Source organism: Pinus tabuliformis, chromosome X (genome assembly GCF_031772625.1).
Source record: "Pinus tabuliformis cultivar Carrire ecotype Pingquan chromosome X, CPIR1, whole genome shotgun sequence".
Taxonomy (NCBI): domain Eukaryota; kingdom Viridiplantae; phylum Streptophyta; class Pinopsida; order Pinales; family Pinaceae; genus Pinus; species Pinus tabuliformis.
In genome coordinates this window covers 274,986,663-275,058,751 of record NC_142308.1, presented here as the reverse complement: position 1 = coordinate 275,058,751, position 72,089 = coordinate 274,986,663, and the positions used below count along the sequence as shown (strand labels likewise).

The 72,089-nt window shown below is 38.3% G+C and overlaps 1 pseudogene; it reads left to right on the top strand.

Annotated features, from left to right (window-relative positions):
- Positions 1–39,714: 39,714 nt before the first annotated feature.
- Positions 39,715–55,103, top strand: LOC149139459 (FACT complex subunit SPT16-like; annotated as a pseudogene).
- Positions 55,104–72,089: the final 16,986 nt, after the last annotated feature.

Sequence of the window (72,089 nt, the reverse complement as noted above, 5' to 3'; positions counted from 1 at the left end):
ATTCTGAGCCAATGCATTATGCAGATGCTGTGCAGAAGAAGTATGAGTAGAAGATAGAACAATGGAAGAGGGGAGAGGAGTACCCGATGATCGAGCCGCTTCAGCTACTGCCCTGGCTCGAGTCAGAGGTGGAGATGGGGGTCCCGAAGAGTTGCCTGTGGGGTGCTGGACTGGATGGGATGGAGTCGCCTTCCGAGATGTTGCAGGTACTGAAGATGGAGCCTTCCTGGGTGTGTCAAGGGTGTCCTTACCACTGCCTGCCTCCTTTTCCAATGCTGCTTCCTGGGGTTTCGAAACCAGAGCACATTCCTTATACAGATGCTCGACCTTGTGGCAGCATCAGCATCTAAATGGAACCCCCTCGTAATCCAGAATTTGAACCTTAGTAAAATTTCGCCATTGCAAATTTATTTTTTCTTCCAGGTCCTCTCGGGTGTCCAGATGTACCAGAATGCGGGCTAGGGTTCGATTTTTGGATTGTACTATGGATTTGTCGTAATCCAGAAAGGTGCCAAGCGTGTTCCTTATTCGCACGAACACTTCTTCAGACCAGTACTGAAGAGATAACCTTGTTAACCATACCCATAGAGGTTCAGCTCCTATCTGCTCTCTTTCTGGATCGAAGAGAGGGCTCCATCTTTTGAGCAGCACTGGCGCCATTTCAATATGCCAATATCGTGCAAGTGTCAAGTTCATGTATTCCTCCATAGCAAAATGAAGCGCAAACGATCCTCGAGGCAATATCTGGACTTCCAAGAGCTAAATGAAAATCTGTCCCCAGATCTCTTTAACCCACAGCCCCAATCGCTCCGCCGTGTAGGTTCTTCCACGAACCTTGCCCACCAGAACTTTCCCTGCTTTGTCGGCAACTTCCCCCATGGTGAGTCCTTCGCCAAACTTTATGGTGTAATCCTTGCCTGATGCCTTGACGCACTTTGTTTTCCTCTTCCCTGTACGTGGAGCAGTAGGGTGGTCCTGTAACGGATCCGAGTGGCTATTAGCTTCTGGGTGTGTCTCCACCGACCTAGCTCAGATGACAGGGGTATCAAAATAGTCGGAAGGAAGAGTTGTATCTTGAGTCATCTCGTAGCCTCCAAGGTGGACGGACGTCTTCCGTGTTTCTACGGCCGCATCAGGGATGGATCTTGGGTGAGATGAAGGGTTCTTGGAAAAACAGAGGTCTGCATCAGGCGCAGGGTCAAATAGAGGGGACGAACAGGTAGCTAAGAGGTTGAGGGTACCAGGAGACAACGACAGACAGTCTAGAGCAGGTGAGTCTATGGAGAGGGTCCCAATGTGTAGAGTGGAGGCCGTAAGCCCGGGGAGGGAGACAACCAGCGCCGGATGCGAGCTGGACGGTGCTAAGGAGGCGAGAACCGGTCTAGGGTTAGGGTTACAGAATATGGCTTGCTCCGGGTAGGGATTTGGCGAGTAGTCTACGATGTCTAGCTCCATACCCTCCATGCTATGCCTTGGAACAGTAGACCGACTGTTAACTGTCGACAGTTGGTCGCAGAAGCAGGTGTGAAACGGTGAGGTGCGGGTGCTATTCGGAGGTTACGGTGACTGCGGTTAACTGTGGTGTGAAATTCTTCTAGGGTTTGTGCTGGTGGAGTTGCAACGTGCCATCCTCTCCTCCTACAAAGGTCATATTTTGTGCAATTAATTATACCTTGGTCAACTAATAATGGACACCATCCATTCATAATATTATGAAATGATGGGTTTTCTCTTAATATATTCATGTTGAAACTTTTCAAAGTTATGTGTAAGAGATTTATGTGTAAGAGGTTGTATAGAAATTTTCTTAATTCTTCCTTGACTAGTTTCTAATAGGCTTCAAAAACACTTAGTTCCCCTCCTCCTTGTCATCATTTTTAACGTTCAAGCTCAAACAACTGTAATTTATTTTTTACATATAGTATTTTTGCACATTATCACTAACCATAAATTTGTGTTTTTGAACTATGTACCATGTGGTGGATGGGTTGTATTGATATGTTTGCAGACATCTTATTTTGTCATGTTCACCTATGTAATGCATTGCTTACATTGTTCTACTCTTCTACCAATTATTGCAGACATTGTGATTAATAAATTATAATACATTTTTTGTTTCTTTTATCAAATTTAAAAAAAAATACAAATTATGATTTGAAGGCATGGACTACCTAGTTTGTAGCTATTTCCCCTTTTTATATTATGACATTTTCTTAAATGCACGACATACTTAAAATTAATTTATATCAAATTTTGTCTTTATCCAATTACACCAATGATGCAAGAGCATCTTACCTCCAAGTCAAAACACATTTTTATTAGGCCTAAGGGGTCTTTCATTTACCAATGGAGGTGGTTCCTTAATTTAGTTTAATTGTTTAGTTGAATGTATTTTCCTGTGTTTCTTCTATGAGTGAATTAAGATGTAATCAGATATGCTCTTTGAGTAGATTTCAAGAATGTTTGAATGAGGTTAAAGAGATTTTGGGATCAGTTAGATCGCTTGATAAATATGTGTACTTATATGATCCTAGAGATATGGGTTTGTTGAGAATCTTGTGGATCTAAACTAATTATGGTTTAGAACCCTATTTGTATAATAATGTAGGCCAAGAGGCATCAAGAGGATATTAGATAGGTGTAAAAGAGAGGCAAAGTAAAGAGTAAGTGAATATTTGGTAGAATGAGGTCAAGTATGGCCAAAGCTAAGTCGGAGGTTGACTAATGTAAATTAGGTCGAGAAAAGATTTATAAATTATTTGTATATATATTTACTAATATAGAAGCACTCTATTTCGAGTGTTCTAAACTCAAACTGTACAAAATAAATCTCAGTTATAGTGTGAATTGAATTCTTTCAATCATATAGAATTAAGTGTGATGAGATTGGACATGAGTAAATCTCAGAAGGGAGAGTGATTAGAGGAGGTGAAAACCCTTTGAAACAGGGTAGAAACCCTTTTCTTTACAATTGGTGAAGAGAAATTATTGATTGTTGATCAATGTGTTGGATCAACAATCCAATGTAGTCAACAAAAGGGTGTAGTGGGAGTATGGAGATCCAAGAGACCGCGAAGGATCGTGATAAAGTGGAGCTTGAATATAATTAGAAGAGGTGTTACCAGGATATGCATTGAACTCATAATATTAGTTTAAATCTTGCAAGTGGTGACCTTTTCACTTTGAATTAAAATAGAGCAGAGGTCAAGATTAAGTTTGTGGGAAGCCTATTATTTGATGGAGAATGAGAAGACATAAGTGATTCACATCATGAGATTCCAAACCCAGAAAAAATTCCCCTGAGGTTTTCAAGTGAGACTGGATTATAAATAGTCGGGATCGATATTTTGGTGACAATGGACAGAATAAAGATCTGGCAGTTGACAACAAGATTTCCATCTTGGAGGTCAAAGTAGTGAATAAATCCAAATCGTTGGGCATAAATAAAGTGTCGAGATAGACTTTTAATGTGTGGCATTTGATGGAAATATTCCCATCCCAAAGGAAACCACTAAAAAAATAAAAAAAGAATACTCAATATAAAATTGCTAAGGTTCGTTATCTAAAAGCGTTAGGATCATTAGTTGATGTGACAGAAAAAGGTTCAACAATTAACACAAAAGAATCTACATCCCAAAGGGTTTTCCCCCCAAAAATAAAATGAGGTGCTCGATATATAATTGCTATGGTGAATCGATACATAATAATCGGGGGTTGAAGTTATGGTCATGGGGTATGGTCATGTGAGCCTCCTCGTAAGCACTGGTGCTAGAAAGAAAATGTTAGGATCTAAGAACGAGGTTATGTGCCAAGGTCACAAGTGATACCCCACTAATGTAAATGAGCTTCACTAATAAGGAAGAACAATGTAAACTTTGAAACGAGAACTATAAACTCAAAACGGGAACTCTGGCCAAAAACCCTGAAAAAACATCAAAAACAGTGCTAAAAACGAAAAGTGTTGATGTTGGAATAACACCTTTTTTTTTTTTTGGTAAATTTTCAACATGTTTTAAAAATGGCGGTGAAAACCAATTTTTTGCGCAAAAATTATCCAAAAAACACCCTCAAAACGAAAAGTGTTAACGCCGGGAGAACACTTTTTTTTTTTTTTTTTCGAAGGTAAAATCTGAACATTTCGAAATAATGGCGTAAAATATTTCATCATGACCCCGAAAAACATTAAAAAAAAAAAGGAAGAAGAAGAAGAAGAAAAGAAAAAAGAAAAAAGAAAGAAGAAAAAGAAAAAAAAAAAAAAAAGAAGAAGAAGAAGAAAGAAAGAAAGAAGGAGGAAGAAGAAGAAGAAGTTAAAAAAAATAACAAAATATAAATTAAAATATATATTAAAAACAAAACATAAAATAAAAATAAAAAACGAAAAAAACATCAATTATAAAAATGTAAAAAAAAACAAAATTAATGATAAGAATTAAAAAACTAAAATAAAAATAAAAATTATAAACAAATAAATAGTAAAAAAAAATGGAAAAAGAAAAAGAAAATTTATCTTGTAAACCATAAAAAAATTGGCAAAAGAAAAAAAAGAAAAAAAAAAAACAAACAAATATGCGGAAAAGAAAAAAAACATTTAAAAAAAACTAAAAATTAAGTAGGTAAAAATAGAAAAATTAAAAAAAACAACAAAAAACAAAAAAATAAAAAATAAGAATTAAAAACAAACTAGATTTAAAAAAAAATAGAAAATTAACAAAAAAAAATTAAAACTACTAAAATTAAGATTAAAATGTTTTTTTTTTTACAGAAATGGTTATGGAGTGTTTATATTAATCTTGGGCTGAATGCCGAAAATCTGATTACATTATGAGTTTCTTTGCCCTGATGTATCTCACTGCTAAGGATGAGAATGCAGCTGAAGCTTGCAGATTTCTTCCTTGGAAAGGCACCCAAAGAGTTGATTTCAGAGATTTTCCCCCACTTGAAGATACAAACAAATTTGTTTAATAGCAGACAGTAGAACATGGCAGCAATCAATTTATGGAATGGGTTCCCATGATTCTTCTTCCTCTTTCAACTTGACCCCAGCAGAGAGTAGGGCAGCTTTATTGGCTTCGATGTCCGCCTTTTTATTATGGGTTCTCAACACATGGTAGTACTTCAAGTTCTGAAAATTGTTTTCCAAACCTTTGATCCTAGTAATTAGCCTTGCTAGGTTGAGGTCCAAAACTGGAGTATTGGAAACCATTGCATTTATAATGACCTGGGAATCGCCTATAACAATTGCTTCATTTACGTCCAAATCTTTAAGGATCTTGAATCCTTGGAAGAGGGCCAAGGCCTCAGCTTGAATGCTGGTAGAATATCCAAGTCCCCAAGCATAGGAGAAATTTTTTTCCCCAATTTGATTTAGAACAACACCTCCTGCACCAGCTTTGCCCGGATTTCCCTTTGCTGCTCCATCAAAAAAGAGGAAGTGCCTTGCTTGCGATTTAAGCCAATCTTTAAAGTCATTCTCAGGTTTCCTCATCTGCCATTCTTTGATAGTGGGGGCTTTTCTGACTGCTAGATGAAATTGAAGTTCTAGAGTTGATCCCCATGCAATGTCCTGTTGACTGAGATTGGAGTCATCTTTTATATCAGTCAAGCACTCCTTTATGTGGCATTTAATCTTGGCTTCTAAGACTTTGTGGCTCTGCTTTGTATTTCTAAAAATTCTTCTGTTACGTTCTAGCCATATCTGCCAACAGATAATCTTTGGGAGGACAGCCCATGCTGATTTAATAATCAGGTTTTTAGGGGGTGAACCTGGATATCTGTTTGTCCATTTAGAGAAAAGTTCAGAAGTGGAGCAAGGAAGAGTGAAGTTAGGATCCAAATCTTGGATAAAGAAGGACCAGATCTGCCTGGAGAAGCTGCATTCTAGAATTAGATGAACTGTTGTCTCAGCGTTTTCATTGCACAGTGAGCAGATGGATGGGCCGTGGAATCCTTTCTTCTGCAAGTTGTCATAAGTTAAGATTTTTCCATGACAGTAAACCCAGGCAAAGAAATCCACCTTGGGCCATGAAGACAGTCGCCAGACACCTTGCCAAGGAGCTGGATCAGGGGGAACGTATGGTCTCTCATTCAGTTTAGCGTACCCCAAGGAGACTGCGTATCCTCTGGCTTTCGGCCCCCAGCCTTTCGCATCTCTTTTCCTCGAGTGCGTGGGCGCCAATCCGTGCAGGGAGTCGAGCAGCGTGGTCCATTCGGAGTTCAGGTTATCCGACACCTTTATACGTTTCCAGCTTGCCCATACCAAGTCGTTCCAGCATGAGATATCCCACAGCGTTCGCAGTCCCTCTCTGTCCATCCAGCAGCGCAGCGAGTTAATGGAGACTCTGTCTTCTATTGGTTCCTTATTCATGATTCTGTCCGTCCAGATGTTGATTTTTTTCCCGTTGCCTGGGATCCAGTAAGAGTGGGCGGTGATGAGAGGTGCAGCTCTGGCATATATTTTGAGGAATGATGAGTTTGGCAGATGGATCACATTTTCTAAACATCTGGATCTTGGTCCTCTGAAATATTTTTTCCAGAGCGCCTTTTGGGCCCAGCCAGGATTGGGCGCAATGATCCTCCAAATGATTTTTGCAGCCATTGCCACATTCTGTTGACAAAGATTTTTGAAATTTAGACCACCTTCCCACAGTGGCTTGGAGATGGTTTCCCAGCTGATAAGGGGGATCTTTTTTTCATTCTGTTTTCCTCCCTTCCAGAAGAACCTCCTTATGTACTCCTCCATTTTTTTTAGAATGGATGCCGGAGCGAGAAGCCAAGCGAATTGAAATAGAGGCAAACTGGTAAGTACTGATTTAATTAAGACTATTTTGCCAGCAGTATTCAGCCAGGAATATCCCCAGGCTTGAATCTTTGCCTTCAATTTTTCCAGCTGTGGGAGCCATCCTTTGCTTGCAGGTCTCTTGTGAGATACTGGGAGGCCCAGGTATTTAAAAGAAGACCAAGAGGTGGAAGCTGTAAAGCCCAAACATCTGGAGATGGCAGATAGCATTCTGGGCATAGTATTCCAGCTGAAAATATGGCATTTTCTCTTGTTAACAATGCTGCCTGAGGCTTCACTGAAATCATCCAGAACTGCTTTGAATTTTGTGGCAAAGGAAATAGAGGCAGGACCCAAAAGCAAAGTGTCATCCGCAAACAAGGCATGATTAATATTTTTGATCCCTCTTGCAATACACAGACCATTAATTTCTTGGTATTGCATCTTTTTGTCTAGCGGGAAGCTAAGAACTGAGGCTTGGATGACAAAGAGTAGAGGGGATAGAGGACATCCCTGCCTAAGTCCTCTCGAAGCTTTAAAAAAGTCTGTGGCTCTTCCATTAACAAGAGGAGCAATCCATGGCTCCGAGATGCATGCCCAGATCCATTTAATGAAATTTGCTCCAAAACCAAACTTGCTCATAACATTTAAAAGAAAGCTATGATTTACTCGATCAAAAGCATTTGCTAAATCAAGTTTAATCACCATACCTTGCTCTTTTAGAAGGAGACTTGAATGAATTGCCTCTTGTACCAGGAAGAAGTTGTCCACGATCTGCCTTCCTTGGATGAAGCCTCCTTGATTCTCTGGAATTATTTTGGGAAGAATGAACTTCAGTCTATTTGCAATTACTTTGGTGATTAATTTGTACCCTGTGTTGCATAGGGAAATCGACTAGAATCTGCTGAAGTTATTGGCACCTTTTTCCTTGGGTATGAGGGCTAAAAATGCAGAATTAGTACTGCCTCCTATTTTCTGTGTATTTTGAGATTTTTGAACCATTTTGAGGAGGTCCTTTTCAACAATCGGCCAGCAAGCTTGAAGGAATCTAGCAGAGAAACCGTCCGGCCCAGGGGCCTTATCCGGGTCCATATCGAAAAGAGCCTTTTTCACTTCATCTTTAGTGACTTTGGCCTCAAGAGATTCATTAATTCGCTGAGTAATTACAGAGGGTATATTATCTAACAGATCTGGATAATGGCTTGGATCCTTGTCTTCACTATATAAGTTTTGGAAATGAGCAAAAGCTGCTTTCTTTATGTGATCAAAATCCTTATGGATATCGCCCTCTTCTTTAATCTCTGAGATGGTGTTGAAACATTTCCTTGCCTGGGCTTGTTTGTGAAAATAAGCAGTGTTCCTATCCCCTGCTTTAAGCCAGAGGTTCCGGGATTTTAATCTCCAATACTCTTCTTCAGCTAAGCAGGCTTTGTGGTAGCGTTGTTGCAACTGGGTTTCTTGATCTAATAAATCCTTTGTGAGCATAGCGTTCTCCATACCATTTTGATGGGAAACAAGAGCAGCTTTAATGGTTTTCCTTTCTGTGGCCGGATTGGACAACGTTTTGGCCCATCTTTTTAGAGCTCCTTTCACCCTTCTGAGCTTTTCCTCCCAAATATAGAATGGTGATCCTTTAACTGGCTGGTTCCAACATTCCTTGACAGTTTGCATGAAATCTGGCTCCTTTACCCAAAGAGGGCTGAATCTAAATGGAATAGGGCCCAGATCAAGGTGAGCTAGGAGTTCTAGCTTTATGGGCTTATGATCAGAGATGCTGCTAGCAAGAATATGCATTCTGGGCTCTAAACCTAGCAACAAATAGGAACTTTGAATAATAAATCTATCTAGCCTGGCAGCAATGTGTCCAGGTCCCACTCTTTTATTAGACCAAGAGTACTTACCGGAAGAAGGTTTGATGTCCAGCAAATCCCAGTCTTGCACTATGTCCTCCACCCATTCCCTAGCCGGGTCTCTAACTACGCTGCCTCCCCTTTTTTTTGATGGATGCAGAGTGAGGTTGAGGTCGCCAGCAATTATTATATTTTCCAGATTTGTCAAATCTACTTGATGTCTTATAGAGTCCCAACAATCTTTTTTCCCCAATGTTGACTGGAGAGTAAACATTGAATAGGCAAAACGTTTCCTTAGTGTCCAAGTTTTGCATTTTCAGCAACAACCAATGGGTATTCCTAGCCTCAAATAGGACTGTAAATTTATTGGCGTTCCAAAGAGTGCCTATCCCTCCTGAGGCACCCCGGGCAGAGATTGCTCTTGCTTCGCTTTTATTCCAAAGTTTCTTGCTTGCTTGAAGGAAGACTATGTCTTCCAGCTTTGTCTCCTGGACGAGAAGTAAGTCTGGGGTTTCTGTCCTGATTAGACTTCTGATGGCTTCTTCTTTAGCTTTGCTCCCCATACCTCTGCAATTCCAGGAGATGACCTTCATTATTTATGCTTCTGGTGGGCTCCCTTGGAGCCTTGGGGCAGATTTTTCAGTATCTTAGGCTTTGAGGCTAGCATTTTTTCCAAAGTTGGTTGACTGCCCTGAAGTTTCTCTTTGTAGGTCTCCTGCTCCCTTTTTTCCCTGTCGGTTTTCCGGCCTCTTGTTGATCTTCTTACCGAGGTATGGGACTCTCCTATTTCTCCTTCCTCTTCTGATTCTTCCGTTTCCTGCTCTTCTTCCTCATCTTCTATGATCATACCTTTTGGGTCTTCAGCACTTGTTCCTTTGTGGGAGGCTGAGGGAGTACCTTTGCTTGTGGGAGCTGTTTTTTGAGCCTCGGTCTCCTGAGTAGCTTCTGCCTCCTTTTGAACCTCGCCCTCTTGTGTGCTCTCTGGTTGCGAACTCAGGGGATCGTACTTATTTTCAGGAATGGATTTGATGGGGATCTGCTGAACAGTGGCCTGCTGGGTTCCTTTGCCATTAGGGCCTCCCTGCTTCTGATTCTTGGGATAGGGTTTGGATCGCTTGACTTGATTCCATCCATCCTCTTTCCCCTGCACAGCCTCATTGTTGGTCGGGAAACCTCTGGCGAAATGACCATAAACATGGCATTTCCGGCATTTGAAGGGCAGCTGCTCATAGTCCAGTTTCTGCATATGCGTCCAGCTTCCGACCTTTATTGTGATGGCCTCTGGTAGTCCCACCTCCAGATCTACTTCTACACAGATCCTGGCACAGTCATACTGGTCCTTGTTGTTCGCACGATCTATGAATTTTCCTAGGGCGTTTCCAATGTGCCTCAGAGAATCCGAGTTCCAGCAGTGCACTGGGAGATTTGGGAGCTTGACCCACACCAGGACTGCTTTGGGCACATCTTCTGCCGGATCGAAGTCTGGGGTCCATTTGTTCAAATACAGACCCTGAGGGCCCATGAAGTAGGGGCCATTTTGGAAGATCAGGTCTTTATCTTCTTTTGATGTGAATTCGAAGAGGAAGTATCCTCTCCCCAGAAAGTAAGAGGTGACGCTTTCTTTGATCAGAGGTGCCCAGTTTCTGTTAACCCAACTTTCAGTGGTTTTTGGGGACGGCCATAGCCCAGTGAACTGACCGATGAGAGCCCGTTCAGCCAATGACAGGGCAACTTGGATCGGGGTTTCTGGAGGGAGGGAGATCACCGGAATATCGTCCAATCTTTTGACAAATTTTGCAGCTTCAGTATTTTTCTTCTTTGGCAGTCCTGCCAAGAGCCTGTTGAAAGCCTCAGAAGGCGAGGTCGGCGGAGGAGGCGGAAGAGACGCTTGGGGAGTGCTTAGCCTCTCCATGGTCGTGGTCCCTGGGATCGGATCTATCAGTCAACAGCGCGATCCATGAAAGGCAGACCACAACAAATAGTGAGACCTCAGGCGGACAGGTTCGCAGGAGCCAGGCCAGCAAAGGGCGGGGGCTCGCTGTCTGCAACTCGCGAAAGGTGCGGATCTCGGTTTTTGCAGGGCCGAGGGTTGCAGAGCTCGCCAGCGATCACAATCCCTAAACAAAAAAAACCTTCAAAATTAATATTAAAATGTTGATTACTTAAAAAAATATATATAAAAGAGAAAAATAAAAAATAAAAAATGTTAAATTTTTTTTATCTCATAAACCATAAAAGAATTTGGAAAGAAAAAAACAAAAAATATAGATATATATAGATATATATATATATATATATATATATATATCTATCTATATATATCTATATTTTTTGTTTTTTTCTTTCCAAATTCTTTTATGGTTTATGAGATAAATTTTTTTTAACATTTTTTATTTTTTATTTTTCTCTTTTATATATATATATATATAAAATTAAACCTTCAAAATTAAGATTAAAATGTTGATTACTTAAATATATATATATATATATATATATATATATATAAGTAAGTAAAAATAGAGAAATTAAAAAAAAAACATTAGTAAAAACTGGGACAAAAAAAAATTAAAAACAAACTAATTTAAAAAAAAAATTAGAAAATTAACGAAAAAAATTAAAAAACTAGTAAAATTAATATTAAAAAATCACAAAAAAAATTAAAAAAAAAAAAACCAAAAAAATGCGTATTTTTTATTTAAAAAAAAAATAGTAATTATTTTTTATTAAACCTACATTTATATATATATATATATTTTAAACAATATATATTTATTTATTTTTAATACAAATCATTAATTTTTTTTTTCCACAACCGCGCCACCACGGGCGGCCGGGGAGCGGAGGGCCACGAGAATTTATTTTATTTTATTTAAAAAAAATAAAAGAAAAAAAGAAAAAGAAAGAAAGAATATATATTTTTAATTTTTTTTTAAATAATTTTTTAAATTTTAAATTAAAAAAATTAAATTGTTTTAGAAAAAAATTATTATTTTTTAAATGATTTGTATTAAAAAAGAAACCGTTATAAAACCAATATAGATTAATTTTTTTTTTAGTAATTTTTAAAATTTAAAATTAGAAAATTAAATTTGTTTAAAAAAAATTAAAATATTTTTAATGATTTGTATTTTTAAATTAAAAAAAAAAACCGTTATAAAACCAATATAAATTTTTAATTTTTAATTTTTTAAATTTTAAATTAAAAAATTAAAGTTGTTTAAAAAAAAATAAAATATTTTTAACGATTTATATTTTTAAATTGAAAAAAAAAAAGAAAAAGAAAAAGAAAAAAAAGAAAAAAAGAGAAGAAGAAGAAGAAAAGGAGGTTAAAAATAATAATAATAATAATAATAATTTTTATTAAAAAAATTGTTTAAAAAAATATTTAATTTTTTCGTTTTTAAATAAAAATTGTATGTTTAATAAAAAATTATTATTATTTTTTTTAAATAAAAAATACGCTCTTTTTTTTGAATTTATTTATTTTTTTTAAAATAAAAAATAGGCATTTCTTGATAAATTATAAATGTTTTTTATTTTTATTTTTTTTTTCATTTGAAAAGACATATATTTTACACCATTTTCATATATATATATATATATATATTGAGTTTATTTTGTTTTTTTTTAATACTAATTTTACTAGTTTTTTTAATTTTTTTTGTTTTAATCACTTACTTAATTATATATATATATTTTCCAAATTCTTTTGTGGTTTATGAGATAATTTTTTTTAACATTTTTTTATTTTTTATTTTTGTCTTTTTTATATATATATTTTATATTTGTTTTTTAGAGACAATTATTTCATGTGGATTGAAAATTTAATTAACGATGTATAAATATGTAAAATATCGAAAATGCAAAATAATGATCTTCTTCTTTAAATATGCAAAACAAAAAAAAACTTCACTAAAAAAAGATAAAAATAAAAATAAAAACAAGAAAATATGAAGAAGAAGACCACTTCCAAAATTATTAAATTTACAAAATAATTATTTACATTTCATACATTAGAAAATTTAAAGTAAAAAATAGGTCTTTTAAAAAAAGGGCTTGATGCAGAATTACCACTTTATTAAATCAGCGTGAAAATCAATACCATTCTAAAATGCAATGTACATAAAAAAAATTAAGTGCCAAAAACTATGCTCTAAAAAAAACATGTGTGTTCTGCATCACCCCTTTTCAAAGTCAGGTCACTTTTTTGCTATCTCTACAAAACGGGTAACGGTATCAGTTCCTGTTTCAAAGTTTACGTAGATGAAGGGGGATATGAATAAATACTATGGATTGCATTAGTTGAAATATAAGGTTCCTTGCACGTTAATTACATACAATGGTTAGATGGGTCCACGATGGGGCTAAGGTTTGACTGACACCCTTTCCGGCCCCCCCACACACATAAAGCTTGAACTTGGTGGTTTTAAAAGGGACTTGTACCTTTCCCTTATATCTTTATATTATTAGAGGGGAGCTATTCCACAATCATGATTGGGGTGTCCATATATATATGTCTATATATGGATTTCTAAAGAGGTTGGATTGAGGGAAGAACTTATCCAATTTAGGAATTGGGGTCTGTTATAAAAAGGGAGATATTGTTGGTCAAACTTGCTACCCTACCTCAACCAATATATTTGAAATTAAAATACCCTAACACAAATCTCCTATACCAACTTAGGTACCATGACAAGGTATTATGACATGCTAGTAGAGAACCAAAAGCCTCAATTAAAGTACATACAACAAGAAGAAAATTGCATGTTTGAAAATACAAATTTATCTTCAACATCTTAAAGTTTCAATATGATCATGTTAATATGGTACATTTTCCCATGTCATATCATATGATTAAGGGAAATGCAATGAATGTTTCAAAATGATTATGTTAGGATGATGCCTTTTTCTATATCATATCATTTGATTAGGGAAATGCAATGAACATATACTAAACATTGAAGGAAAATATAGAAGACAAATGGTAACAACGTCATGTATTTCTTTCGATGAAAATATTTAAGCACTGTAACGCTATACAACAATCTATTCCTCTCAACAATTACTAACACAACCACAATAGCAAATGTGCTTGATATCCATCAATCAACCTCATTTGTTATTTGATAATTTACATAATCTAATTCACACCATTTGTTATTTGATAATTTTCGTAATCTAATTCACATAATTTGTTATTTAATATTTTTCATAATTTGTTATTTGATTGGTATACAAGATGTCATTTGTTATCTGATGATTTGTATGGTAATTTTATAATTGTATCAGGTACGTGAAAACATAATAATGAATATAGAGATGCAAGGTAATTAATATTTGAAATTTCATCTATTGATGTAGAGGAGACAACAAGAATATGCTAGTATCTTTCATTTATGGAAATATGCTTCATAACCAAAATAACGCACTAGAGAATAACAAACAGAAATGCACCCAACCTTAACTTTTAACCACTAATTAATGATATAAGTTCAAAATATTCGCTGAGTCAAATTTGGGATAAACCACATATGTTTCTTTTCTTAAGGTTCTCAATTGTTGAGATATTCCCATGAATCAGTTCCCAACAAAAAATGTTAACTTCATGAAGCCCATCTTTATGCCAAATTTTGTGTCACAATCTGTCTTTGTGCGGATGAGGAATTTCGTGCATTAACATGTTGTATCCCTCCTTCACAAAGTATAAACCTTTCTTGCTTCCCTCCCAAATCATTTGATCCAATTGTGATGTTGCTATTTGGGCTAGGCCCTTTACTGAATTGATAAGAGGAATCCAATAAGGCATAATATCAAGAAGGAGATTGGGACTTTGCCAACCGATCCGATGACCATTAACATCCCATTGAGAGATATCAACAAGCTTGTTATATCCCTTGGAGCCCATCCATTCTTCCAACTTCATAGGCCCTTCATTCTCTTCTGATATCGAAGCTATTGGAACATGATCTTTCCACATATCTATTCAAGCACCATTTCTTGCTCCTATACAGTGCAGGTCACTACACCCATCTTCACTTAATTGGGCATCGCATGCTCATGGTTAGGAACAAGAATAGAGGAAAGTTCCAAAGCTTGGTTAAATAATAAAGACATATAACTCTTATGAAAAATTCCATGATCCTTATAAATAGTCTTTGGTGGGCAAAAAATTCATGGGACATCCTGGAAGAGGTCACTACAAGTCTAGTTCAAAAATTGTGTAAAGAATACAAAGTTGAGCTAAAATCTCAAAAACATTGAATTCTTACAATGCCTCCACTCACTCCGGGATTTCCATGGGGTTTCTTTGATGGAACGACTTAGGGGAATTATCCTAGGCGGGGAGTGAGCATGATACTATTTATCACACAGTCCTTCCGTGTTTGGGTTAGATATTCCCCCAATCAAGGCACAAACAACCGAGCTAAATTCATGGCCATTTGCACCCTCTTGGAAGTAGCCACACTTTAAATATTTAAGTCAGTACAAAATTTGGGAGACTCTATACTATTTATTGACTAGGAAAACAACAAGATCTCCATTGAGAACATCTACTTACTACTCATCCTATAGGACATCATAGATGCTCTGTCCACCTTTATTTAGCTATCTTTCTCTCACATTTTCTAAGAGCTAAACAACACCCATGGCAGACTCTTAAGAGAAGAATTTGAGTAGCTTGTAGGAACATTTGTGGTCGTTGATTTTATGGATGGAATAGAACATGACTAAATGATCATCCACATTTAACCAATTAACTCAACAACATACAACATTGCAATTGTTTTTTCCAGATATTATATTTTGATTTTTGTGTCATTTTGCAATGCAAGTAGCACTTTATGGGAATATCTAGCCAATTTACCAGTAGCAAAAATGACCTTTCAACCATTCAATGCAAATTCACACAGAAAATTAGGCCGATAAAGAATGTTATTCTAAATGTATAAGATATTAAGAAAATTTTGGAGGTTTTCTTGCTTAGATCAGTAAAATATGATATAGAAAAATATGGACAATGTTTAAGATCTAATATATGTATATTCACTCTCATGAATATAAAAGTTGTTTTTTTTTGTTTCTCATGGACAATGTATATATACATATAATTTTTATTTATTTATTGTAAGTCGATGTTCTATTGATTAATAAAAAAAGGAGTACATAGATATCAAAAACCAGATGGTCTCACCCCAAATACGTTTGTTGACTAATGCTAGCTGGGCATTACATACAAGAACAAAGAGACTAAAGGGAGCAGTCCAGAGCCCAAAAGGCCAAAAGCACCAAAATACATGCAAAATAAACAAAACACCTGTCACCATGCTTAATCATCTGAAGTAACAGAGGATGGATTATTTGGCTTGGTCCCTGGAGGTGGAGGAGGGTGATATAAACATCTCACATGTTGCTCAAAATGAGCTAGCCAGGTTTCCACCTTGTCTACCTTTTCAGTGAGAAGGTTTTCCCCCGCCAAACCACCACTATTCTTTCACAGCTGTGACATTGAAAATATTGCAGCTGATTAAGCATCTCCATCACAAATTCATGTTCTTCCTTGTGAGTCTATCTTGAACCTCCAGAAGATCCTATAAATATTTTACCAGATTCCGCTAAGTTGTGGAATGACTAAGAGGACCAGCTTGCCCACACCCAGCCAAGCCTTCACGACCACACCAACTACCATGCCCCCATGAGCTGCCACCGTGAATCCTGGCAGCCTACAACCACCTACAACCACTGCTCCCACGACCACCTCGTGAGGAACCTGCACCACCACGCCCACCCATTCCTGATACCTGCCCTCGCCAAACCCACCCCCTCTTTGGCGATGATGTGGAAGGGGCATTTTAGCCCTCATACATCTCGGGGTGGTCAACATTTTGTACCCACAGAGCCAAGCTAAAAGCCACCAAACCAATGCATAGAACATTCCTGTCTTACAACGACACTCCCCGCCCACACTCAAACCCAGCAGAAACCGACCTCACGACAACCACCATATAGAAATAAACCAAATTCAGTCGAATTGGCGGTGGAGAAAGCCATAGCAAAAATGGGCTTCTCTAGGGATGAATCCCAACACCAAATTTGAAGAAACAAGGATGAAACAGAGCACAATTGAAGCCTGAGACACTATGGAGATGCGGACCCTGACCACCCCCATAGAACAATAATCACCAAATTCCAAACATGCATTAGCAAGCACCACCGCCTCAGCTCGAACCTCTGCTAAACCCCAACCAAGCCAGAGGAACCCCATAAACACCAAGACCACCCAACTCCCATAAGAGAACCCCTCCACACTTAGCCTGAGATAGGAAAAACTTGCAGTAATCGTATTCACTGTTCAAACCCAAACATTAAGAACCAGTATCCCAACTAGAAATCACCCTCGAAAAACAAGAGTCAACCCAGACATAAATAAACCCAAAACACCACAACGACGATACACAAACTAGACACCGTAGAAAGGATCACTCAGTTTGAAGAGTCTGTAAACCACTGTCCCTAGAGCAAAACGACCGGGGGCCTAGCCTACCCACACGACGAGCAGACCAAGACCAACGAAAAAGGACATAGAGCACGACCCAGACTGGCTTACCTCCTTTAGGTGGTGAATTATTTTCCCATTGACACCACACCCCTCGGAATTTCCAGTGCCTCAGTCTACGCCACCATTCTGCCTCCTCTGGAAGCATGACACCCATTTTCATAATAACTCATGTTTCTCTCCACCTTCTGCATTAAGTTACCAATTTTACATTGCCTTTCCCATGCTACCATATCACACGCACAAACAACGATGATTAACACAACTAGATACGCAACGCGCGAGGGCGAATCCTATGTCGTCCCATCCTTTTGTCGGATGCCCCCTGTCATATCCCACGTGTCAACGGTTGTACCTGCACGTCCTCCTGATCAGACACCTCCATCGGGGAAAACATATAAAACTTAATACTTATAGTAAACTCTTTTTCTAAGTTATGTATAAGTATCAATGTTATGCATTTTACATAATAATACTTTTTTTTTTATAAAACATGTCAAAGAAAAATGCCAAGCTCATATATATGTAATTATATGTATTATCAAAGTTTTAATATAATTAAAAATAAGGATACTTTTGTATATAAAGATCTAAAATTTATATAAATGTAAATAATATTATCAAGATCCAACATATATCCATCTTAACTCCATATTTACCAAACATTGTGAGGAATAAATTTTCTGGAGGTGCAAACCTTTCCTCAAGTTTTGCACTCAAAAAGAAGTTTGCATATAGAGAGATTTATCCTTCTCAACCCTCGGTAGATCCTGAGTCGAGATGGATCTATGTTGGTGGCTAAAACATTTTAGTAGTGTGTTGCTCAAGATGAAGGAGATGTGTAATTCCTTTTATGCTCATCATGGAATTCACACATGCACACATATATAGTACCGACATAGATCCATGCTAACCCCAGATCTGTAAGTGTCTAGAGGGATGATATCTCTTAATGTGCAAATCTTTCTTTTCAAATTTTTCACTTTAAAAGAGATGCACTTCAAGATATTTGATCTGTCTATGCACATGATAGACCCCATGTTAACATGGATCTATGTTGATCATTAATTATTTCCATTGACGTCTTGATAATGCAATAACATAACCAATAGCCAATATTAATACAACATTATATGCAACCATATTTTATTATTTATTCTCTCAATTTTATAAAATATTGAAAAATATCTAGGTATTTTTTTAAAAGTTTGATGATAGTTAGCGTGTGAAGGGTTATATATATATATATATATATATATATATATATAGTGATTCTCTCTCTCTCTCTCTCTCTCTCGCCATACATATATATTAAAATGTTTGAAATAATCTCAGTATTTTGTATTTTGGTCCTTTTTTGGATATATATATTTTTTCTCAATTTTCCATGAAACCCAACAAATATTTTTTGGACTTACAAGTTTAAGTTAAGCATTGTATATAACATTCAAAAATACAAATTAAACAATGTGTAATTTTTCATTGTTTAATTTGTATTTTTGAATGTTATATATAATGCTTAACTTAAACTTGTAAGTCAAAAAAATATTTGTTGGGTTTCAGGGCAAGGTAACAAAAAAAATTATACCATAAAAGTTTAACCATAAAAGTTTTTTTTTGGATATATATATATATATATATATATATATATATATATATATATATATATATATATATATATATATAACTTGGAATGAAAGCATGGAAACCCTGGAGTACTTGCCCACAATTTGTCGATGGTAAACCAGGTAAATCGTTGGCCCTTGTTACGGGGCCTCGCCCCAAGGGAATCAAAGAGAGTCTAATATGTGATCAGAAACAACTAGAAACAATATCAAAGAACTTCACGTCTAGCTCTAAACCATTTGAGCTAACCGTTGAGGATAATATATAATATACATAGTTGAAATTAAAATATTTTACATAAGATGTGCATTGAGATATTTTAATATGCACTAAATTGCCTACATTAAAATTGGTTTTTTTTGTGCTTAATATATTTTTAAATGCATTCCAATATTACTTAATGTTGTCTATTAAAATATTTTATCGATGACTCACATTGGAATTTTATGTTATTATGAATATTTTTAAAAGTCACATATGAATTTTGTATTAAGAATTGAACTAATTTCACATCTGCCTCTTATTATTCTTATTAGGAAGTACTTGATAATTTTTATTTTACTTTTGAATTTTAAATTACTTTATTTATTTATTTATTTGGACATTAAATACTCCTTTTTTTAACACAAAAATGAGTAATATTTGTATTAAATTCTAGCCTAGATGCACCAAATAAATGGGAAATGGAGTACATGATTGCTCTTACAACTTGATTTTCCAGGGAGGAGATTTCTACTAGCACCAAAATTATAACTAAAATACATACAAAAACAATGCCAATATGAGAACATTTGAACTTAGTGCACATCGAAAGAGAGTCTTAGGATCCTCTACTAAAGACCTATTGAGGTCTGGAAGGTAACTCCTTCATGCTTGTTAGAGGCACTAGATTCAACACTGATTATTTCACTGGTAATGTTATGGGCTTGAACGACATCTATCTATTGGTAGAGCACATCAACTTCATCTGGATGGTGAGCTATGTTGAATTTAAGCTCCTAGATTTCTTTTATTATGTTGATAATGATTCTCATATGTTCTTGCAATTTCACTTTAGCTTCCATGATCTCCAAGGTCAAGGATTCATCTTGGTGGGAGTGCTGCTAACATTTGGGGTGATTTCCAAAACCTAAGTGGGACCCTCTCTGGATTTTCATTGCCGCTCGAGGATGGGAACATGGATTTAAAATTTTCAATTCTCACAAATAGGAAGTCTGTAATTTAGGGTCAATTGTATTCCATGGAATGGGTTGAGCACTCAAAATATTGCTTCCTTGAAGGTGGAAGGGGAACACAATCAATATACATAGATCTAGGGTGTCAGTGGAAACTTGTGGATTACTGGTGGGATAGAGAGACAAGGGCCTAAGAGACTCACCAAATTTCAAAGAACTCTGGGGAGTGAGAGATCCTAGACTACTATAGTGTCAAGGCCAGAACCCAATTAAACCATATAGATTTATAGAGGGACAAGGAAGCACAAAGAGGAGAGAGATTGACTTGTGAATTGAAACAGAGCTCAAAGGATGACAAAATACCTAAAAAAATTGGAGACCAGTTAAGGAGGTTTGGAAAAGAAGCCTACATCAGAGACTAAAACAATCCAATTCCCGATGAGAAACACAAAAATCCAAAAATCCTAGCCTAGTGTCAATGTCTCCACGATGACTGGTGCTGTTAGGTGTACTCTCAGACCACTAGGTGCATGAAGAATCCAAATAAACCGATGTAGAGCTAAGGATGGGCATAGTAGACAAAAAGTCCACCATGTAGAGTTTGAAAGGAGGGAGGCCCAGGGGATGAAGGCCATCAACAATTAGGTGCCACAGAGCCATAAATTTATTCACTTGGGAAGGCCACTCCCATGCTTCACCATTTAATAGACCACAATGCTTCTTAATTTCAGCCATAGAGGAGCCTGTAACCAGATGTGGTTTGAAGTGAGCACCACTAGATCAAGGTATTATATCCATGCGGGAGAGGAGACCTAACCTTAGATGCATGTAGTGATGCCTTGTTGAATAACATGCCGACTGGATTGACAAGCCCTTGCGTTTTGTTCATTTTTCCAAGGGGTGATATAAACTTGGGGATTGGGATGACAATCATTAGGAATATATTAAGGGGAGAGAGAATAATGAAGGGAGGGGAGATGTCATGGGATGCCTCGCTACTTGTAGACCCCATTGATTTCTATTTATCCAACTTGAAGGTTACATACATGGTTTGCTTGGAGATATGCTTATGTATTCTAGTGTCTCAACACATGGAAAAAGAAAAATTGTTGAAATCCAACCATAATCCCAATCACTCATTGAATAATTATCTTTAAATGATTTTCTTTTGGCAGAGAGTTTTGACAGAGATGATGGATCAATATAAGAGAGTCTCCTAGAATCATGAGGTTAGGAGGATGTAATTTTTTAGCCAGAATTACTCCTAGAAGAAACCCATACAACTCGACCTGGTTATTAGTCATGTAACCCAATCCCCACAAAAATCACATTGCTATGATTCCATCGGGATTAAGGATGATCCATTCCCCTCTTTCCACCCCTTGTAAATTTAATATTTTATTATATACAACATTAAAATATTTCTTTTAACACACAAACACACACACACACAGAGTTCATCATGTCATTAGTAAGGATTTGAACTTCGATGGAGATGATAACAACCATTCCAACCAATCACCTAAGATAACCCCTTGGACAAACTTTAAATTAAAGGACATGGGGTGGGTTTTAATATACTTATGTACATGAGATCACTGGGATGAGAGGCACATTCTATAGCCAAGTATGAGGGTGATGCGTGATTCTGTCCATGCTCAATGTGGAGTTGACATGTGTCCCACTAAAAATAAAAATAAAATATTCTCTAAATATTAAAGCAATGTCGGCTATAATAAAAGACAAAAATAAATATGCATGTTTAGTTAGTTTTAATTAAAAACATTATAAAACATCAATAATACCAACCTCATTATCATCACAACTTAATGTGGTAAAAATATATCACTCACTCTCAGTCATTAATAAAATATTTTGACGTGCACATGACGTAATTTTTGGAAATGTGCTCACTATTGAGAGGGAGGAGGGGTGAATCAATAGTGTCTATGTATACTTTAAAATTATTTTGTTCTTACTGATTCACAATCACACATTACACCATCAATAGATTAGATCATATTACATGTTAACCAAAAAATCAAATACCATGAACATCACATGAAAGCCATAAACCAATTAAACAATCACATGCACAAGGGACACAAGGATCTCTGGTGGAAAACCTCCGTCTGAGGCAAAAACCACCTTTTGTTGCTGTTGTTTCTCTGTTGCAATTTCATTAATCAAGAAAATAATTTACATAAGCATCATTGGCTATGCCCAACAAGGAAGTTTCTCTTATGACATCGACTTAGTGAACTCCTATCTACTAGAGACTCCTATCCCCTAAAAGCCTCACCCAACAACCATTGGACTATGAGAATGTTACTTCCTCTTATTGGCTACCTACACCCATAGGCAAGGAACCCCCATCACTTCTTCACCATGCTATCTAGATCTGTTGATCAATCTAGGGCCACATTTTAGAATATTTCAAACTAGGACCCATGCACAAGACAACAACAACTTCATCATTATAATATCAAACAAACAAACCCGATGCCTCACTCATACAATGACCTCCAAAGATATGCAACGATCCTTCAATCAAATCATTTACTCATCAATCCAATACTCAAACACCGACTCAAACAGACAACTTACACAACAATATTTCTACACTTCAAAATAGACTTGAAACCCTACTGTAAATCATGAAAACATTCTACAACAATAAGTAATCCCTGCACACACAAACATCAGACCATCAAACTATATTGATTTCCCATAATCTTTGATCCATGTGCTGCATAAATTCTGCATCTACATACTCTATCTCTGACTATAGATCAACCTCTTAGTCTGCAAATAGTGAGGATTGGCCTCTACATGCATCACACTATGTTATGATCTCAATGGTTTATCTTTGTGTCTGCTCACCTCAACAAATTCGACCTCTATGCTCCAGGAGGTTGCCCTCTATTCTCTACTCAAAGCTCTGCTTTTTTTCCCTGCTCCAAATGGTCAATTTTTTCCTTCTTTTATACAAAATTTTCCAATTCTCCACTACTTAAACCATTTAAGGCATTCACACTTCAATACACATTAGGACATTTTTATTTAGTCAAATGAAGTCTTCCATGAATATTCTCGAAGAAGATATATCATAAAAACCAAATAAAACATTTGAGGAGCGCGAGAAACACAGAGAAAACTCATCTACAGTCCTGGACGCTCCCATGACACACTATGCATGCATCCAGAGCCTTAGATGCCCCCACAAGCCTATGTGCCAGCATCCAGGGACTTCCAGACACCCCCACAAGCCTCTGTGCCAACGTCTAGAGCTTAAGCTCACTAAAAACATACCTCCTCTGCTCAAAACTTGCCTCAACTTGTTCCACTGCTTATCAAGCCTTCATAGGTCCCTTGCAAGTCACTAAACCTCTACAACACTTCTCCAAATCACTATAGAAAATCCATCATCATCACAAGTCAAACTAGATGGAATCAGATGCCATCCATCAACTGCACTAGCTCTCAAGCCATCAACCTTCACCATAGCTACTCCAAACATCTAAAACTATCTCTTCAACACTTGTAGCATTTGTCCAAGCTATGAAAAACCTCAGAAAATATCTCTGCAACTCCATGAAGAGTCCATCCATGATGTAGTCATCATAAATGCAAGGACCAAACCATGAGAGCATAAATTAGCTCGAGTGGCATCAACCATGAATATCAACTGTACATGGGACCAACATAAGAAGCTGCAACACAAGCCATCAAAATACCTGCAACATAAGAAACTACAACTCAAACATATGTCACAAAAACCAAGCACAAAATAAATACCATCCAACAACCAACATGTGCATACCATCAAGCTTCACACTCTACCATGTTAACATCAATCTCACTGCAACACTCATGAACCATCTAATCACAATCAATGCAACCTCCATCATCATGCTACTAGGTTGACATCAATGCCAACGAAGCAACTCATCACAACATCAATTTCGAAAATCTCCCCCTTTGGCATTGATGTCAACCCAAAATGGGTTAACGAAAGCAACCTCACGAAGAACCAAACTCCTCATTTTCTCACCTTTTGACATCAATGGCAAAGGGCACAAATCAAACCATCAATACTTACTAAAGAATCAAGGACACCATGTTGATCCAAGTAGCAACCACTCTCACTCCTCTATGAGCAGCCACAATAACAAGATCTCCATATCATGGAAGTAAGTGCAAGATATAAGTATACAAGCAACAAACTCAAGAAATGGCTCCTAGGTAGAAACATAACCATCAGTAGGAACATATCAAAAACATAAGTCTCAACATGAGAAACACATCATATGCACCAATAAGAGCAACAACACTCAACTCAAAAACAACATAAGCAACAATGACAATATACCACGAGTAATAGTACTCTCTCCACAACCATCACCAACATCATACCTATCATCAACCATACATCGAGCAACAATAAAAATGCCTCTAAATGGAAACAATATACACTGATCTCATGAAACCATAGCAACACCAACCGTGCTGCCTCAAGTAGCAACATATCATCCATATGATCAACAAGTGCATGCAAAATATGCCCCCCTGAGCATTATAACATCAAGTAGTAGTAGCACACTAAAAACATAGTGTGGGAAGCAACATATCAAGAACAAAATGATGTAGTCATCAACACTCTCTCACTAAAAATGATCCTCTTGAAGATGTACAAGAGGCTACAACTGTCTCACCAAGTTGCTACAACAATCATTTCCTCCATGCCACATGCAAGATGCTAGAGAACCAAGGACGATGACCCATAAATATTTTCAATGAAAATACATGGCTTCATAGGCCTATTACATGGCTACAAGAATGATAGAATGTGACTATACAATGCCTGTTCAATACTAAAATATGGCTCCAACAAAGACTCAAGAATGACACATGACATTACATGGCTCCATAATGGATATGAAATCCCACAAATGGTTATAAGACATAACATGTACTGGCTGAAATGACTTTCAAGTCTCTTTCTCAAGACAATTTTGATTCATGAACACACATACAAGATGACTCATGACTCATAATATGAAAGTACAAAGTTATAACTGCTACATTTATGTAAGTAATAACCCATGATCAAGATGAATAACTCCATGCCAAATGGAAATAGACTCAACTCTCTCCAAAATATTTGCTTGCATATGTCATGAACTAACAACCTGCAATAATAATAGTCAGCAACTCCAATATCACAAGTATTCATGAATAAATCATATCAACAACTATCCATCAACATGTAGCAATAGGCAATGAGAAGCAAGAATTAATCATCATAATCTCCGGTTGAAGAGTAGTAGCAACAAGCTTCTAATCATCAAGCAACCATTAAAATCTCATGCATTATGAGTAGCAACAATGATAACAATAGTAACACATGCAACTCATGATGTCTTTGACCAAAAAATTAATGAAGATAAAGCAAAAACATAACAACCACCATAACCAAACATTTATGTAGCATGAGATCAACCACAACATAATGTATGGATCTCTCAAACAATGAATGAAGCATATTATACCAGCAATACACTCAACAATAAAATTTCTCTCTACCAAGGAAATCATCGACATCATCATATTATGACTATTAGTAGCAACAACATCAATGACTCATCTTCAATAATTTGATCTAAAATCAATATTCTAGCAATAGTATATGGAAACAATCCTCAACCATGTCGTTGTAGCACATCCTCTAGGCATGAGATAACCAACAAAATGATAAATCTGCAATGTAAATTTCACTCCCATGATATCATATGTGCACCAATTCAAGCACCAAATGAAATATAGAAGACTTTAGCCATCAACACCAATATAATGTGCAAGAATTATGCAACAATACTCCTCAAATATTCATAAAACCAACTAGCAACTCTTAAGGCACATGGATGCATCACTAATTCTTCCTCATATGAAAGATGACAATCAAATAATGAGTGAAGGATTCAATGAGAGTAACATCACTCTCTCAAGCTATCACCAAACTTCCCATGAAGGCCATATGTCCTGCATGACATAAATGTTATACATGCATAATATAGAATCATATAAAATGTAACAACCCACGTGAAAATTCCATCTCAAAATATATAAATACCATGGATGATGGGACACGTATTCCAAGCTGAATGTTGGGCAGGACATCCTAGTGGGTGTTCATTTGGTTTTTTATGGCTAAGGAAATTGGTAAAGGCAATGGCTAAGGCATTGAAGAGGTAAAAAGTTATTTTGGCACATTTATTTATGAAAATAATCGAAATTAGGAGAAAAGGAAGGTGAAAGGTCATAGGTTGCATGTGAGGAGGAAATTAAAGGAAAATAATGGAAAAATGAAGAAAATAGAGGCCTCATTAATAGAACGGCTTATGAGGATCAGTGGGGAAGGTTTTTGATCAATTTAGTTTTGGAGCTCTCCCATTATTCTCTCTCTCTCATACTCTTGGATACTTAGAGTTTTCTTGGAGCACTCTTGGAGGGTGTGGCATACTTGGAGTTTTGGAGCAAGAAGGAAAAGGAAGAGTAGGAAAGTACAAGAGGGCATTGGTATCAACAACTACAACGGGTTTTGCTTGCAGGTATCGAGTTGCATGTATGTTTTCCTCACTAATTTTGACATGCATGGCACATGCATGTGGTTTCTTGGTCATGATCTGTCATTGGCATGGAGGATTTCCTGGATTGATAGTGGATTTTCCTAGCCTTGCCATTTCTTGGATAGCCATGGTGATTGTGGGCTTACTTTTATTGTTTTGTTTTGGTTGGTTCTCATGTTTCGTTAGCTTGGGTTGAGTTATTAGTCCTAGAAGCCCTGTAACAACTTGGGTTGAGTTACTAGTCCTGGAAGCCCTGGTTGGACAAACACTTTAGAAGCCCTTGGCAAGTTGAGTTACTAGTCTTGGAAGCCTTGGTTGGACAAACGCTCTGAAAGCCCTGTATAAGCTGTGGGTTGAGTTACTAGTTCTGGAAGCCTTGGTTGGAAAAACACTCTAGAAGCCCTGGAAGGCTTGGATGGAGACCAATTTGATGATGGTTTTTGGTGATGTTCCGGCGTGAGGTAGAATCACTGTTTGATGGGTTGAGGTGGATGGCCTCTGGAAGCCTTATATGAGTTTTGATTGATGTATTTTATGAGATCCCTATTCATGCTTGGAATATGGCACAGGGGTGAATGGATGAAGAGAGATTTGGCTCAGCAATTCTACGGTCGGGTGGAACGTGGTAGTCCCATCTCTGGTTGGTTCATTTCATTCATTAATGAGAAACCCATTCCCTTGATTTTCATGTGTAAAGGTACTGATGTATTTATGGATTTTATTGTTGATACGTTTATTGTATTGGTGTTCCTATTATGTTGGTTATATGAAAATTTTATGACAACAACTATGTATGGCTCTCAACATGTTTTTACTTGTATGTGAAAGGAGAATGTGTCTATGAATTAATGGAGGATAATTCAGAAAATGGCATGAGGGAAAATGGTTCATAGCGATTCTCAGATAAGTATGAGATCCGATGATATGTTTGATGAAATGCCTGTCATGGCTAGTAGGGTTCTGGTTATGGTCTTGTTCAATTTGTTTCTTTTGCATCCTTGTTTCCTTGTATTCTTACCAATTTTAAGTGATCATTCAATTATGGGTAGTGTCTCGGGCTCTGGGCCGAAACAGGTGACTCATATCTCGACATGCTAGCAAAGCAAAGTGTTAGTTTAGAGAATAACTCACCTAGGTAGTGTCTGGGGAGTGTTATAATACGTCTTGCCATCTGGGGGGTGTTATAACTCGCCTGGGCAGTGTCTGGGGAGCATTACCCTGTTCTAAGTTTCTCAAACAACAGTGGGACCAGGGATAGGTTATCTGAGTGGCTGATTTGTCTCTTGAAGGTTTAGTTGATGATATTGGATGACTGTGTGTGATGTTCCGTCGATTCCATTTCCTTAAAGTCACCAAGGAGGTTGAATCTTATCATAGTGGCCTCTCGTCGCATATTTACCTCGGCTGACGGTTTCTTGGGTAGATGTGGGAGGAGGGTGTTACAGAGTGGTATCAGAGTGTGGTTGCGCTCTCCTTGGGCTGTGTGTTGGTCATGCATTCATGTTAGTGGCATGCATGTCTCTTGTGTTGTAGTCCTTGTGCTTGCATAGTGTTGATCATGGTTGTAGTGATGTAGCCATGTGGAGGTTGAAGGTGTTGTCATGGAGTATGTCGTCATGTGTGTATGGTACGTCAGTGATCACATATTATTAAGTGCACGTGATATGGTCGTTGTTGTCATGCATGTTGTTAGGGTTTGTGTAGTTGATGTGGTCATGCATTTATGACTGGAATCTAGATAGAATGATGTGTATATGGTTTTTCACTCATGTGTTATATGTCTATACGCAGTTGTTATGCATGTATGGTCTTGGTTATAGTTATGCATGAATAGTAGGTCAAACATGCCTTGTGAAGTCATTGTATGCAATTTAGGTCATCATGGTGCTATTGGTATGTTATGATGCTAATGTGCTAAATGAGGTAAACTAGGAGATGTAGATCATCAAGTGAAGTTGCAACATTGGACCTTGTGGCGAGGACATGTTGTCATACAGGTTTATATGTTTTGCATGCAGGTAAGTAAGTTAAGGATTGTTATATGCATTAGGTTTATATATGTTAGGTTTATGTACATGTATGTGATGTTATGGTTACATTCATGATAGATGTTAGATGATTACTACAGTCATATGCACATGTGTCAGTAGTCAAGAATGATAGTAACCTGTGGTTTATGCATTTCTGTTTCTATTTTATGATTAGATAACTTGATGATTAGGTTATATGTTGTTGATGAGCATGATATATAGCTTATTGTTGTTATATACTAGTGACTTGTTATGATTATGTTATGTATTATTGTTGAGTATGTAATAGGTTAACTTGTTGTTGTTATATGATAGTAACTTGTGATTAGGGTTATTACATTAAGATCTTGATGTTATATGTATCACGCTAAATTGGATTGACCTATGCAAATGGTTAGGGTTACGACATTCAGGTATGAGCCAACATATTTGTGATATGGTATTGGACTAATCTAGATTGACTTTGCATATGTGTGAATGATAATTGTGCATGAGTTTGATGTAATCATGTTAGTTAGCGATTGTTATGGATAACATGATCTTATTTATGTTTGAGTTAATATCTTTTGAAGTTATATCATGCTAACTAGATTGATTGTGCAGACAAGATAGCCTCCCGTGAAATACATTAAGATATGAGTTTGCTTATGTCGTATACTTGCTGTTTCATTCTTGATTATGTCATCTATTTGGTGTTGAGTGTTTGTTGTCTATTATGTCATCTAGTTGATTTATTTAACATGGTATGTTGCAAGTTGGTTGAATGTTTGATGAATTTCATAATATGAGTATGCGTTCCAATGATTTTGTTTTGAGATGATTGTACTAATACATATGTGTTGAGACAATTGATATATACTTAAGTGTAGTAGGTGGTAGTTGTAGCATTATGTCTAATGACTATGAGTTGACTATAGATTATGACATGATTTTTAGTCTTGGTAAGGGTTGATTTCAAATTGATAGATATTATTGTCTCGATATTTGGAACATGTGGTTGACATGTGTGAGAAGTTCTAGGAAACATGCTAGGTATTAGCATGAAAAGTTAACACTTGATGTGTTTATATAACTAACAGTTGGGTGACGTGACAATATATAGTAAGACTCAGCTGCAGTAGGGTAAAGGTAAAAGAAAGGAATCAGGTAAGAATTCCTTTGGCTATGTTTGGAAACCCTAATTCCAAACAAACGAGTGCCTTGCATACAGGGAGTCTTCTTAACCTTGGTTTTGTTTGACATTATGTGGATATGTGCTAGATTCATGAACACGTATTGACATGTATATTAGGTAGTCTTTAGTTACAGGTGGATCTGTCAAAGGATTGGAGTCCCTTGAGAGATGGCATGGATGCGTTTAGTTGCAAGTAGTGTGCTTGGCACAAAAATATGAGGTATCTAGTGTATTGTTATCCTTATTTATACATTGACAGTTATGTGTTTATTGCAACATGATGTAGGGAGTTGCATGGCAAGAGAGGTTTCCAAGAAATGACGAATAAGGTTCAGGTTGAGATTTCCTTGGGAACCATGGGGATTGAGTCATGGTGTTTGTTTTTAGTCTTGTGATTTTGGTCTTTTGTTATTTTCTTGCGCTTGATTTGCAGTTTTGTTGTGTCTAGTGCATGATCATGCCACTTTTTTGCGAAGTCGTGTTGTTATTGGTTTTCATGGTTTTCTTCTTGTTTGTTTCTTGTCTTGCCTTTTATGTTTTGAGCCTTGGGAATTGTTTGGGGAAAGAGGAAACTTAATGGAGCTCGAGGAGAGATGTGTTGTACTCGAAAGTTAATGTAAGATTTAGATGAAGCTGGGTGCATGAGTAAGCACAACCGAAGGTAAGATTATGACAGTCGATTGGACTGGCTGGGTCCATTGTGGTAAATGGATGGTGGCAGTATAGTAATGAGAAAGGTAACAAGAAAAGGTAAAGTAAATGGATTTGATGTGTCATATGCCTTGGCTACGTTGGGAACTGTTGTTCTCAATGTTGCGCATGTGTTGCATGAATAAAGGAAGTTCTCTTAACCTATATCTTATGTTATTTGGTAATTATGTTATGATCATGATTATGCTGATGTTTATATATGTATACATGAATGTATGTATGTTGTTGTCTGACAAGGTGATGATTGTTTTATGCTAACGATTATATATGTATGTATGTATGTATCTATGTCACTGTCTGATAGGGATTGTCAGGGATCATTCTTGTGGAGGAATAATTGCTTACGCAAGTGAATGGCATGAAGAGGTTCCTGGTTCATGAGGAATCAAGTGGGAAGAGTAGTCATGAAAAATATATGAGGTCAGTATCATGTGGTTATGAGTTGATATTATGTGATTATATTATGTCTATGTTATGGACAGGTTATACCAAGGGATACATCAACAAAGTGAAAGCAGTGTGGTCTATGACATGCTAGGATAAGCATGAATTAGACACTGGAAGCAAGGTTTCTTGGTAAGGATAGTGTGGCAGTACTATTGCGCATATGTTGTATATGTTGTACATGTTGCATCTATGATGATTGTGCACATGCAGTATTGTGCATATGTAGTGTGTGTACATGTTGATTATGCAATATTATGTATAGGGTGTTAGTATAAATAATGTTGTATGAATGTTGCATATTTAGTGTTGGGTATATAAGGTGCAATGTACATGTTGGATATACGGTATTGTGTACATATTATACTGTGTGCATGATGGATATGCAGTGTTGTATACATATGGTGCTCTGCGCATGTTGGATATGTGGTGTTGTGTACATATGATGCTATGTACATGTTGGATATGTAGTACTATGTACATGTGATGTTGCATGCATGTTGTACACGTGGTGCTATGTACATATGGTGTGGTGTGCATGATTTTACAAGTGGTGTTGTGTGCATGTGGTGTTGTGTACATGTTGTACAAGTGGCGTTGTGTGCAGGTGGTGCTGTGTACATGTCGTGCATGTGGCATTCTGTACATGGGGTGTCACGTACATGTCATGAGTGTGGTACTATGTACACGTGGTATTGTGTAGATGTTGTGCAATGGTGCAGTGTACGTATGGTGTTGTGTACACGTTGTGCAAGTGGTGTCGTGTACATATGATGTTGTGCACACATTGTGCAGGTGGTGCTTGGTACATGTGGTACTAGTGTACGTGTGGGATTGAGTGCATGTCGTACATGCTGTGTTGTGGACACGCAGTACTATATATGTGCATTGTGTAGTCATGGTATCCTGACATATGCATTCATTATGTTACACTCTAGGCACATTTTTGTGTTATGTTGTACATCAGGTGTAGGTGCATGTATTGTGTTATACACTGGATGTAGGCGTATGTATTGTGTTGGGTCATACATTGGGTGTAGGTGTATGTGTTGTATGTCAGGTATAGGTGCATGTATTGTATGGTGTTGTATGGCATGTGTGGTTGTATGTGTTTGATGCACACTATGCGTATGTGCACCTGGTGGAGGAGCAGGCACTAGGTGTTTTCTGGGTGTGGTAAACGATCCAGTGTGTGTACAAAGAGAAAAGGTGGAAGTTAACGATTGATTAAAGGATAAGTATCAATGATTTATTTCGGTTTATTATGCATGTGATTTATGATTCTAGTTTATGATGATTACATGTGAACTATGATTATGGTTTATGATGGTTACATGTGATTTATGATTTTGATGGTTATGTTTTGAGCTAACCTGATGTGATATTTTAATACATGTTTTGGTCAAATATGCTAGTTTTACTTGTTGTGACAAGAAGCAAACAAGATTGCAAATGTACCTTATTGATGAGCTACCAATGAGGTATGGTGTGAATTTATTTCAATTTATTTTAAATCTAATGAAAGTTATGTGTCCATTGATTGCCATGAGCATGCTATGACTGTTATGATGTGTTGAGGCATGTATATGCCTTGGTTTTTGTATCTTCTGATGCGAGGAAGCCTTGCCAAGGGATGGACTGCCCGGGATGGGGGTGCCAGTGGAACTTGGAAGGTGAGTGACTGCACGAAAGGGGTGACCAGATTCCCGAGGGACTGTGTAGTAGAGAAGGGAAAGTCATGGATGGATTTGTTTTGGTCATTAACATTGCCAGATGGAATTAGATGCACATTGGGAGTTTGCCCTGGAACAATGAGACGATAACTGTTTATTGAGAGGACAAGTGGCACGGGATTATAGCGCTGGACATTGGATGCAAATTTGACTTTGTAGTGGATTCTGGACTTCCTGGGAAGGAGGTGGATCTTGGTATTACTTTGAGGGTGGAGGTGTGATCCTTTGGATTCCCTTGTTGCGGATGAAGGCATCATATTATTTTATTTGTTGGTTGAGAAAATGTGCATATGTGTATATGTATATGTGGTTATTATAAATACCATAATGAACTATGTTATAAAGCTCCAATATGCGGTATGTTGTCATGTTGTCATGATGTTTTAATTTTGAGCAGGTCTTTCATTGAAAATACTGCAATGAGCTGTGTTATAAAGCTCCAAGGGAAGTATGTATTGTTTTCAACATCCATGCTGGTTATAGGTGTCATTGAACACCGAGGATGATGTTCCCCCAAGGGCGAGGGTTTTGTAACAACTGTAGTGAAAATTCCATGTAAAAATATATAAATACCACAGATGATGGGACACATATTCCAAGATGAATGGTGGGAAAGACATCCTAGTGGGTGTTCATTTGGTTGTTTATGGCTAAGGAAATCGACAAAGGCAATGACTAAGGCATTAAAGAGGCAAAAAGGTATTTTGGCACATTATTTATGAAAAGAATGGAAATTAGGAGAAAACGAAGGTGAAAGGTCACAGGTTGCACGTGAGGAGGAAATTGAAGGAAAATAATGGAAAATGAAGAAAATAGAGGCCTCATTAATAAAAGGCTTACGAGGACCAGTGGGGAAGGTTTTTGATCACTTCAGTTTTGGAGTTCTCTCATTACTCTCTCTCTCATACTCTTGGATACTTAGAGTTTTCTTGGAGCACTCTTGGAGGGTGTGGCATACTTGGATTTTTGGAGCAAGAAGGAAAAGGAAGAGTAAGAAAGCGCAAGAGGGCATTGGTATCAACAACTACAACGGGTTTGGATTGCAGGTATTGAGTTGCATGTATGTTTTCCTCACTAGTTTTGACATGCATGGAAAATGCATGTGGTTTCTTGGTCACGATATGTCATTGGCATGGAGGATTCCCTGGATTGATAGTAGATTTGCCTAGCCTTGCCATTTCCTAGATAGCCATGGTGATTGTGGGTTTACTTTCATTGTTTTGTTTTGGTTGGTTCTCATGTTTTGTTAGCTTGGGTTGAGTTATTAGTCTTGGAAGCCCTGGTTGAACAAATGCTCTGGAAGCCCTGTAACAACTTGGGTTGAGTTACTAGTCCAGGAAGCCCTAGTTGGACAAACACTTTGGAAGCCCTTGGCGGGTTGAGTTGCTAGTCTCGGAAGCCTTGGTTGGAAAAATGCTATGGAAGCCCTGTATAAGCTTTGGGTTGAGTTACTAGTTCTGGAAGCCTTGGTTGGACAAACACTCTGGAAGCCCTGGAAGGCTTGGATGGAGACCAATCTGATGATGGTTTTTGGCAATGTCTGACAGTGAGGTGGAATCACTATTTGATAGGTTGAGGTGGATGGCCATTGGAAGGCCTAGATTAGTTTTGATTGATGTGTTCTATGAGATCCCACATTCATGCTTGGAATATGGCAAGGGGGTGAATGAATGAAGAGAGATTTGGCTCAACCATTCTATGGTCGGGTGGAACATGGCAGTCCCATCTCCAGTTGGTTCATTTCATTCATTAATGAGAAATCCATTCCCTTGATTTTCATTTGTAAAGGTACTGATGTATTTATGGATTTGATGGCTAATACATTTATTGTATTGGTGTTCCTACTATGTTGGTTATATGCACATTTTATGGCAGAAACTATGTATGGATCTCATCATGTTTTTACTTGTATGTGAATGGATAATGTGTCTATGACTTAATGGAGGATAATGCAACAAATGGCATTAGGGAAAAATGGTTCATAGCGATTCTCAGATAAGTATGAGATCCCTACGCTTAATTATGTTATTTGCACCCGTAGATTACATGTCGATGATATGTTTAATGAAACACCTGTCATGGCTAGTAGGGTTTTGGTTATGGTCTTGTTCAATTTGTTGCTTTTGCGTCCTTTTTTCCTTGTATTCTTACCAATTTTAAGTGATCATTCCATTCTGGGAAGTGTCCTGGGCTGAAACAGGTGGCTCAAATCCTGGAATTCTAGCAAACCAGAGCATTAGTTTAGAGACTAACTCGCCTTGGTAGTGTCTGGGGAGCATTATAATGCACCTTACCAGTGTCTGGGGGGGGTGTTGTAACTCGCCTGGGCAGTGTTTGGGGAGCGTTCCCCTGCCTTAAGTTTCTCAAACAACAGTGGGACCTAGGGACAGGTTGTCTGAGTGGTTGATTTGTCTCATGAAGGTTTAGTTGATGATATTGGATAACTGTGTGTGATGTTCTGTCGATTCCATTTCCTTAAAGTCACCAAGGAGGTTGAATCTTATATAGTGGCCTCTCGTCGCATGTTTACCCTGGCTGGCCGGTTGCTTGGGTAGATGTGGGAGGAGGGTGTTACATAAAACTCCCCCATAAGCATATGCCCTTTATCCATCAACTGTTTCTTGTACATAAGACATTCATTAGTGTGCATAAAAATAAATGATCTTCACACAACATGGCTGCAACCACCAATAATCATGAGACAAAAGATAAAATAACATGCAATATTTCAAACTTTTTAGACTCCCCTAAACTCATGCATTCTTCTTCTATGCCTCAAACCAATATTGTGAACCTGAAATGAATAGATGCGTGAGGCTATAAATTCCTTCTTTAATCACATGCATCTATCAAGTTTGGCTTCTCTTGAAGCCATCTCCTATTGGGCACAAGATGAAGATATACTCCCCCTGAGTAGAATATCCTTCTTCAAACCAAACCATCTTTCCTTGAAATCCTTTAAGGTTATTTGTAACTCATCTTTTCTTACCCATACTTTCTTTGTATTCAATGGTGGGATTACTCCTTTTGTTGGATTAAACCTGTCATATCTGCAAGCTAGAGCCTTGTGGCCATATTTTCCACACTTGAAATAACGATTATCCAAAAATCTCTATTTTCTTTCATAATGTATACAATCTTTAGCATGATGACCAAAATGGTTGCAAGAAAAGCAATAACCATAAAATAAACTTGGATACCTTGTGTTTCATTTTTATAGATGATGTGCACTTGGCTTCTTCCTTACTCTCTTGAATTGTTGTATGTTGTGTATGTGGTCTTCTCTCCTTTGCTATTGATGAAAGTTTCTTTTCTTCTTTGGCTTCCTTTGATGATGATGCTTTCTAGATATTTGTTTGACATTGGATGGATTGCATGTGATGGCGGGCTTGTGATTTTCTTTTGCATGCTTGTCCTTCACTTCCTCCTTTCCTTTTACAAGACTTGATCCTTCTTCAAAGCCCAATCCAGTTTCGATATGAGGAGATCTATGTTCGATAAGGATCTCATCTAAAATTCCGTGTCTTTCCTCCAACTTCTGATATTGAGATAGATGATTATTTGTATTTTCAAGTTCACATCTCAAAGAGGCTAATTCCTCTTCTAGTCTTGCACAATACTCTTCCCGATCTTGCAACTAATTTTTAAACATCTCATTTTCTTTGATGACATCTTCATTTGGTATTTCTTGATCAATGGATTTCACATCAATGCTCTCATGCATGTCTCACTATCTCCTTGAGAGGATATTGGATCTGCTACTACCATGAATATAGAATCTTCTATAATGGGTTCCTTTTCTTCAAAAATGGGGTGACGTTCTTCAATAATTTCTAAAATATGAAATTCATCTCTTCCATACATACAATGCAACTTATCCATAATCTCTTTTGCAGTCTTGCATTGTCTTACTATAGAAACATTATGATCTAAAAGTGTCCTTAAGATGATCTTCTTTGCTTTCTCATTTGGTTCATCACATGTATTGTATTCTAATGAGAGAAATATATCCACATCAATACCAATAAAATAAGCTTCCAATCTTACCTTCCACAGTGCATAGTTTGATCCATGAAGAATGAGTAGTTTATTTGCTCCAAAATCTCCTTGATAGCCCATGATCTACCTTCTAGTGGTGAAGTTGAAACAAAGGCATTGTGCTCTGAAACCAATTGCTTGAATGTGATCACTACTAAGAGGGGCGGGGGGTGAATAAATAGTGTCACTTTATACTTTAAAATTCTTTTCTTCTTAATGATTCACAATCACACATTACACCATCAATAGATTAGATCATATTATGTGTTAACCAAAAAAGTAAATACCATGGACATCACATGAAATCCATAAACCAATTATACAATCACATGCACAAGGAACACAAGGATCTTTGGTGGAAAACCTCCCTTTGAGGCAAAAACCACCCTATGTTGCTGATGCTGCTTCGTTGCAATTTCATTAAAAAGAAAATAATTTACATATCATAGTTGGCTATGCCCAATAAGGAATTTTCTCATATGACATCAACTAAGTGAACTCCTATCCACTGGAGACTCCTATTCCCTAAAATCCTTTACCAAAAACCATTGGACTATTAGAATTTTACTTCCTCTTACTGGCTACCTACAGCCACAGGCAAGGAACCCCCATCCCTTCTTCACCATGCTATCTAGATCTATTGATCAATCTAGGGCCACATTTCATAATATTTCATACTAGGACCCATGCACAAGATAAGAACAACTTCATCATTATAATATCAAACAAACAAACCCAATACCTCACTCATAAAATGAACTCCAAGGATATGCAATAATCCTTCAATCAAATCATATACTCATCAATCCAATACTCAAACACCGACTCAAACAAACAACTTACACAACAATATTTCTACACATAAAAATAAACTTGAAACCCTGTTGAAAATCATGACAACATGCTACAACAATAAGTAATCCATGCACACACAATCGCCATACGATCAAACTATATTGATCTCCCATAATCTCTGATCCATGCGCTGCATAAATTCTACATTTGGAAACTCTGTCTCTAGTTGTAGATCAGCCTCTTCCTCTAAAAACAGTGAGGATTGAACTCTACATGCATAACACTATGTTATGATATGAAAAATTTATCTCTTTGTGTGCTCACCTCAACAAATGTGACTTCAATGCTCCAGGAGGTCGCCCTCTGTTCTCTACTCAAAGCTCTGCTCTATTTCCCTGGTCCAAATGGTCGATTTTCTCCTTTTTTGTACAAATTTTGCCACTCCTCCACTGCTTAGCCCATTTAAGGCATTCACACTTCAATACACATTAGGACATGTTGATTTAGTCAAATGAGACTTCCATGAAGATTCCCGAAGAAGATATATCATAAAAACCAAATAAAACATTCGAGGAGCACGAGAAACACGGAGAAAAATCATCTATAGGCCCAAACGCTCCCATGACACACTCTACATGCATCCAGAGCCTTAGATGCCCCCACAAGCCTCTATTCCAATGTGCAGGGACTTCTAGACACCCCCACAAACCTCTGTGCTAGCATCCAGAGCTTAAGCTCACAGAAAACATACCTCCTCTACTCAGAACTCACCTTAACTTGTTCCATTGCTTGTTAAGCCTTTGTAGGTCCCCTGCAAGTTACTAAACCTCTGCAACACTTCTCCAAATCACTATAGAAAATCCATCGTTGTCACAAGTCAAAATAGTTTGATTTGGATGCCATCCATCAAATGCACTAGCTCTTAAGCCATCAACCTTCAACACAACTACTCCAAACATCTGCAACTATCTCTCCAACACCTGTAACATTTCTCCAAGCTATGACAAACCTTATAAACGTCTTTGAAACCTCCTGAAGAGTCCATCCATGATGTAGTCATCATAAGTGCAAGGACCAAGCCACGAGAACATAAACTAGCTCGAGTGACATCATGTTGGAATATTAATTCCTAGTCTCAGTTGTGACTTTCTATATAAAGAGTCTGTTCCTATTCTATAGGAGTGGGTTCCCTAGTTTGGTGTGTGGTTTAGATATTCTCTCAACCAACAGATTGTATGTCCAAGATAGTTTTCCTATCTTGAGACAATACTCCTATATATATGTAATATGATATTTGATTAATAAATGTGAAGATAGTTTGCACTATCAGTTTTTATCATGGTATCAGAGCCCGTGAGGGCCTGGCCCGTCCTGGGCTGAGGGAAATAAGTATAATAAAAGTTTTTTGAATGTTTGTTTTTCCATCACCCTCCTTTGGCCAGCGCAACAGTGGTTGTGGCGATTCACCCCTAAGATCTACTTCAATAGATCTGCTTCATCTGGAGAATTACGGATTAAGCCTGCCGACTGGTGCAAGAGATGAAGAGTAAAGGGCATGGTTGTTGTGAATGTGTGAAAGGAGATTTGATCCAGGAGGATCTTGTTAGATCAGTTGCACAGGTTCAGTTTCATCGTCAGCGTTCAATCTGATGTCTTCGACTTCGACAATGTTGTTTATGGTTCAGGGTGTTCAGGTGATGTTAATGGTTTTCATGGTGTTTGAAGGATATGGTTGTTGTACCTAGCTGTCGACATGTGGTTGTCGTCAGTTCTGCCAGGATTTGGTCGTCAACATGGGTTTTTCATCCGCCTCGCAGAATTTGGTTGTCGACGGGTTTGTCGTCATGTGATGTCGTCACCAATGTCGCTTTGTGACAAAGAAGTGTGTAATGGGTTATGTGAAAATATGTAAGTCTTTGACACTAAAACACCTAAACCTATGCTAACACCTAAAGCAAGAACCCATTCGGGTCATTCACATTCAAATACAAACCCCCAAAAAAAAACCTAATCCATGCATTAAACCTAAGTCCCTCATCCTAATACATCCAAACTCTAACCTTATTCCTAACCCATATATTAAAAAATGCATTACAATGCATAACCCTAAGTCTAATAACCCTCAGACCTTTTGTAAACAATAATAAACATTATAAAACATATAATAGTCCCCAAACCGCATGGGTATGGAGACTGCGGCGGAGACAGTGTCATGTGAACAGAGGTCAAACAGGCGAAGGTTACATGTTACAGTCCTGACCGCAGGGATTAGACTGCGTCGGAACCGTGACCATGTGAGCAATCGTGGCAGTCGGGGTTACAAACAACAAAGATGTCAGAGCCTTAACCAGTTGGAACTACGCCATGTGAATGGCCAGAGGAACTGTCAGGAGATAACAGTCGGAGGTAAACGATCACTGCACTGTTAGTTAACCGCGGCATGAAAATTGCACCATAGCTGTCACATGTAAAACCGCTGGAGCACTACAAGCCAGAACCGCTGGGGATCAATGCGGAGGTGGAAGCCTGTGGTTAGGCCGCGATAATCACATGCTGGCTGTCACCATCCTCCCCCCGATTGGAAAAACAACTAACGGTCTTCGAATTAATATAAAGTCTATTTTGGGTTTTCGTTGGAGTTTTGGATAGTTAATTAAAACGACCATGCATGTTAACCCTAAGGTGTCAAACCATGATATGACCAAGGCATACAAAACCCTAATTTTAGCTAGTTCATCCTAAACTTGGCAAGAGGGAGTTTGAATGCATGTGAAGGGGTATAAAGGCAGTTTTTTTCATGAAGAGGACATTGGAGTGGTTTTCAGTTTTATGTGTAGGTTCTCGAGGATATAGGCTGTTTTGTATTCAGTATAACAGGGGCATCGAGAGTCGAAATTGGAAACTGAGAAAGGTGTTGGAAAGCTATTTCAGAGAGCTTTCTTATGATAGTGACCAGAAGTTCCTGCGTGCACATTCAGTTTGGTCAAATTTGTATGTAATCGACCTCTTTGGTATCAATCCTAATAAAGCGATCGCCCATATTGAAAGCAGACCTAGAGACGTAGTCTAATAGGGACGAACTCCATAATCAACCTTGTTGTCTAGTATCACTGTGTATTTGATGTTTTCACTTCTGTACATCTTGCATATGTTTTTCATCTATCGTAAAGTCTTTCTTCTCAAGCAGTTCTCACGGTTTCAACACTTTAAGTTAACATTCATTTCGCTATTGGCATAATCAATTCTACTTCAGTTTTAACATATGATCATTTCCAATCATATAGTTTGGTATCAGAGCAGGTTGCGTTTGTAGAATTTTTCCATTAAATGTTAACCAGGTCAAAGTCACAACGTGGAGAAGGAATCCTCAAGTAGATTGATCCAGAGATTGGAAAGGGAAGATTCGTTCATAAGTCGACCATGATAGGATTTGATGCAAGTGAAAATCCTGAAACTAAGATGAGCGATGAATAGTTTCAGCAAGCATTCTTGACTATGTAGCAGATGTTGGGAGAACTCTACGAAGATAAGAAGGCGATAGATGCAGTTTCTTCTTCAAAGACATCGAAGAAGGATATGTTGAAATGTGGCAACAAGAATATTCCAATTTTAATTTGTCCTTGAATTAAAATTCGAATTTAGTCTCACCAGCTGCTTGGAAATAATTAATCAATTCATTATGGATTAATTAGTTGGAGAAATTCAAGTTAGAAGTCTTTGCGAAGTCATGCAATAGTTATCCCTTAAATAAAGAGATAAGGTTGAGTTGTAATTAGTTAGCTCAGTTTATTGAGTTAAGTCCAGTTAGATTAGTTCCAAACTACTTGAGGAACTAATTGTGAGTTCAGTCAGTTAATGCATGCATGCATCCAACTAGTGTACTCCAGATAACTGAAGATTCTCTCATCATTATCTCATGCATGTTTATTATGAGAAAGACCCAATTGAGATTAAAGACAGGGACATTGTACTATTAGTTGCATAGATTTTCCTATAAGGAAAACTCATGCATGCAGAAGGACTTCATGCCTTGAGGATTGCGCAGTTTTACAGGGTGTGAGATCAGTGTGAGTGATCAGTGTTACACATGGTAACAGTAGGATCACCCAGGAAAAACTGTGCTAGGAAATAGGAGCTTGGAGGGCAATGTGGAGGACTTATGAGAAGTCTATTTTGCCTGTGAGCATCTATGAGGATTGCACTGAGAGCTATCTAGCTATGAGAGCTAAAGCTTTGTGTAATTCTGAGATATTTCCAACTTGTATGATAATACAGATAGTGGGGTTTTTAGATGAGGCTTTCCCCTGAGTATTCTTCCGTGTTTCATGTGCATTGATTCTTCTCTTGGTTATATGTGTTCTGCTTGATATTTCTCAAATCTATTAAGCTTTTGCAAGTTTGATTGTAGAAGTAGATTAAATTATTTTTCTTTAGTTATATTGCATTATCAAGTTAATCTACAGTCAAAATTTCTACATGGTATTGGAGCAAAGGTTATCGGAGCTGTGAACAATATACTGAGAAGAGAATTCGAAGTTTGAAGTTCAGGGTTGCAGGTACAAATCGAATTCATCTCATACTTTAGGTTGGTCAATGGCGTTCTATGGCTTGAGACTCGAGTATGCCTTGGAAGGCAACTCGAATTACCTAGCATGGAAAGATAGAATGGAAGCTGTATTAGAAGACAATGGCTTGAAGGATTTCATTGATCAAGAAATCCCAAAGCCAACTGCAGTGAATGCACAAGAATTGGCTGAGTGGAAGAAGTGTGTAGCGAAGGTGAGATGGATCATCCTGGAGGGAGTTCGAGACCATATTGTCTCGAGTCTCCATGGGAAGGATACTCTGTTTTCAATGTGGAAGACATTGAAGGACCTCTACTAGAATAGTAGCGACCGGAGGAAATTGGTGCTCAAGGACAAGCTTTGGAAAACCAGGATGGAGAAGGGCGATACTATTTCCACATATCTGAACAAGTTCACCACCTACGGAGATGAGCTTGGTAGTGTGGGAATAACTATTGCCGATGATGATATGGTGAGCCTTGCTCTCCTCAACCTTCCAAAGAGCTGGAATAGCTACCAGGACTCTGTGAATGGAAGGGAGAAACTGCCGGATTGGGAATGACTGTGGTCGGATCTAATGTAGGAGGAGATCAGGAGGAGCACACAAGATGGTTCTTCATCAAAGAATGATGATGAAGAAAATCTGGCCTTAGCAAGTAAGGCAAGGAAAGGGAAGGGGAAGGCTTCCCATTCCAAATCGAATTCTTCTCATGAGGGGAAGAAGGTTGACAAGTCTAAAGTGATATGCTTTAATTGTCATGAGATGGGACATTATGCAACTAATTTCCCATTGAAGAAGTCCAAGAAGGGATCCTCGAAAGGATCGGAAGGTGAGGCATTAGCCTCTCAGTTCGAAATTGACTTTACCCTCATCGCATGCATGGTGTCATCGATGGCGGGTTGTGTTTGGTATCTTGATAGTGGAGCCTCATTCCACATGACCAACGATAAAAGTTTATTCAGTACCTTGGATGAGAAAGACCTCAAGATGCACATAGAAATGGGTGATGACAGAAAGTACTGTGTTTCAGGAGAAGGCACGGTTGCTTTTCAAAGGGAGCATGGAGCTCCTCTCACCTTGAATGATGTGAAGTATGTGCCTGGACTAAAGAAGAACTTGGTATCGGTTGAAATGTTAGAGGACAAAGGCTACGATGTTGTCTTCAGTAAAGGAAAGACATTCCTAAGACACATAGCCATAGGTCAGACCAAGAGGATTTGGATTCGGGTGAAGAATCTCTATAAATTAGAGGTAGATGATTGTGCAACATTGAGTTCGAAACAGGGAAAATTTTAAGAACCCCCATAAATTTATAAATATAATAAATGGGCGAATCTCCATGGTATATAGGAAAAATGGAAGGCGATTTTATCAATAATATAATATGTATATATAATTTTTTGGCGAATCTCTCACCAGGCATGGCGAATATTTTACTCAATTATAAAATCTTGTAAGATCTTGGCGAGTCTTTCACTAAATAATAAAAATTTGTAAAGTCCTAGTGAATCTTAGCATACGCTACATGCTGGTTTAATTCCCCCATTTAAATAGGCTACATTCCAGGTGAATACCATGGGTTAATACCATGTGCCATTTTGGTGAATACCATGGGTCAATACCATGTGCCATTTTTATTTTTATTAATTCTAGTATTAGGGTTAATAATGGATTTTTGCATGGTATTAATAACAATCTAGTCCATGGTATTTGTCCCATAGTATTTTGGCCATAGGTTCATTTAAATAGGCTACATTCCAGGTGAATACCATGGGTTAATACCATGTGCCATTTTGGTGAATACCAGTCAATACCATGTGCCATTTTTATTTTTATTAATTCTAATATTAGGGTTAATAATGGTTTTTTGCATGGCATTAATAACAATCTAGTCCATGGTATTTGTCACATAGTATTTTGGCCATAGGTTTCACCTAAATATAACCCATTTTTTGAGTGTTCGTAAATATAAGGTGATTTATGGAGTAAATATAAAAAAATGTTTTATTTGTTTACCATACCTCTCGTTTATTTATATTTTTATTAATTTACCATACCTCTTTTACAAATATGGTATTTGGGCCATAGGATTCACTTAAATAAAACCTCTTTCTTGAGCCTTCATAAATAGAACGAGGGTTATGGACTAAATATAAAAATAGGTTTTATTTATTTAAGATACGTCTAGTTTATTTATATTTTTATTTATTTACCATACCGTTTGAGTAAGTATAAAAAGACGTTTTATTTATTTACCATACCTCCACTTTACTTATATTTTTATTTGTTTACACCGTTACATGTATATAAGGTGACTTATGGAGTAAATATAAAAAATGTTTTATTTATTTACCATACCTCTCATTTATTTATATTTTTATTATTTTACCATACCTCTTTTATAAATATGGTATTTGGCCCATAGGATTCACTTAAATAAAATCTATTCTTGAAAATGGGCGAATGGATTCACTTAAATAAAACCTATTCTTGAAAATGGGCGAATGGAAGGTTGTAAGTCCTAATTTCAAGGGCTAAATTTACCTTTTTTACCCTCTCCCTTAAAATAAGGTGGGCTATTTGAGGTGATTTGTAAAAATGTACTATGATACAAAATATTCGCCCACTAAAAATTTAAAACCCCTTAATTTCGCCAAAGGGCGAACATTCGCCCCTAAAATTATCCTTGGTTCGAAAGCAGAATTGGTGCAAAGTCAAGACATTGGCGAGTTATGGCACAGGAGGTTGGGCCATTTGCATCATGGGGCCTTGAAGATAATGCAACAGATCTCTACTGGACTTCCCAAAGGTAAACTTGAGCAAGTTGACACATGCAAAGGTTGTACGTTGGGAAAGTAAGCCAAGTCTTCCTTTCATGATCGAGACAGTCGAGCAGAAGCGATCTTAGAGCAAGTTCATACTGATTTGTGTGGACCATTCTCGATGGCATCCACAACGAAGCAAAGGTATTATGTGATTTTCATTGATGATTTTTCTCGTAAATGCTGGATTTATTTCATGCAGAAGAAGGATCAAACCTTGTTAAAGTTTTGTGAGTGCAAAGTTTTGGTCGAGAAAGAGTTAGGGAAGAAGATCAAGCCGTTGAGAAGTGACAATGGTGGTGAGTATGTCTCTCAAGAGTTTAAGTACTTCTGTGTAGCAGAAGGAATTAAACGAGAGCTGACGGCACCACATAACCCACAACAGAATGGGGTGGATGAGAGGAAGAATAGAACGATTGTAGGGGCAGCACGGGCGATGCTGCATGACCAAGGCCTACCACTTCATTTGTGGGCTGAGGTATGCAACACAGCGGTCTATTTGCAGAATAGAAGCTCGCATCACATACTTGGGATGAAGACACCAGAGGAAGCTTTCCCTGGTAAGAGACCAGATGTGGGTCACTTTAGGATCTTTGGCTCATCAGTATATTACCATGTGACAAAGGATGCACGGAAGAAGCTTGAGCTGATAGCAGAGTTGGGGATACTTGTGGGGTACACTGATACACTCCACAACTGTTGGGTGTATCTGCCTACCAGTTGGAGGATAGTGGTTCGCAGAGATCTCAAGTTTGATGAGTAGAAGGCCATGTGAGTTTCCCTTGAGAGGGAGCTTCAACTACAGGCTGTGGAGGAACTATTGCTTCCTAAGGAGGAGGAGCCTCAGACTGATGCAGAGCAGCTACATGCAGAGGATCCAAGAGTGGGGACATCCACTTAAGCAGAGTCTTCCAGAGATGGACGGAAGTGTGCAAGAGAAGCTGACAAATTATTGTCGGATGCGAGAGAGAATGTGGGAGAACCATATTCTCAGCACAGACAAAGGAGGTCACTTGAGAGGTACATTGGATACATGGCCCTTGTTGGGGAATGTATTGAGACCGAGCCATCTTCCTTTGAGGAAGCAGTGTAGTAGCCGATTTGGGTTGATGCTATGGTGGAGGAGTATGACTCCATAGTTGGTAACAGTGTTTGGGACGTGGTTCTGAGACCAGAGAACAAGTTAGTTATGAGTTCCCGTTGGATTTACAAGGTAAAGCAAGCTGTTGATGGTAGTGTGGAGAAACATAAGGAAATATTTGCTGCCCATGGTTTCTCACAGGTCGAGAGGATTGACTATGATGAGACTTTTTCTCTTGTTGCAAGGTACTCATCTATCAGATCGATGTTGGCACTATTAGCATAGATGGGTTGGAAAATCCATCAGATGGATGTGAAGACTGCATTCCTCAATGGCAAGATTGAGGAATAGGTGTACATAGAGCAGCCAAAAGGTTTTGAGACCTTCAATTGTGAGTCGTATGTGTGCCGACTCAAGAGAGATTTGTATAGGCTAAAGCAAGCACCTCGTGCTTGGTACACCAGGATCGAAAACTACTTCATCGGGTTGGGCTTCACAAAGAGTGAAGTGGATGCGAACCTGTACCAAATCATGGTGAAAGGTAAGCAGTTGGTGATTGTACTTTATGTTGATGATCTCATATTGACAGGTGACGATCAGTTGATCATGTCTTGCAAGGAGGACCTTGCAAGAGAATTCGAGATGAAAGACATGGGTCTCATGCATTACTTCCTTGGCATGGAAGTATGGCAGAAGGATGGGGAGTTGTTTGTGTCTCAGGGCAAGTACGCATTTGAGATACTTAAGAGATTCCACATGGAGAAGTGCAAGTCCATGAAGACTCCTCTAGCAGGTAACTGGAGGAAGGAGGATGCTACTTCAGGAGAAGTAGTAGAGGCTACTATGTACAGGCAACTTGTGGGTTCACTAATGTACTTCGTGAACACACGACTAGATTTTTGCTATGCAGTGAACCAGCTGAGTCAAGCAATGGTTCAACCTACCAAGCTGTTTTGGAAGGCAGCAAAGCATGCATTGAGATACCTCAGAGGCACATCTCAGTATGGGTTATGGTACAAATGGACAGAGGGAGTGAAGCTACAGGGCTTCACTGATGCAGATTGGGCATGGAGTCCATCAGATCGGAAGAGCACATCAGGAGGGATTTTCAACCTTGGGTTAGCTGCATTTTCTTGGTACAACAGGAAACATAGGTTGGTTGTAGTCAGCTCGACAGAGGCTGAATACATGACTGCAAGTCAGTAGCATGTGAGGCCATCTGGATGTGGAAAATTCTAGTTGGTTTGTTTGATCAGAGGATGGATCCAACTGTGATTTATTGTGATAATTAGAGTTGTATCAAACTCTCTGAGAATCCAGTATTTCATGATAGGTCCAAGCACATTGATATCTGGTATCATCATCTTAGAGACTGTGTAGCTAGGAGGATCATGTTGCTACAATATATTTCGACAAAGGATCAAGATGCAGACATTTTGACAAAGGCATTGTCAAAGTGTAAATTCGAGTTCCATAGAGACAAGATCGGGGTGGAAGATAATCCCTTTCTTGTTGAGAGGGAGTGTTGAAATGTGGCAACAAGAATATTCCAATTTTAATTTGTCCTTGAATTAAAATTGAGAAATAAAATTCGAATTTAGTCTCACCAGCTGCTTGGAAATAATTAATTAATTCATTATGGATTAATTAGTTGGAGAAATTCAAGTTAGAAGTCTTTCTGAAGTCATGCAACAATTATCCCTTAAATGGAGATTATCTCTTATATAAGGAGATAAGGTTGAGTTGTATTTGAGTTGTAATTAGTTAGCTCAGTTTACTGAGTTAAGTCTAGTTAGATTAGTTCCAAACTGTTTGAGGAACTAATTGTGAGTTCAATTAGTTAATGCATGCATGCATCCAACTAGTGTACTCCAGATAACTGAAGATTCTCTCATCATTAACTCATGCATGTCTATTCTAAGAAAGACCTAGTTGAGATTAAAGACAGGGACATTGTACTATTAGTTGCATAATATTCCTATAAGGAAAACTCATGCATGTAGAAGGAATTCATTCCTTGAGGATTGCGCAGTTTTACAGGGTGTGAGATCAATTTGAGTGATTAGTATTACACATGGTAACGGTAGGATCACCCAGGAAAAACTGCGCTAGGAAATAGGAGCTTGGAGGGTAGTGTGGAGGACTTATGAGAAGTCTACTTTGCCTGTGAGCATTTGTGAGGATTGTACTGAGAGCTGGCTAGCTGTGAGAGCTAAAGCTTTTTGTAATTCTAAGATATTTCCAACTTGTATGATAATACAGATAGTGGGGTTTTTAGCTGAGGCTTTCCCCCGAGTATTCTTCTGTGTTTCATGTGCATTGATTCTTCTTCTGGTTATATGTGTTCTGCTTGATCTTGCTCAAATCTATTAAGCTTCCACAAGTTTGATTGTAGAAGTAGATTAAAGTATTTTGTTTTAGTTATATTGCATTATCAGGTTAATCTACATTCAGAATTTCTATAGGATAAAGGTAAAGGCAATACTGATAGACAACCTTCACCTCCATCATCTCCATCATCATCATCATCATCATCTTCTTCTTCTAGAGCAGAATCTGAAACAGAAAAGAAACCTAAGAAAACATCTTTTTTGAAACTTGATGTAAAATTTGAGTTACCTATTTATGATGGCGAAATGAATCCTGAAAAGCTAGATAACTGGATTAAGCAGTTAGAAGTGTATTGTCGCATTCAGAACATTTCTGACGATAAAACGAAAATTCAGTTAGCTACACTTAGAATGGGGGGAACAACTTTAATCTGGTGGGAAAGTAAAACTCAAATAGATGTAAAGCGGAAAGGAAATGTCCTCTCTTCATGGTCTACGTTTTTAAAATCTCTTAGGAAACAATTGTATCCTTTAGGATACATGCAGTAAGCTGTTATTGATTGGGACCATTGGAGGCAAGGTAAAGGGCAGAGTGTTTAGGAGTTTACTCAGGAGTTCAGAAAGAAAGCATTGGCGCTTAGTATTTCATTGGATACACGTGAAACTTTATTAAAATACATCGACAATTTACATTCATATTTGCAGCATATATTATTGATGTTAAATCTCGATGATTTTGATGAAGTGTGTATTCAAGCCATACATATTGAATCAGGTGGCAGACCATTCAAGTTTTCACCGCAATCATCCAAAGCATTGTAAAACAAGGATTCCAATGACAGTAAAGAGAAGAACAATTCGAAGAGAAAGAAATCAGTGATAGCTCAGAAGGAAAGACCTACTTGTTCTCATTGCCAGAGAATCGTTCATGATGAATCTAAGTGTTGGAAACTTTATCCAGAACTTAAGCCCAAAAAGTTCCTAAAAGGAGAAGGATGAAAAGAAGGCAATTGTAGTAGTCCAGCAAGATCTAGGTTCCGATTCAGGTGATGAAATGAGGATAACTACCATAGTTTCGACAGGTAAAACTTCTGAAACTAGTTTAAGTTTGAATACTATTACATCTTCATCAGACATAAATCCTTCAAATGAGGATAAAAGAGTTGAATTATTTAGTACAAGAATAACTTCTAAGCACACAAATATAGATACAATGTTTGACAGTGGATCATAGGCCAATTTAATATCTGAATATTTAGTTAAGAATTTTGGTTTGGAGAGACAAAATCATCCAAGAACTTACCCATTAGGATGGCTAATTATATCAACTCAATTAAAAGTCACAAAACAATGTCGATTAATATTTGCCATTACAGCTAATTACATTGATGAAGTGGAATTAGATGTGGTTCCAGTAGACATATGTGGAGTTGTCTTAGGAAGTCCTTATCTTTATGATCATGTTGCAGTATTTTATAGAAGAGAGCATAAATATAACCTTAAGAAAGATGGGGTTGAATTTATTGTCAGGGCACAACAAAGTAAAAATCATTTGAATTTAGTTGTTTCTAATCAGATGAAGGGATTAATAAGTTCAAATAAGAGATTTGTAATCATGTGTGTAAAGGAACAACATAATAATCAACATGATGTTTGTTCAAGTTATGAGTCTAAGCTTAAAGATAGTTTGATCAAAGAGGTAGAAACTTTTCCAATTCTATTTAAAGAAACTAAACATCTTACTCATAAGCAGAGAATACAACATGAATTACAATTGATGCCTAAAGCTTCTCTTCCTAATGTCAGAATGAATCAATTAAGTCCAAGTTTGGAAGTTAACAGTTACAGGGATGTAGGTCAGTATCGGGGAAAGTCAATGTTAAATTTCTCTTTTATTGTGTCACCATTTCATGTTTCAAACAATTTGGAAGCCTCTTTTCAAGTGGAGAGGAAGTTCATTTGTTTTCACCTCAAAGCCTTTTCTAAAGCAATGTCAAAGTATCTAAGTGAAACTTGTGCATCAGGGGAAAGTGCTAAGCAATGGAAACATCATTTAATGAATAAGGAAACAGTGATTCAAACAAATCAACAACCACTTCAATACTTTCAAAATCAAACTAAGTTGCAACCATTTCCATATTACAATTTGATGGGTTTATTGCAGCAAGTTCACTTTTTAATCAAGAATCAGGAAAGTATATCAAGTCAAATAGCTGATATGATGTCAAAAATGTCTTTGATTGTCTCTTTCATTCTGCAAAATAGATTGTTAATACATGTCAATAGTATTGAACAATATCCTGTAGGGATGGTTTTCAAAGATGTTTATAAATTACTAATTCATGGTGCTTTGTGGAAAGAAGTCAATTTCCATGTTCATAAAAGGTTGTTTAACCATCTTTTCATACTTCAGATGGATGGAATAGTTCACAGATTCAAAGTGTGCCATGATCAACATCATGAGGGTCATCACTTTTAGGTGATTGATCAAATGTATTGGTACATCTTCCGGACAAGGTGGAGAGTGAGGAAGCTCTACCCTCATTTACCATCTGTTTAAATCAAACTTTTGTGGTCCAAAAGCTTTCAAGTGGAGAGGATTGATCTAGGAGGATCTTGTTAGATCAGTTGCACAGGTTCAGTTTCGTCGTCAGCATTCAGTCCGGTGTCTTCGACTTCAACAATGTTGTTTATGGTTTAGGTTGTTCAGGTGATGTCAATTGTTTTCATGGTGTTCGAAGGATATGGTTGCTGTACCTGGCTGTTGACATTTGGTTGTTGTCAGTTCCACTAGGATTTGGTCATCGACATGGGTTTGTCATCCGCCTTGCAAGATTTGGATGTCAACAGGATTGTCGTCATTTGATGTCGTCACCAATGTCGCTTTGTGACAAAGAAGTGTGTAATGGGTTATGTGAAAATATGTAAGTCTTTGACACTAAAACACCTAAACCTATGCTAACACCTAAAGCAAGAACCCATTCGGGTCATTCACATTCAAATACAAACCCTAAAAAAAAACCTAATCCATGCATTAAACCTAAGTCCCTCATCCTAATATATCTAAACCCTAACCTTATTCCTAACCCATATATTAAAAAATGTATAAATTTTGAATAATATGACACTTATTCACAGAGATTATCCCGATTATACACTATTGTGGAATGCATGCATAATACATAACCTCCTCTATGTTGATCATCAATTTTGCGAAATTAAAAACAATGAAACATCAATCGCATGCGCACATTAACACAATATGTAACCCGGGGAAAGCATACAACTGAAAACCCCACACTATCTGTATATTATATTGATTGAGAACATGTAACAATACATAGTACAATACTCCCCACAAGAACTCAGTACTATCTCCACCTGTTACACACAAAACTAGCTCAGATCTGAATCAATCACAGGTTCAAATCTCCTCCACTGCTTGCCTGCCTCCACTGCGCAATCCTGCATGAGAATAGATGAGAATGGCTGATCCAAACTCGTATTTCCCTTGGCTCAACCATGCAATCCTCATTGGCAATACTCAATCCATTGATTGTGCAAATCTCATGCACAACTATAGTCACAACTGATAGCTGTCTTGCCCTTTCACTCACCTCTAACACCTGTCTCCACTGAACTGTCCATGCACTGAGTTAACTGATGTATTCTTTAGTTGCTTTATGAGTTAATAATTAGTGAATTAATTAATAATTAATTCACATCACTCATCACTAGTGTATTTTGCAATTAGACTCAATACAACTAGTTCAATCAAGTCAAACTGAACACAACTCCATCAACTCCTCAATCAACTCCACCAAACTCAATCACTTGAGTTCTAATTGAAGTCCATCATGCAATAGCTCAACTAACCCATAATAAAAGTGTATTTCCTTTTGGCAGTTGCATGAGCCACATCCGTAGCTCGAACTTAAGTGCTCCAAGAGGATAAGATAATGTTTATAGTCCAAATATTATTAAGAGCTAATAATATTCGACTGTTCTATTTTTATCCTGGCAGTCTAAAAATAGATTCCGCCCATATGTCTAAAAATAGAAGTCCATCTATTTTTACCAACATGACCAATCATCCACAAATAGCATCCTGCAACTCATAGACCATGATCCATATGTCTAAAAATAGACATAGTCTAAAAATAGACTTTGCGCCAAAAATAGCCTGCGGGCCCACTTAGTGAAGGCGACTCCTTTCCACTAAGCTCCATCATCTTGTTGCATTTTCAACAAAAAATGCATAACCCTAAGTCTAATAACCCTCAGACCTTTTGTAAACAATAATAAACATTATAAAACATATAACAGTCCCCAAACTGTGCGGGTATGGAGACCGCGGCGGAGACAGTGTCATGTGAACAAAGGTCAAACGGGTGAAGGTTACATGTTACAATCCTGACCGCGGGGTTTAGACTGCGTCAGAACCCCGGCCATGTGAGCGGTCATGGTAGTCGGGGTTACAAGTAGTAGATATGTCAGAGCCTTAACCGCCAGTCGAAGCTACGCCATGTGAACGACCAGAGGAATTGTTGGGAGATAGCAGTTGGAGGTCAATGATCACCGCACTGTTAGTTAACCGTGGCATGAAATCTGCCACATGGAAAATCGTCTGAGCACTGCAAGCTGGAACCGCCGGGTATCCACGTGGAGGTGGTAGCCCGCAGTTAGACCGCGACGTTACACGCTTTCTATCACCCTCCTCCGCTCGGTTTTCAAAACAGCTAACAATCTTCCAATTAATATAAAGTCTATTTTGGGTTTTCGTTGGAGTTTTGGATAGTTAATTAAAACGACCATGCATGTTAACCCTGAGGTGTCAAACCATGATATGACCGAGGCATACAAAACCCTAATTTTAGCTAGTTCATCCCTAAACTCTGCAAGAGGGAGTTCGAATGCATTTGGAGGGGTATAAAGGCAGTTTTGTTCATGAAGAGGACATTGGAGTGGTTTTGAGTTTTATGTTTAGGTTCAGGAGGATATAGGCCATTTTTTTTTCCAGTGTAATAGGGGAATCAAGAGTCAGAATTGGAAATCGAAACAGGGATTGGAAAGATGGTTTAGAGAAATTTCTTATGATAGTGACCAGAAGTGCCTCCGTGCACATTCAGTTTGGTCAAATTTCTATGTAATCGACCTCTTCGGTATCAATCCTAATAAAGTGACCACCCATCTTGAAAGTAGACCTGGAGATGTAGTCCATCAGGGACGAACTCCGTAATTAACCTTGCTATCTGGTATCGACGTGTGTTTTCTATTTTCACTTCTGTTTTGCATCTTGCTTATGTTTTTCATCTGTCTTAAAGTCTTTCTTCTCAAGTAGTTCTCACGGTTTTAGCACTTTAAGTTAACATTCATTTCACTGTTGGCATAATCAATTCTACTTCAGTTTTAACATATGATCATTTGAGATCAAGATTGCTGGAGAAAAGTGCGTGGTGCAGCGTAAGAGAGTGAGATCGTTGTAGGTGCATGGTGTGTGCTGCCTTCGATTGCTACAGGTTGTGGAGCAGCATCGTGAATTGCTATAGACCAGAGCATAGCTGTTGAGGCTTGCTGAACCTGAGTTCCTATTTATCTCGAGCACTTTGGTTTTAATCAGTGGTGTTGAGGATTGATGTTATTATAGATGAGGATAAGAAGGTTAATCACTTCGGTCTGATGGAAGATACAGAAAAAGTGATACTTGAGCCACAAAAGGCTAAGGTTAAGTTGAAGGCAGAAAATGTGGATATTTGTTACCCTCCTATGCTTCAGAGTGGAGGTGAGCTTGATTTGAGGCTTGGGGTTGTTAGCAATAATGAGAATCTCTACTATGAAGCCACTAGTGTCATTGTTTGCTCTATTGGATTGTGGTATAACAATTATTGCTCAAACGTATCCAAAAATTATCTGATCGATTTATAGCCTATTCAGGGGAAGGCGTACAAGATGCTGTTGGAGGCCCAGGAAGCGGCGATTAATGCGTTTAGGCCGGGAAATCCTACGAGCATTGCCTATAAGGATGCAGTGGAAGTTGTTCAGAGAGATGGACCAGAGTTTCTACCCCATTTGACAAAATCTGCAGGAACAGGGATCAAAATCAAGTTCTGAGAGTACGGATTGAGCTTGAATGCGAGAAATGACAAAGTCCTTAGAGTTGGAATGTAGTTTAATGTTGTACTTGGGCTTCAAAATTTGTAGTTGCAGAATGGTAATTCTAAAACTCAGAATTATTCTTTGTCAATTGCTGATATTGTTGTAGTTAAGGATAAAGGTCTTGAAATTGTGATTGTTGCTAGCTCTAAGGTTTATACCGATGTTGCGTATTCATTTGATGATGAGGAAGAGGAAGGTAAACCACAACCCAAGGCTGAGGCAAATGGAGTAGAGTCGATCATCTTGAGAACTATGTTGAGGTCTGATAACCAAGAGATGACGAAAGAGGAGCAACGGTGGCAGCACCAGGTGGAAATTGCACGACAAAAGAATGAGGAGACTGCAAGGATATTGGCTACAGGGGGTATTGGTTCAGGGGATGGGCATAGTTCTTCTAAGACATCTAGTGAGATGATTGCCTAAAAAATGTAGGTTATATCCCTGCAAGGGATCTTATGATTCAAGTTTATATGAAAAATGATGCAGTATTGGTGCCAATATATGGTGTTATGATTCTGTTTTATGTAGCTGCTATCAAGAGTGTTTCGAGCCAGCAGGACAGAGGGAATTCTTATATAAGGAGCTGGACGAGTTTTTTTTTTGGTCCTAAATAACCCATGCTGAAATTTTGACCCTACAATTAAATTGAAGAGCTTCACTCTTGTCTCGATCACTTTTTTTGTTGACTCATTGTAGATGAGCTCTTATTTTGAGAGCCATTGTTTAAATTTTATTTTTTAGAAAGTTTTTTGTGGGCGATGTTATTCTGGTTATAAGAATATAGTGGCATTTACTTTGGCCAACTATTGTCACAAATTTGCGTCTGTGTTGGAACTGACCATTTCAACAATAGACAAATTTATTTGCAGGAATGCTTAACAACCAGATATAATGAAGACATGATAGTGAAGACGACATTAGAGGAGCTGCATCAAATATTGGAAGATGATGGATAATCGAGTTTGTGTGAATTAGTGTGAGTTTGTGGAACAGATTCATGGTGTAGTATGAGTCACATATTGTAATTAGAACAAATCTACATGTCATATACTCTTTTGTAATGGTTAGTTGTGGTCTTGAAATGTTTTATGTACTTGCTGTAAGACCTAGAGAGGCATGCATACCCTTTGTTATGTGTTCCCTCTGTAAGAGAGTTTTAACACCCTAGAAGAGTGTGTCATGTGGGATGGATACACTTGGGTGGGCCATATTGGTTTTAGACTCCATGAGGTGAAATTTTATATTTAGGGGGAGTTCATCAAGAGGTTGGATGAACCATGTATGTGAAGGACTTCCTAGTACATTGGTGGTTGCAGTAGTTGGGAACCCATGCATTCCGGTAGATGGTTGTTCCTTTATATGGACATCGACAATTGCATGAACAAGGTACAAGGTGTAATTACGAGACTAGACCAGATGTAGATTTTGCAGATTGATATCGAGACAAGTACTCATTAAGGAGGTGTGTTGGAATATTAATTCCTACTTGTCTTAGTTGCGACTTTCTATGTAAAGAGTTTGTTCCTATACTATAGGAGTTGTTTCCCTAGTTTGATGTGTGGTTGAGATAATCTCTCAACCAGCAGATTGTATGTCCAAGATAGTTTTTCTATCTTGAGACTATACTCCTATATATATGTAATATGATATTTGATTAATAGATGTGAAGATAGTTTGCATCATCGGTTTTTATCACATCAACCAAGAAGATCAACTGTACACGAGACCAAGATAAGAAGCTGCAACACAAGCCATCAAAACACTTGCAACATAAGAAGATGCAACACAAACATATGTCACAACAACAAATCACAAACTAAATACCATCCAACAACCATAACATGTGCATACTATCAAGCTTAACACTCTACAATGTTGATAGTAATGCCAACAATCTCACTGCACCACTCATCAACCACCTCATCACAATCAATGCAGCCTCCATCATCATGCTACTAGGTTGACATCAATGCCAATAGTAATATACTTTCATATCAAACTTAAAAAGAGATAAAGTAATTAGAAGTTTAAAAAATGTGAGTAAGATGCTTAAACCTTATACTTTTCAAAAATATTTCAACTAATTCATGTTGATATCAACTTCATATATATATATATATATATATATAGAGAGAGAGAGAGAGAGAGAGAGAGAGAGAGTATTAAATGGTGTATATATTAAAAGTTAAAAACAAAATAAAAAATGTCAAGTATATCCTAATAAGAATAATAAGAGGGATATGTGAAATTAATTCAATTCTTAATATAAAATCAATATATGACATTTAAATGTCAATAAACAATAAAATATTTTAATATGCAAGGTTAAGTAATATTAGCGTATACTTAAAAATATATTAATAACAAAAAAATCAATCTAAATGTGGACAATGTATTCCATAGATAAAATGTCTCACATGTTATGTAAAATATTTTAATATCAATTATGTACATATATATATTATATATATAATAAATATATATATATATATATATATATTAAGGCAATTGAAAAAAAATTATGGTTAAAATGTTTGAAGTAGTGTCACTATGTCAATTTTTCCCGAAATCCAAAAAAGAATTTTTCGACTTACAAGTTTAAGTTACTTACTATATATAACATTTAAAAATACGATTTAAACAATGAAAAATTACACATTGTTGCGTCGAGAAGGACATTCTACAACCCAATATGAGGGCTATGTGTGATTTCATCTGTGCTCAACATGGAGTTGACATGTGTCCCTCTTAAAATAAAAATAAAATACTCTAAATAGAAACAGAATGTTAACTATAATGAAAACAAAAATAAATATATAGGTTTAGCTAGTTTTAATTAAAAGCATTATAAAACATCAACAATTCCGACCTCATTATGGTCATTCAATTTGTTGTTGATATTACAACCCAATGTGGTAAAATATTTTTTCACTCATTCTTAGTCATAATTAAAGTATTAGACGTCCACATGTCCACATGACTTAATGTAATTTCATATCAACCTTAAAAAGAGATAAAGTAATTAGAAGTTAAATAAAGTGTGAGAAAGATGTTTAACCCTTATACTTTCAATAATATTTCAACCCATGAGTTAAATAAACCATTTGAATATCTATGTTAACTAATTTATGTCAATACCAACTTCATATATATATATATGGGAAATTTTTTTATTTTAATGTTGTATATAATAAAGTATTCAATGTTCAAAGAAAAAAAGTAATTGAAAGTTAACAAGTAAAATAAAAATATCAAGTACTTCCTAATAAGAATAATAATAGAGAGATGTGAAATTCATTCAATTCTTAATATAAAATTAATATGTGACTTCTAAAAATATTCATAATAATAAAAAAATTCAATGTGGTCATCAATAAAATATTTTAATATGCAAGATTAAGTAATATATATGTATATTTAAATATAACAAATAACATATATATTATAACAACTAGATACAAATCCAGAACCATTTACATGCTTCCGAGATTTCATAGGCTTGCAGATTTGAGATTTAGCATGGAGGCTCAATCCAAACCCTCAAACAATTTCCCCATGACAAAACAATTCCAGTCCTTTTCCAACTAAATTTATTCCAAAAAACCCCCACTATCCAGGCACATTTACATTCCATTTTTCACTATTTTTATTTAATTTAGTTCGACTTCTTATTTTCCTTGCTAATTTTTTTTTTCATTTCTTCTTAACATGTCTCTAACTCACATTTTCTGCAAATTTTGATGGGTCGCTCTTTGGCAAATGCACGTCGCTATTCTTGAATCTTCCTCATCCTTTTAATCTGCCCAAGAAGTTTTATTTTCAACGTTCTTCCTTGTCGTTTCCGGAGACGATCAGACTTCCATGAGGGTTTGCTAAATTTTCCACTTTCGCTTTGTCTAGAGATTCCTTGCTAGCATCTAGAGGGTCCTCATTGGCATGCATTTTTTCTTGCTTGTTTTTTTTGCCGCAGATGCATTTTCTTTGGCCGTATCTGCTTCCTTCTTATCTTTTGGTTCTTTCTTATCCTGAAGTTCTTCCTCTTTGTATAACGTATAGTGATAATCCTATGTTCCTTCCCACCATTTGGGCCTTTGGGGTTTTGTCCCATCTTTTCTATTCTATAAATGTTTGAGGTAATTTTTTTTAATTACGTGCCCCATTTTTTAGTATGCTATACACCGAAATAACGTATTCTAATAGTCGATCTTCTAGACACAAATATAGTTGTAGCCGTCAGGTTAATCTCCATAAAAAAACCATTTTTAAAGTCCATGTCCATAGATATTGTAATATTCCTAACCCAGAATATTCCTCAAACCCCAACAAAAACTCCAACCAAATATGTGCAAATGATATAATAACCCAGAAGTGATAAAATAACAGTGGAACAACATATAATAATGTAAACCGGAAATATAAGAAGATACACAAGAAATGCAGCGAGAAATGCTAAGCCATTTTATTATACTGAGCAATAAATGAGTACAAGAGGTGATTAGACAGATGGCACCTCGACTTGCACAAGGCAAGTGAAGAAATACTCTCAGAATGACAAGAATGGCCTCTTTGCATGGATGCTACTACTGTGCTGCTGCTGCTGCTAGAAAACAAATGATGATTTGGGGCTGCTCCTCTCCTCGGAAAAAGCTAAAATTCTAGATTCGGGCTCTACTCAAGAAACCTAGAAAAACCCAGAAAGCTTTCTTGGAATGGCCTCACACTGATCTGTGTCCCAGCTGCTGGGAAACTGCCGTGCTACTGTTGCTGTTGGAAATCGAATGAGGATTTGGGGTTGCTCCCCTCCTTAGAAAAGGCTGAAACTCTGGAATCAGACTCTACTAAAAAAACCCAAAAAAACCTAGAAAGCTTTTATGAAATGGCCGACCCCCGAAAATCACCCCCTTGGGGTTCTGCGCAGTTCCTCAAAGACGCTGATGAAACTGCTGTTGAAATGCTGATGGAACTGCTGCTGAAATGCTGATGAATCTACTGCTGGAATTCCAATGGAAATACCTTGCCCGAGCAGGCACTCGAAGTCCCCCGAGGCTAAGGGTGAGATCTCCGAATGGAGACACTCAATGCACTAAATAGTGCTGCAGACTAGCTAAACAGCCAACATGCTCTAAGTTGAAATGACTATCACAAATGCTCATAACCAGAATGATCCAAATGAGGGGGTTCCTCTCTATTTTATAACCTCTGCCTCTCACAATCCCTAGGCTCACCTTCTCCTGCGTGATCCCCTTCTTGCCATGTGTTCCTTCCCTCCTGCGCAGTCCCTCCATGTGTCTGCGTGGGCCCCATTTCTGCGCCCCCCTTTGGCCCCCTTAGTTCCCCCTTAAGTCACAATGTTGTGCTACCTAGGAAGTGACTTTTTATTCTAAAGTGAGTTATGTTCCCCCTTCCTCACTTTTTATTTACAAATAACTATAGATGGCAAAAATCGAACAAAATCGAATTTTCCAATTAGCCATAGCTAATTAGGAATATTACAATCTCCCCCGGAAAAATGTTGCTTGTCCTCAAGCAACTGAAGTGATGGATGCTGTAAGATCTCCTCACTCTCCCAAGTGGCATCCTCATCCGGCAAATTCTTCCACCTCACCAAGAATTCCCGGACCGTCCTGCTCCACAACTGCCTCTCCCTAATGTCAATGATAGCCTCCAGCTACAATACCAAACACGTAGCTCATCTGTCACGGTCACCTGCTGCCCCAATGCCTTCTTCAGGCATGATACATTAAAAATGTTATGAATCTTGCTGCCTTGGGGCAGCTCCAACTCATGCAACTTGTCCAATCCTGTGTATCACCCTATATGGCCCATAAAAGCGGGGCTTGAGCTTCTCAGCCCCCTTCTACTTCAGTGATGACTGTTGGTATGGCTGTAATCGTAGGTAGACCATGTCCCCTACCTTGAACTGCCTCTCCACCCGACCCCTGTCGGCATACAGCTTTTGCTGGTTCTGCGCTGTAGCCATGTTATCCTTGAGAGCTCGGAGGATATCCCGACTCTCTTGGATCCAAATCTTGGCTTTAGGAGCCCTGCTATCACCAAACATCACGTCGACAAAAGATAAAGGATGATACCCATATAAGGCATAGAATGGTGACATACCAATGGATATGTGATGTGAAGTATTGTAGCAGTACTCCCCCAGATGCAGCCACTTCAGCCATGTTCGCTGCTGCCCATTGACATAGTTACGCAAGTAGCCCTCCAGCCACTTGTTAACTATCTCCATCAGTCCGTCCGTTTGTGGGTGATAGCTGGTACTCGGTGTCAACTCTGTCCCCACCAATCGGAAAAGCTCTTGCCAAAACCCACCCATGAAGCGGCTGTCCCTGTCACTGACGATGGTCTTAAGAAGACCATGTAGCCTGAAGATCTCCCTGAAGAACAGCTCAGCCACCTGTGTTGCTGTATGGTGTGTGGATATGGCAAAGAAATGTGCGTACTTTGTCAGTCAATCAACGACGACAAAGATACAATCCTTGCCCTATACCATGGGCAACCCTGTGATGAAATCCATCGAAATACCCTCCCATTTCCCCTCCGGAATGGGAAGAGGCTGTAATAATCCTGCGGGATGGCTCATCTCTCCCTTGTTCCTTTGGCAAACATCGCAATCCCAGATGTGTTGGAGTACGTCCTCCTTGAGGCCCTTCCATGAGAACCTCTCCCTAATGGCCCTGTAGGTTTTGGTAAAACCCTGATGTCCTGCCAATGGGGAATCATGTGATGCCTGGAGTATCTTATTCTTGAGCTGAGACCCCTCAGTCAAGAAGATCCGGTCCCTATAGTAGATGATCTCATCAACCACCTGGTACCTGTCATCTGCCACCTGCCCATCTAGAACCTCACACGCAAACTTGTCCTTGGAGTACTCTACTAAGAGTCGAGCCCTCCAATCTGTATCCAAACTCATAAGAGACAACGTGGCTGGTCTACGTGAAAGGGCATCTGCTACCATGTTGTTCTTACCTTTTACATACTCAATGTCAAAGTCATTTTCTTGGATCTTACTGATCCACTTCTGCTGCCTCTCCTGTAGCTGCTTCTGCTCCAAAAAGAACTTGAGGCTGTTGTGATCAGTCCTCACCCTGAACATGTTACCCAACAAATACTGCCGGTACTTAGCTAATGCATGCATGATGGCCAGCATCTCCTGGATAGCCCGCTCAATCTCGTCTTGATAGGCCTTGGGGTGCCTATAGGGGGTGGTGATCACTACCTGGATGCCCTGCTCAAGCTTGATAGTGTGCTCAAACCCCCTATCCGGTGGCTTTCCGGGTGGAATCTCTCCAAACACTATGGCATACCGATCAAGGATAGAGTGTATCTCTGGATGTATCGTCTGCCCTGTAGTCCCTGCCTCTAATGCACACAGCTCCACTGCCCACTCTATGTCTCCCTTTCAGAAGACTGCCTCCATCCGATGAGCTGAAACAGTTTGAGGCGGATATGTGTGCTGTCCACGTATCTTCTCATGCCTCCCTGTCTTCTCATCATCCCACTCCATCTCCAGGGTCTTCCAATCTTTCGTGACCTTCCCTAGAGTGATAAGCCACTGAACACCCAGTATCATGTTGGTGTTCGGGATATCGACCACGAAAAAGTGGTCAGTCAATGTGTAGGTGCCCATCGTCACTGAAAGCTCTAGAACATAACGAGCACACATCATGGTTTGATCTCCTGGGACCAAGACTGAAAACCTATCGAAGCTCTTTATCTGTATACCTCTCCGCTCAACCATCTGGGCATCGATGAAGTTGTGGGTCGCCCCACTATCAACCAAAACTAATACTCTCTGGCCACGTATTGTCCCTCGTACGCGTCGCGTCAGATACTTGGGAACTCCTTGCAATGCTGCAAGGGCCCCTCCGGTGGGTGCAAAAGATGCACCACCTGCTATTGGTGGTGGTGGTGGCAAAGGACCCTGTACGACATGGCTATCTCCTGCCTCCACATCATCCTCGTCATCCTTCTCTCCACTGCTCTCAGAGAAGACCTCAATAAAATGTGCTTTACCAGCAGCACATCTATGTCTTGGTGCCCATGGCTCCTAACAAGTGAAGCACAACCGCTTCTTCTTCAGCTCCCTCTTGACATCGTCCTGAATCTGTACTCGTCTTGGATTCCCCTTTGGAGGTGGAATCCTCACGTCCTTCCCCTTAGACTGAAAAGGCTGTCTTTGGGGGTAAGGTGTCCGGGTCCTGGGTAAAACATCCTGTAAGTCCTGGGTCCTGTTGATAGCGTCCTGGAGCGTAGCTGGTCTAGTGGATCAGACTAGACCCTGAAGTGGTTCTGCTAACCCCTCAACATACATATAGACCCTCCGTGCTGTGGAGAGGTCTGGCACCATCATGGAGACCCTCAAGAAATCTGCAATGTAGGTCTCTGGGCTCCCTGTCTGTTTGAGCCTTCTCAGCTTAACGAAATGCTGCTCTGGATCCCTCCGATCAAATCGCTCCATCAGTCTCCTGGTAAACTCGGCATATGACGTCACTATGGAGTGCCCCAATGTAACCATCCCATGAAACCACCAATCTTGGGCCTTGCCATCCAAAAGCAATGTTGCCACCTTGATGGCCTCTGCCTTCGATATTTGGTTAAGCTAGAAATAAATGTCCAGCTTCTCCACCCAAGACTTTCCCGAACTGTTTGATGAGCCATCAAACGTAGGCAAGTGGAATCTACTCGCTGCACGGTGGGTGTCGCCATCATGGTAATGTCGGTACCCTCTGTGATGATCGCGGGGTTTACTATCCCGCTGGAGCTGAACAAAATCTCTGAATGAGAGGGCTTCCCTGAACTCCTGCCCATAGGCCTGGTACTCTGCAAAATAATCGCCCATATGCCCGGGATCTGCCTCATGCTGGGCTGCGGCCCCCGTGTCTGCTCCTAAGAAGGTGGGCATGGTAGAGCGTGTAGGGGCATGTGAGGCCCCTGCTGCGTAGTATCACGCTGCTCTGGCAAGTGATGGGATGCACCTGATCCCTCACCGACCTGAAAAGCTTGTGGGCTCTCCCGCCGTCTGGCCTCTACTACTGTGAATCTCTGCCCCATCACCTCAATCTGCCTTGACAGATCCTGCACTGATTTGAGGAGCATATAGCAAATCTCTTCCCGTCCTCGTCTGCCATCTGCTTTGCGTCCACTACTGGCTCTCTCTGTTCTGCGTCTACCACAGGTTCCTCTTGTTCTGTGTCTGCCACAGGAACACAATCTCCCTCTCTGTAGGTATTCTCCAACCTACACCCAGTGTCTCTGTATCTCTGACCTCTGTAATAGATATAGGGTTTCCCCCCCGGTGTCATAGATTGCTAGCTCCATAGGCTGAGCCAGATCTATGCTCTAATACCACTGTAATATTCCTAACCCGGAATATTCCTCAAACCCCAACAAAAACTCCAACCAAATATGTGCAAATGATATAATAACCCAGAAGTGATAAAATAACAGTGGAACAACATATAATAATGTAAACCGGAAATATAAGAAGATACACAAGAAATGCAGCGAGAAATGCTAAGCCATTTTATTTAATTGAGCAATAAATGAGCACAAGAGGTGATTAGATAGATGGCACCTCGACTTGTACAAGGCAAGTGAAGAAATACTCTCAGAATGACAAGAATGGCCTCTCTGCGTGGATGCTGTTGTTGCTATTAGAAAACAAATGATGATTTGGGGCTGCTCCCCTCCTCAGAAAAAGCTGAAATTCTGGGTTCGGGCTCTACTCAAGAAACCTAGCAAAACCCAGAAAGATTTCCTAGAATGGCCTCACATTGATCTGTGTCCCAACTACTGCGAAACTGCCGTGCTATTGCTACTACTGGAAATCGAATGAGGATTTGGGGCTGCTCCCCTCCTCAGAAAAGGCTGAAACTCTGGAATCAGACTCTACTAAAAAAACCCAGAAAAACACAGAAAGATTTTCTGAAATGGCCAACCCCTGAAAATCACCCCCTTGGGGTTCTGTGCAGTTCCTTAAAGACGCTGATGAAACTGTTGCTGAAATGCTGATGGAACTATTGCTGAAATGCGGATGAGTCTACTGCTGGAATGCCAATGGAAATACCTTGCCTGAGCAGGCACTCGAAGTCCCCCGGGGCTAAGGGTGAGATCTCGGAGTGGAGACACTCAATGCACTAAACAGTGTTGCAAACTAGCTAAACAGCCAGCGTGCTCTAAGTCGAAATGACTATCACAAATTCTCATAACTAGAATGATCCAAATGAGGGGGTTACTCTCTATTTTATAACCTCTGCCTCTCACAATCCCTAGGCTCACCTTCTCCTACGTGATCCCCTTCTTGCCATGTGTTCCTTCCCTCCTGCGCAGTCCCTCCATGTGTCTACGTGGGCCCCATTTCTGCGTCCCCCTTTGGCTCCCTTGGTTCCCCCTTAAGTCACAACGTTGTGCTACCTAGAAAGTGACTTTTTATTCTAAAGTGAGTTATGTTCCCACTTCCTCACTTTTTATTTACAAATAACTATAGATGGCAAAAATCGAACAAAATCGAATATTCCAGTTAGCCATAGCTAATTAGGAATATTACAGATATTATGGCATAAGTAGTATTGTAAAAAATTTCAGTTTCAAGACAACAACAATCAAACTTTCCCAACGCATTCCCAATAGAGGATAGCGGTGGAAGATTCCAAAAATGCAAGGGAAGGTTTAAAAGCCTTACCCAAAATGGGGTCGTGGAGATTTATGTTGTTACTGAATCAAAAGTGGGAGTCCAGGGTTGCATGAAGAGGCTATCATTATCCCAAAATCATGGACCAACTTTGCAAAAGGCATTCTTGTCCTCTATATTATCAAACACCACAACGAAAAACACCAAGCCATAGGGTAAATGTTCAATTCATCTGTCAAAAGGGGCTTCCATGTTTCAAAGATCCATTTGTGCAGATCATTTAGTTGTGGCCAGTACCCATTAAGCCTGCAAACCAAGGCATGCTTAAAAAAAAATCACAATAGAAAGCTTCTTCATCCACTTGAACATTGAGGGAAGGAAGCAAAAGACTAGATCCAAATTTCAACATGGAAATGTATGAAACCGAATAAGAGCTAGCTCGATTGGCAACCATACCTGCAAAATAAACTAGCTTTTTTTATCGAATCATGATGATTCACCATTGAAGAAATCTGTAGAATAATCATACAAAATAAGAAAATATTGGTTAGATATGGTGAAACCCTAGTCACCACAAGGGTTTCCACAGCTCCTTCTGTTGTAGTGTATACCTAAAAATATATTAATAACAGAAAGGAAAAATCAATTTTAATGTAGACAATGCCGTACATAGATAAAATGTATCAATGCACATCTTATGTAAATTTTTTTAATGTGAACTATGTATATATTCTATATTAGCCCCAGGGGTTAGCTTAAGTGGTTTAGAGCTAGATGTGAAGTTCTTTGATATTGTTGCTAGTTGTTGTGGGTCACGGGTTTGACTCTCTTTGTTTTCCTTGGGGCAAGGCCCCGTAATTGGGGCCGACAATTTACTCGGTTTACCCGCCATGAAATGTGGAAAAGTACTCTAGGGTTTCCAACGCTTTCATTGCAATTTTTTTCTTTCAAATTTTGGACTCTAAAAGAGGCTTGCACTTGAAGAGATTTAATCGCTCTTGGCACATTTTAGATCTACGCTTAAGATGGATCTATACTAGTTCAATATAATCTCTTTGGGTGCCACTACACATTTCACCACTACTTGAAGGTGCCCCCATTATTAAAAAATTACAATCATTTTTTTTTTCTAAAATTCAATTTGTTCGTAGTTTGTCTTTTGTTAATAAAATTACAAACAATTTTTTGAAAAAAAAAAAAGTATCTTAATATGCATATCACATTAAAAAAGTTTAAATAATAATGATTCATATTAATAACCACGATATTTCAAAACATGTGTGGTGTCTGAATTAGAAGAATCTTTCATTAATGACATAAAAAATAACATGTAGCTTGGTTTTTCAAAGCCTAGAAACCATAGTTTATCATAAACGACCTACAAATCTTGGCCTAAACAAAAAAATACTAGGAAATCTATTAATCAACAACATGCTATGAAATAGTGACAATAACAAGAATTAAAACAAATAACACTTATTCTTTGAAGATTCGGGATGAAAACTTTGTAGAAATTCCTTATAGGTTCAAACTGCTAATGGTAACATGCTAAAACAATAGACTTGAATCTACTCTACTCATCAACAGAAACAATTAATCGATCGAGAAATCACAAAGCATACAAGAGAAAGAATTCAATCAACACATTACACAATTATTTCTTCGGGAAAACCACAAATAAAAACCCCTGCTATCTATATATTGCATTAGTAAAAAAATATGAGAAGATTACAATGCTTTGCTCAAGCCCAAGAAACCTCTGCACTATCTCTATCTGTCTCACTGCTTCGTAGACAAGCCCAAGCCAATAATTAACAAATTTCCTACTTGCCCAAGTCCCTTTTTCCTTGTCTTGTTCCTCAAGGAATTAACCCCTATTAATTAGGGCAATTCCTCAATATGAATTGCACAATCCTCATAGGCTTCCTTTGACTGCATGCACCACCTGTACAATTCGGATGATGATACAATTGATACTACACTGTCCCTGAACTACAATCTCAACCAAGTTTTTCTTAGATATGACATGCATGAGTTAATTATGAGTGAATCTCCAATTTACTGGTTGATCACTGCAGGCAACACCACACTCCATTGCAAGCAACACCACACTAATAGACCTCCCACTAGTTCCTCCAATAGTTGGAACTAGTTTAACTGAATTTAACTCATTTAGGCTGAATTAATTAATTACAACTCAAAGTAAACTCAACCAGGCTTCCTATAATGTAGGAGACACTCTACATGACTCTAGTTAGACCCTCAACTCGAATTAACTGAGTCCACTAAGTCATATTTACTTAGTTAACTATTACAAGTTGTCATGAGACATGGAATTACAATTTTATTCCCAATTGAATTCAAGGACAAAATTAAATTAGGATTTTCTTGTTGCATTTTCAACACTCCCTATCAACAGGAAAGGGATTATCTGCTACCTCGATCATGCCTATGTGAAGCTCGAATTTTCATCTTGACAATACCTTTGTCAAAGTATCTACATCATGTTCCTTTGTAGGAATGTACTCCAACAATATGATTCTCCTTTTCACTTAATCTCGTAGATGGTGATACCGAATGCCGGTATGCTTGGACCGATCATGAAAAACTGGATTCTCAAAGAGTTTGATACAACTTTGTTTGTCACAGTAAATCACTCTAGGATTCATCTACTGACCAAATAACCCAACAAGGATCTTCCTCATCCATATAGCCTCACAAGATGCTTGACTAGGAACCATGTACTCTGCTTATGTCGAACTGAGTGCAACTGATCTCTACTTCATGCTGTACCAAGAAACTGCAACTGACCTAATACTGAAGATTCCTCTTGATATCTCTTTTTGTCGGATGGAATCCCTACCCAATATGCATCTTTGAAGCCTTGAAGCTTCACTCCCTCTGTCTGTCTATACCAAAGATCAAACTGAGTGGTGCGTCTGAGGTATCTTAACACATGTTTAACTACCTTCCAATAGAGTTTGGTTGGCTTAACGATTGCTTGACTAAGCTGGTTAATTGCAAAACATATGTCCGGTTGTGTGTTCACCAAATACATAAGTGAACCCACTAGCTGCCTATAAATAGTAGCCTCCACTACTTCTCCTGAAGTAGCATCTTCCTTCCTCTAATTCCCATCTAGAGGAGACTCCGTGGATTTGCCGCTCTCCATGTGGAACTTCTTTAATATCTCATTGGCATACTTTCCCTGAGAGACAAACAATTCCTTCTCTCCTTGCCATACTTCCATACCAAGAAAATAATGCATGAGCCCTAGGTCCTTCATCTTGGATTCTCTTGCAAGATCCTCTTTACAAGATTTTACCAGCTTCTCTTCACCTGTTAGATTTAAATCATCGACATATAATACTATAATAAAAAATTTACCTTCAACCACATTATGGTAAAGGTTCACATCTGCTTCACTTTTGGTGAAGCCCAACCTGGTGAAATAGTTTTCAATCATGGTGTACCAAGCACGAGGTGCTTGTTTCATTCCATACATCGCTCGCTTGAGTCTGCACACATGCGACTCTCTGTTGAAGGTCTCAAATCCTTCCCAATGCTCAATGTACACCTCTTCCTCAGTCACACCGTTGAGGAATGTTGTCTTCACATCTATCTGATGTATCTTCCATCCCATCTATGCTGAAAGTGCTAGAATAGTTCTGATTGAAGAGTACCTTGCTACTGGAGCAAATGTCTCCTCGTAATCAATTCTTTCCACCCGAGAGAACCCTCTGGCCACAAATCTTGCCTTTTGTTTCTCTACACTCCCATATGCTGCTTGATTTACCTTGTAAATCCATTTGGAACTCACCACTGACTTGTCTGCTAGTCTTGTGACCACTTCCCAAACACTGTTTCTGATAATGGAGTCATACCCCTCAACCACAACATCAATCAATACTGGTTGTTGTACGGATTCCTCAAATGAGGATGGCTCAATCTCTAAACTCTCGCTCATCAGAGCCATGTAGCCAGTGTACTGATCTGGTGACCTCCTCTGCCTACATTGTGATGTGGGTGCTCCCACATTCTCTCTAACATCATGCATCAATATATCAACCTCTCTAGTGTGCTTCCTTCCATCTCTAGAAGTCTTTATATTAGTGCGTGCTTCCACTCTTTGCTACTCTGCACGTGGCTGCTCCATATCATCTCGAGGTTCTTTTTTTGGAGCTAAAATCTCCTCTTATCAATGCAAATGAAGATCCATATCAAGGGAACATCCCATGGCCTTGTCTTCATCAAACTTCACATCTCTATGAAGCACTATCATCCCGTGAGATGGCAGATACGCATGATATTTGTGAGGTGTATTAGTGTACCCAAAAAATATGCCCAACTCAGCTATTGGTTCTATATTTTTCCTTGCATCCTTGGTAACATGGAAGTAGACTGATGAACCAAAGATCCGAAAGTGTACACATCTGGTTTCTTACCTAAAAAAGCTTCTTCTGGTGTACTCATCCCGAGAATTTGATGAGGACTCCTATTTTGCACATGTAAAACTGTGATGCATGCTTCATCCCACAAGTGCAAAGGTAGGCCCTGATCATGTAACATCGCCCGTGTAGTTCCCACAATACTTATGTTCTTCCTTTTAGCCACCCCATTATGTTATGGGTTATGGGGTGCTATTAACTCCCGTCAAAAGCCTTCTGATGCACATAAGTTATTGAATTCATTCGATACGTATTCTCTACTGTTATCACTCCTGAGAGATTTAACTTTCCTGCTAGTGTCTTTCTCAACAAGTGATTTAAATTCACAAAATTTAGTGAATGTTTGATCTTTCTTCTGCATGAAGAAAATCCAGCACTTATGAGAATAATCATCTACAAATATTACATAATATCTGTGCTTGGCCATGGAGCTTGTCAAGAATAGTCCACACACATTTGAGTGAACTCTTTCAAGGATCGCTTGCGCTCAACTGTGGGCCTTATCATGGAAGGTAGCTTTTGTGTACTTCCCTAATGTACACCCTTTGCATATGTCTCTCTACCCTAGTGTACCCTTGGGAAGTTCTGTAGAAATTTGTTGCATGATCTTCAAAGCTCTGTGGTGCAAGTGACCCAATATTCTATGCTGCAAATCACCGATGTCTCGGCTTTGCACCTTCTATGCTTTTTTGGTCAAAGTAACACAACCTTCCACATCTAATTTGTAGAGGTTATTCACTTGAAACCTGAGCTGCTTCACTTGTCCTGAGGATACCTTTCCTTTGCTAAATATCACATCGTAGCCATGGTCCTCAAATATGGGAACTGACACCAAATTCTTCTTCAAACCCGAAACATAAATGACATCTTTTAATGTGAAAGGAGAATCAGACTCCCTCTAAAAGGTAAGAATACTGATGCTAGTCACACTATACCTTCCATCATCTCCCATTTCGATGTGCATTTGGAGGTACTTCTTCTCCAAGTTATTGAAGAACTCTTTGTTTCCAGTCATATGGAATGAGGCTCCACTATCTAGATAGTGTGTCTCCAAGTTACTGAAGAACTCTTTGTTGCCAGTCATATGGAATGAGGCTCCACTATCCAGATACCACACACTACCCATCACTGATGTCACCATGCAAGCAATGAGGGTGAAATCCAACTTGAATTTGAAGCAAGAGCTTCACTTACAGTTCCTCCTGAGGGCTTCTTGTTGACCTTCTTGTGCAGATGCTTCATGGCATAATGTCCCAGCTTGTGGCAATGAAAAAATTTAAGCTTCAACATCTTGTTCTTCTTACTACCCTGACTAGAATCTAATTTGGAATGGGATGACTTCCCTTTCCCTTTCTTCACCTTTCCAGCTAAGGCACAATTATCCTCATCATCATCATGCTTGGATGAGGATCCATCTCTAGTGTTTTGCCGAATCTCTTCTTGCACCAAGTCAGACCACAAATGCTTCCACTTTGGTAGCTTCTCCCTCCCATTTACTGAGTCCTGGTAGCTATTCCAACTCTTGGTAAGGCCTGGAAGTGCTAGGCTGACCAAATCATCTTCAACAACTATAACACTAACACTTCCAAGCTCATACTGACATTGGGTGAACTTGGTCAAGTATTTTGGTATTATGTCACCCTTCTCCATCTTGATTTTTCCAAGCTTGTCCTTTAGTGCCAACTTCCTGTGGTCACTACTATTTTGAAACAGGTCTATCAAGGCTCCCACATCGCATATGGAGTCTCCTTATCATCGAGGTTCGAGACAATATGATCTCAAACTCCTTCTAGGATAATCCTTCTTGCCTTTGCCACACAAAATATAGTTCGAACTACCCTCAAGGGCATATTCATGTCTCAATCCATAGAATGACATCCTGCTGGCTTTGAAGTATGTTACTGCAAATTTGATTTCACTTGCAAAAGACAAACTCGTATTCTCATCTTCTATAGTGATTTCAGCTCCGATACCATGTAGAAATTCCTTGTAGATTTAAACTGCTATTTGTAATATGTTAAAACAGTATACTTGAATCTACTCTACTCATCAACAAAAACAATTAATCGAACGAGAAATCATGAAACATACAAGAGAAAGTATTAAATCAACACATTACACAATGATTTCCCAGGGAAAGGCACATTTAAAAACCCCTGATATCTGTATATTGCATTAGTTAGAAAATATAAGAAGATTACAATGCTTTTCTTAATCCCGAGCAACCTCACACTATCTCTATCTGTCTCACTACTTCTTAGACAAGCCGAGGCCAATATTTAACCAATTTCCTGCTTTCCCAAGTCCCTATTTCCTTGTGTTGTTCCTCAAGGATATAGCCCCCTATTAGCGAAATTACTCAATATGAATTGCGTAATCCTCATAGGTCTTCCTCTGATTGCATGCAACACCTGTACAATTTAGATGATCATACAATTGATAGGACACTGTCCATGAACTCCAATGTCAATTTGGTCTTTCTCATATATGACATGCATGAGTTA